Source organism: Anopheles merus, unplaced genomic scaffold (assembly GCF_017562075.2).
Source record: "Anopheles merus strain MAF unplaced genomic scaffold, AmerM5.1 LNR4000040, whole genome shotgun sequence".
Lineage (NCBI taxonomy): Eukaryota > Metazoa > Arthropoda > Insecta > Diptera > Culicidae > Anopheles > Anopheles merus.
In genome coordinates this window covers 1800-73888 of record NW_024427620.1, presented here as the reverse complement: position 1 = coordinate 73888, position 72089 = coordinate 1800, and the positions used below count along the sequence as shown (strand labels likewise).

General features: G+C 41.0%; 2 protein-coding genes across 2 annotated transcripts; one reads left to right on the top strand and one right to left on the bottom strand.

Annotated features, from left to right (window-relative positions):
• Nucleotides 1-22727: 22727 nt before the first annotated feature.
• Nucleotides 22728-59242, bottom strand: LOC121601223 (muscle calcium channel subunit alpha-1-like). Its single transcript, XM_041930034.1, has 14 exons — nt 59001-59242; nt 58542-58686; nt 57953-58249; nt 57778-57865; nt 57538-57645; nt 46812-46864; nt 46601-46747; nt 46054-46528; nt 45880-45981; nt 43696-43884; nt 43523-43625; nt 25937-26748; nt 25671-25740; nt 22728-25608 (listed from the first exon to the last, which is right to left on the bottom strand). The coding sequence occupies exons 1-14, from the start codon at nt 59029-59031 to the stop codon at nt 25337-25339; spliced, it is 2892 nt and encodes a 963-aa protein (XP_041785968.1). The 5' UTR covers nt 59032-59242; the 3' UTR covers nt 22728-25336.
• A 6508-nt stretch (nt 59243-65750) lies between these two features.
• On the top strand, nt 65751-69565 carry LOC121601224. The gene is made up of 2 exons (XM_041930036.1): nt 65751-65874; nt 68233-69565. The coding sequence occupies exons 1-2, from the start codon at nt 65810-65812 to the stop codon at nt 69461-69463; spliced, it is 1296 nt and encodes a 431-aa protein (XP_041785970.1). The 5' UTR covers nt 65751-65809; the 3' UTR covers nt 69464-69565.
• Nucleotides 69566-72089: the final 2524 nt, after the last annotated feature.

Sequence of the window (72089 nt, the reverse complement as noted above, 5' to 3'; positions counted from 1 at the left end):
CATATTGACTTTTTCTTACAAGTTTTTGTAGCTTCGTCAGCAGGGTTTTCTGCAGATGCTACCCAGTTCCACTGCTTCGGAGAGTTTAACTCCAAAATTTCTCTGAATCTCAGGGCTACGAACTGATTATATGTTCTAGGATCTGAGTTAAGCCAAGCTAGAACTGTTTTTGAATCGGTCCAAAAGAATTTTGTTTGAACCTTTAACCGCAATTCTCTCTTGATTGCTTCGTTTAGGCGAGTGCCTAGCACTGCCCCTTGCAATTCAAGCCTAGGGATCGACAGTAGTTTGGTAAAAGCGACTCTTGATTTTGCGGCCACGATACTTATGTCGATGCCTAAGTCGTGGACTGTCCTAAGATACGTTACTGCGGCAAAGGCCTTTTCTGACGCGTCTACGAAAGTATGGAGCTCCCTGATCTTTACGTTATTTCCAATCGAAAAACATCTAGGTATGGATATGTTCATCGAGTTTTCGATTCGGCTTATCCAGTTTTCCCATTTTTCCTTTATGGACTGTGTGACTTCGTCATCCCAGTCTAGTTTAGGTTTCCAAAGATCTTGCATCAAAATCTTACCTTCAACAGTAATGTTGGCAAGATGACCTAGAGGATTATAGATTTTCATCATATATGAGAACAGCTGACGTTTCGTTAGTGTTTTAATATCTGCCCTTTTAAACTTGTAGGAGTGGTCAGACTCTTTGTCCCAAATCAATCCCAACACTCTATCGAAGTTTTGATTTTTCTCCTCTATGCCAAGTACACTCTTCTCGGATTGGTTGGAATGCTTATCTCCACTTCTTTTGAGTTGGAAAAGAAGTTTCTCATAAAGAATTTAGCATCATCATGTATGTTACACACCTCCGAGATAGTATTCACGGCTGTATCAATATCTGGATAACTATCTAGGTAGTCATCTATGTAGTGAATTTCAACAATCGCTTTTACTGCCTGGGGATAAATATTTTTGTAACGCAGTGTGTTCTCGTTCTTCACAAACTGAGCACAAGTTGGTGAGCAAGTTGCCCCAAACATCATCACTTGCATAACGTAAACTTGAGGAACGTCAGAAGGCGATTCTCGAAATATAAATCTTTGAGCGTCTTAATCTTCCCGTCTCACCTTTACCTGGTGATACATTTCCTTGATATCTCCTGAACAGCCTATTTTGTGTTCCCTGAAGCGGACTAGCACTCCGAACAGGGACGCAGTAAGATCTGGGCCGGAAAGAAGTTGAGAATTAAGGGATATATTTTGATTTTTTGCAGCCGCGTCGGATACTAAACGTGGTTTGGGAATGGGTTTATGGTTTATCAGGGAAAAGTGGGGAATATAGTTTATTTTCCCGTTCAATTGCAGCAGTTCCATTGGTCGACACCACCTTACGCGCATATCCCTTTTCAACGTATGCGTTTATTTCTTTATGATACCATGATTTTACGCTTGGATCCCTTTCCATTGCTTTTTCTTGACTTTTTAAGCTCGTAAGCGCTTGTCCGTAACTATCTGGCAATTTAGGATTGTCGGTTTTCCATACTAAACCAATTTCGTATCCGTCGCCAGTATTTTTAAGCGTGTCTTTCATAATCTTTAACGCTCTTTTGTCTTCTTCAGAGGCACGGGTTGGAGTAGGTTTAACTCCAAATTCCTCTGTAGAAAAAAAAAACCACGCAAGATTTGCATCATGTTCTTGTTTCCTTCTTCGTACGTCTCTGTCATGACAAATGAGTTCTCTGTGACGTTTGGTGTATTCGTTCCCCCAAAAATGACCCTACCAAGCCTCGTTTCATGGGCACTTGGTTCGTTTGGTCTACCTTCTCGATATTGGGACTAGTAGCACGGCCTAGTAGCACGGTAGGCCTCGCATCTGCATAGCTAGAGATACTTATGCCTTTCAAGTGTTTAAAATTTCTTGGCAAACACGGAGCATCTATGGTTTGAACAGGAAGGTTAAGTTCCCTTACACTCCTGAGACCTTTAACTTGGAATTTTCTTTTGTTAGCTCCTTCTACTGTTATGGGAACTATCCTACTTTCTGTCTCCTTTTGAATGCTACCGTCCGTCCTGGAGAGAGTTAGCGGTCTTTTCGGTCCGTGAACGTTTAGTTCTTTTAGGACACTTTCCAAAATGAGGCTAGTTGAAGAGCCAGGATCCATGAATGCATATGTTTCAAATTTTCTATCATTATGGTGCAGAGTGATGGGCACGATCTGATAGAATAGATTATTTTTTTCCAGATGGCAATTTATTTTGTGTGTAGATTGCCCTTCTACCAGATTTCTTTTATGAAACATACTATGATGCCTTTTGCCGCAACCGTACACACTACAATGTGGTGGTAGGCGACAGTTTTGGGCGTTATGGTTGCTGTACTTGCAGCAATTGGTGCAAACTCTATGCCGAATAAAAAGAGATAATTTTTCATCGGGCGTCTTACCGTTCAATTGTCGGCAACGAGTGGTTTCATGAGGAAATCCACAAATTAGACATATTGTTTCCTTTTCTGACCCTTTATGACGATGTTGTATGTTTTGACGGTTCGACCTTTCTTGTTTGGCTACTCCTTCGTTCGCGGCCAGTATAATGGCCAGTTCTTCAGAAGGTTTCAACCATTCTGCTAGGTCTTGTAGCGTAAGATTCTTGTTATCAATGAGATTGCGCAAAGCGTTGGAAAATTCGAAAAATGCTGAAGGATTATCTGTCGTTATGTGCTTCACTACTAGTAATTCTAACAGTAAATACTTGTAAATGCTTTCAGGGTTCCCGAACATTTTGTCGAGCCTGTTTAATACAAGTGGAACATTTTCTGGGTTAAACATTAACCCGCTAACCGCACGAAGTGCTTTGCCTTTCAGATGCTTTTGCAGCCTATTCATGTTTTCTAAATTTGAAAACTTACAAGCTCGGGAAGTTTCTTCGTAGGCTTGTTTAAATTGAGGCCACCATTTATAGCTTCCATCGAAATCTGGAAGCTTTGAAAGTGTTACTTTCGAGTCCTTAGAACACAACGATTGAACCATTTTGTCTAAACTCTGAGCTAACAGTTTTACGTCTGAACTTGTCATTGGTTTTTCACTGACATCTTCTGATTTTTTGTTTTGTAACTCTCCTTGTAGCCATTTTAGCTCTTCTTCTATTCTTACTTTTTCTTTTTCTTCATCATTTGTCATTTTTTCTTTCAGCAGTTTTTGCGTTTGCATTAGTGCTGACCTATGTTCCTGCCGTTCAACTTTCATATCTTTACATTTTTTGCATAGGAAATCTTTAATTGGTGATTTTATATCTAAGCATGACAAGTGAAACCACCTGTCGCAATCAATACAAGTTATCAATTTCCCTATATCATCTGGGTTCGTGCACAATTTGCAGTGCCCATTCGGATTCTTTTTAAAATCATATTCCATCTTGAACTCACCGTGGTTCAAATCCGCTTCAGCAGGGTCAACTCCTATTCGGCTGGTCAGGGACGGCTGGATCGGGAGTGATCTCTTCACTGCTGCTTGTTGGTCTTCTCAGGATCAAATACGACGTCTTCTGTATTACGTGCCGGTTGCCCTCAAACCGAGAACGATGGTTGCCTCAACCGGAACGATATTTTCTTAGCGGTGGGTCGGCGGTCATACACACGACGGTCATACACAAGATGGGTACACTCGTCACAATTAGTTTCATCAATTTGCTCTTCCTACGTTGCACTGCGTCGGATGCCTTATGCAATATTTAGCTCGCGGCACACGTGTTTCGCTATGCAGACTTTTATAATCACGTTTCGTCGGAGTTAACGTCCGATACTTGCGACGCATGCGTTTTACGATAACTGTGTTTCCAACTGGCGCTAAACTGACGGTTTCATGTTGCGTTGCGAGAACGGATGCACTTTTCGAAGCTCGCGGCGTACTTGTATTGGTCACCTTTTCACTGGTTCAGCATTTGCCTTATACGTTGGCAGTATCGAGTTCACTTTCGATTGCGTCACTTCACTAGCGACAATGACCGCGTTCTATTCACTGTTGTGACGTTGCACTTACAGTTCTTTTGTACTCACTCACCGCCGAGGCGCTTCTCGGGTTTTGCTTCGTCGGCAACTGGTGCGTGGCCCTTCTTCCTGGGCTGACTGTCGTAGATCGGCTACGCCGGATCGTCGTCTGTCGCCGTTGTTTCACTATCACAACCCTGCTTGGGTTGCTGTGGGTTCTATTCACGCCTCTACGGGATTGTTACTACTTCGGGTTTTTATTTCCCGATTTATTTGACTACTTGCCGAACCGTTGGTTGATGCGTCCTCTCTGGAGCCACCATTTGTCGCGCACACGAAAGAGTCTTTCGGAGCAGCAGCTTAAGACAGGCACAGTACACGCCGACTTAAACACAATAATAAACGCACCAACTGGCTCTTGGCAAATAATGGCTTCATTAATTTATTCAATTGATTTTATAGTCTAAAAATGCTGACCGTCGTCGATCAGCATATTCTTCTTAGTCTATTCTTCTTAGCCTATTTTTCCATATAATCGTTAAACCAGCGCGCATCGCTGGCGCGTTGCATAACGTAGCTAGTCAGCATTTATTGACCTAGCAACGCATTGTTTTTTAAGCCTAAATTGTCGTCAGCGACATCCCTCCCCCCGTAAATCCTCGTAGGGGAGTTACAATTCTAGGTTTAAAGTGGGTGGCCTGCATGGCGGAGGACCAATATTTTGTTTTAGATATTTCTTGATTAACATCGCGGAAACCAAGATGACCGTAATAGAAACACTTAGTATGGTTATCGAGAAAAGTGCATAGTTACTGGTTACCGATTCTACTTCGTTCGACTTATCTTCTTTTGATATGCTAAAATTTAACACGGTTTTAAAATATGCTCTAACTTGCTCAGATTTTATTAGCATCGTCGGTTGTATTTCGAACTTGCTGGTCAAAATGCTACAGTCTAGTGACAAGGTTATGATTCCGATTGAGCAGCTTGGTGTAGTGAGTGTTCTATTACATTTTAGTAGTATCTTATCAGGGTTGGTAGAGAAGAATAGAATACTGTTTGGATTTGTAAGTTGTATAAATTTAGTGACTTCTGACCCTATTTCCTTTGAACTACATCTGGTACCACTTTCTGTGTGTAGTAATGCTGATGCTATGCAGTCTGGTTCTCGTTGTATTATTTTCTCAGCAGATATGTAGTGCGATTCGTTCAATTTAACAATTTCCTTCGGGTAGAAGTAACTAGTTTCGTTGATGGCTATTGTATTTTCGTGTATGTCTAAAATCGTATGATTGGCAAAGTTTGGAATGGCTATGACTTTAAACATCTTGTAATTTTCTATCGATACAATTATGTTTTTGATAGAAAAGACTATTTCACCCTTTTCTATCCTCCTATTGGTTATTTCCGAGTATTCTAAAACGTTATAATGTCTTGCCATCTTTCTTCGTATAGTTTGTTTTAACATCTCTTCGTCCTCTAAATATAATTGGTTTGAATCTATTTCGTGATACTTATTTATCATGTCTTGTACTAGAGCGGTTGTAAGCATGATCGTTTCTCGTATGTACTTTGTTAGAACTTCATTTTTGTTATGCTTAGATTCTTTGCTGAGAACATCTATACCATCATAGAGTTTGTCTATTCGGTGACGTAAATTTTCTGTTAACTCATTGTGTTTTTTATTTGTTTGGGTCAAACGTTCGGACACATGTGTATTTTTTGTATCCTCTGCTGCTCTGAAGGCTGCTAATTGCTCGTCTATGTCGTCTCCCCCGAACATGAAATCTTTTAATATACCAAATATTCCCCAGGAGCATTTTGTCCTTTTGTGACTTATTCCTTGAATTAGTTGAATTGCATGGTTGCATTCGCGCTGAAGTGTAACTTTTAGATCTGAGAGTACGGAGTCCGTACTATTAACGGAGTTCAATACTGTGGTTAAGTGTTTTTTCAACGTCTGTAACGTATCCGTATCATTTGCCAGACGTGTCCCCGTATGGAATGTCGTTTTCCATGCTTCTTTTTTCAATAGGAGTGTCCCAATATGATCAAAGTATATTCCTGGTTCAGGGATAGGTACGATCGATAAGCATTCGACTCTAAACAGAGCGGCTATGTATATTGTCATTTTAAGGATGAGCTCCATGTTACGGGCCTAATTTTGAGCTTTTTTCCTTTTTGGTATTTGACTTGCTAGTTCTTCTGCTTTAGCTTTTATAACGTTAAGATTTGTTTCCTTTCTTTTTCCTCAATTTGGAAATGTTTGATCTCGTTTTACCTCAAGTACTGCTAGTTTTACAGTTGGCCTATTAACTACATTATTACCTACTTTGATTTGTGCTGAACGAGTTTGTCCGTCTACGCCAGTTACCAGCTCGCAGATTCGGCCTTTAAACCACTTTTCTTTCCTTTGTTCATCGGAAAACGTGACAATATCGCCTATTTTTAATGGTTTGGCCGGTTGAGTCCAATTTTCTCGTATAGAGAGCTTTGGGAGATACTCAGCTATCCACCGTCGCCAATATTGTTGTGTGATTGCTTGGGCCCTTTTCCAATCGGACCGTACCAATTCTGTTTTGGTGATATCTGAGATATTCGGCTCCGCCTCGCCGGAACAACCTAGCAAGAAATGAGCTGGAGTTAGGGGCTCGTCATCTTCTTGTTCTAGTGTTAAGTGAGTCAATGGTCGATTATTTGTTAGGAACTCTATCTCAGTAAGTATTGATCTGAGAACGTGTTCTTTATAACTCTCAGCCATGGGAAGCAAACTCTTGATTTCTCCAACCATTCGCTCCCACGCACCTCCAAAATGAGGTGCGCCTGGTGGGTTAAAGATCCATTCTATGCCTTCTTAGGCACATCGATATCTTATTTGTTTCATCTCATTGTCGGCTCCGACAAAGTTGGTCCCGTTATCGCTGTATAAGAAAGATACCTTTCCTCTTCTGTATTGCATATTTTTTAAGCAAACAATAAAGGTGCTTGCCGTTAGATCAATGGCTATTTCTATATGGATTGCTCTTGTGGTTAAACACGTAAATATAACACCCCACCTTTTTTCTGACCGTCTGCCTATCGTAACGAATAGGGGGCCGAAGTAATCTACTCCATAATGCGTAAATGGTTTTTTAAACACTGCTGTTCTACATGTTGGCAGTGGTGCCATTATTGGTGGGATTGGTTTAGCTCGTGCGTTTTTGCAGTATTGACATTTGTTTATTACGTGTTTAAGACTGCTTCTGAGATCTATCACCCAGAATTTTTGACGAACTGCATCCATCACTGATTCGCTCTTCTGGTGGTAGTACCTCTCATGATAATGTTGCAGGATAAGGTTTGTAATGTAATGCCCTTTCGGTAGGACAATAGGGCTACGTGCGTTAAACTGAAGGAATTTAACGTGTTCAAGTCTTCCTCTAGAACGCATGATCCCATCTTGGTCCAACATAGGGCACAGGCACCTAACTTTACTGCTGCCATTAATCGGGTTCTTCAATGAGAGTTGTATCATTTCCGTTTGAAAGCTTTCCCATTGAGCCTTTTTTATGAAGTGGCGCTCAGCTATGTCAAGGGTAGCTTTATCGATTGCTGTCGAAAATGACAGGGATTTAGCCTTACTTTTTAACCAATCCAAGTACTTGGAACACCATTCGACGGAAATGGCGTCATAATCTATTCTTTCCACTGTTCTCGAAGTGTTTACCCTTTTCCGGTCTTCAAATGTGTCTGGAATGTCTGGTGTTAGTGTTTTTGTTTCTAAATTTTTGAGAAAGTCGGGACCATTTAACCATATTGACTTTTTCTTACAAGTTTTTGTAGCTTCGTCAGCAGGGTTTTCTGCAGATGCTACCCAGTTCCACTGCTTCGGAGAGTTTAACTCCAAAATTTCTCTGAATCTCAGGGCTACGAACTGATTATATGTTCTAGGATCTGAGTTAAGCCAAGCTAGAACTGTTTTTGAATCGGTCCAAAAGAATTTTGTTTGAACCTTTAACCGCAATTCTCTCTTGATTGCTTCGTTTAGGCGAGTGCCTAGCACTGCCCCTTGCAATTCAAGCCTAGGGATCGACAGTAGTTTGGTAAAAGCGACTCTTGATTTTGCGGCCACGATACTTATGTCGATGCCTAAGTCGTGGACTGTCCTAAGATACGTTACTGCGGCAAAGGCCTTTTCTGACGCGTCTACGAAAGTATGGAGCTCCCTGATCTTTACGTTATTTCCAATCGAAAAACATCTAGGTATGGATATGTTCATCGAGTTTTCGATTCGGCTTATCCAGTTTTCCCATTTTTCCTTTATGGACTGTGTGACTTCGTCATCCCAGTCTAGTTTAGGTTTCCAAAGATCTTGCATCAAAATCTTACCTTCAACAGTAATGTTGGCAAGATGACCTAGAGGATTATAGATTTTCATCATATATGAGAACAGCTGACGTTTCGTTAGTGTTTTAATATCTGCCCTTTTAAACTTGTAGGAGTGGTCAGACTCTTTGTCCCAAATCAATCCCAACACTCTATCGAAGTTTTGATTTTTCTCCTCTATGCCAAGTACACTCTTCTCGGATTGGTTGGAATGCTTATCTCCACTTCTTTTGAGTTGGAAAAGAAGTTTCTCATAAAGAATTTAGCATCATCATGTATGTTACACACCTCCGAGATAGTATTCACGGCTGTATCAATATCTGGATAACTATCTAGGTAGTCATCTATGTAGTGAATTTCAACAATCGCTTTTACTGCCTGGGGATAAATATTTTTGTAACGCAGTGTGTTCTCGTTCTTCACAAACTGAGCACAAGTTGGTGAGCAAGTTGCCCCAAACATCATCACTTGCATAACGTAAACTTGAGGAACGTCAGAAGGCGATTCTCGAAATATAAATCTTTGAGCGTCTTAATCTTCCCGTCTCACCTTTACCTGGTGATACATTTCCTTGATATCTCCTGAACAGCCTATTTTGTGTTCCCTGAAGCGGACTAGCACTCCGAACAGGGACGCAGTAAGATCTGGGCCGGAAAGAAGTTGAGAATTAAGGGATATATTTTGATTTTTTGCAGCCGCGTCGGATACTAAACGTGGTTTGGGAATGGGTTTATGGTTTATCAGGGAAAAGTGGGGAATATAGTTTATTTTCCCGTTCAATTGCAGCAGTTCCATTGGTCGACACCACCTTACGCGCATATCCCTTTTCAACGTATGCGTTTATTTCTTTATGATACCATGATTTTACGCTTGGATCCCTTTCCATTGCTTTTTCTTGACTTTTTAAGCTCGTAAGCGCTTGTCCGTAACTATCTGGCAATTTAGGATTGTCGGTTTTCCATACTAAACCAATTTCGTATCCGTCGCCAGTATTTTTAAGCGTGTCTTTCATAATCTTTAACGCTCTTTTGTCTTCTTCAGAGGCACGGGTTGGAGTAGGTTTAACTCCAAATTCCTCTGTAGAAAAAAAAAACCACGCAAGATTTGCATCATGTTCTTGTTTCCTTCTTCGTACGTCTCTGTCATGACAAATGAGTTCTCTGTGACGTTTGGTGTATTCGTTCCCCCAAAAATGACCCTACCAAGCCTCGTTTCATGGGCACTTGGTTCGTTTGGTCTACCTTCTCGATATTGGGACTAGTAGCACGGCCTAGTAGCACGGTAGGCCTCGCATCTGCATAGCTAGAGATACTTATGCCTTTCAAGTGTTTAAAATTTCTTGGCAAACACGGAGCATCTATGGTTTGAACAGGAAGGTTAAGTTCCCTTACACTCCTGAGACCTTTAACTTGGAATTTTCTTTTGTTAGCTCCTTCTACTGTTATGGGAACTATCCTACTTTCTGTCTCCTTTTGAATGCTACCGTCCGTCCTGGAGAGAGTTAGCGGTCTTTTCGGTCCGTGAACGTTTAGTTCTTTTAGGACACTTTCCAAAATGAGGCTAGTTGAAGAGCCAGGATCCATGAATGCATATGTTTCGAATTTTCTATCATTATGGTGCAGAGTGATGGGCACGATCTGATAGAATAGATTATTTTTTTCCAGATGGCAATTTATTTTGTGTGTAGATTGCCCTTCTACCAGATTTCTTTTATGAAACATACTATGATGCCTTTTGCCGCAACCGTACACACTACAATGTGGTGGTAGGCGACAGTTTTGGGCGTTATGGTTGCTGTACTTGCAGCAATTGGTGCAAACTCTATGCCGAATAAAAAGAGATAATTTTTCATCGGGCGTCTTACCGTTCAATTGTCGGCAACGAGTGGTTTCATGAGGAAATCCACAAATTAGACATATTGTTTCCTTTTCTGACCCTTTATGACGATGTTGTATGTTTTGACGGTTCGACCTTTCTTGTTTGGCTACTCCTTCGTTCGCGGCCAGTATAATGGCCAGTTCTTCAGAAGGTTTCAACCATTCTGCTAGGTCTTGTAGCGTAAGATTCTTGTTATCAATGAGATTGCGCAAAGCGTTGGAAAATTCGAAAAATGCTGAAGGATTATCTGTCGTTATGTGCTTCACTACTAGTAATTCTAACAGTAAATACTTGTAAATGCTTTCAGGGTTCCCGAACATTTTGTCGAGCCTGTTTAATACAAGTGGAACATTTTCTGGGTTAAACATTAACCCGCTAACCGCACGAAGTGCTTTGCCTTTCAGATGCTTTTGCAGCCTATTCATGTTTTCTAAATTTGAAAACTTACAAGCTCGGGAAGTTTCTTCGTAGGCTTGTTTAAATTGAGGCCACCATTTATAGCTTCCATCGAAATCTGGAAGCTTTGAAAGTGTTACTTTCGAGTCCTTAGAACACAACGATTGAACCATTTTGTCTAAACTCTGAGCTAACAGTTTTACGTCTGAACTTGTCATTGGTTTTTCACTGACATCTTCTGATTTTTTGTTTTGTAACTCTCCTTGTAGCCATTTTAGCTCTTCTTCTATTCTTACTTTTTCTTTTTCTTCATCATTTGTCATTTTTTCTTTCAGCAGTTTTTGCGTTTGCATTAGTGCTGACCTATGTTCCTGCCGTTCAACTTTCATATCTTTACATTTTTTGCATAGGAAATCTTTAATTGGTGATTTTATATCTAAGCATGACAAGTGAAACCACCTGTCGCAATCAATACAAGTTATCAATTTCCCTATATCATCTGGGTTCGTGCACAATTTGCAGTGCCCATTCGGATTCTTTTTAAAATCATATTCCATCTTGAACTCACCGTGGTTCAAATCCGCTTCAGCAGGGTCAACTCCTATTCGGCTGGTCAGGGACGGCTGGATCGGGAGTGATCTCTTCACTGCTGCTTGTTGGTCTTCTCAGGATCAAATACGACGTCTTCTGTATTACGTGCCGGTTGCCCTCAAACCGAGAACGATGGTTGCCTCAACCGGAACGATATTTTCTTAGCGGTGGGTCGGCGGTCATACACACGACGGTCATACACAAGATGGGTACACTCGTCACAATTAGTTTCATCAATTTGCTCTTCCTACGTTGCACTGCGTCGGATGCCTTATGCAATATTTAGCTCGCGGCACACGTGTTTCGCTATGCAGACTTTTATAATCACGTTTCGTCGGAGTTAACGTCCGATACTTGCGACGCATGCGTTTTACGATAACTGTGTTTCCAACTGGCGCTAAACTGACGGTTTCATGTTGCGTTGCGAGAACGGATGCACTTTTCGAAGCTCGCGGCGTACTTGTATTGGTCACCTTTTCACTGGTTCAGCATTTGCCTTATACGTTGGCAGTATCGAGTTCACTTTCGATTGCGTCACTTCACTAGCGACAATGACCGCGTTCTATTCACTGTTGTGACATTGCACTTACAGTTCTTTTGTACTCACTCACCGCCGAGGCGCTTCTCGGGTTTTGCTTCGTCGGCAACTGGTGCGTGGCCCTTCTTCCTGGGCTGACTGTCGTAGATCGGCTACGCCGGATCGTCGTCTGTCGCCGTTGTTTCACTATCACAACCCTGCTTGGGTTGCTGTGGGTTCTATTCACGCCTCTACGGGATTGTTACTACTTCGGGTTTTTATTTCCCGATTTATTTGACTACTTGCCGAACCGTTGGTTGATGCGTCCTCTCTGGAGCCACCATTTGTCGCGCACACGAAAGAGTCTTTCGGAGCAGCAGCTTAAGACAGGCACAGTACACGCCGACTTAAACACAATAATAAACGCACCAACTGGCTCTTGGCAAATAATGGCTTCATTAATTTATTCAATTGATTTTATAGTCTAAAAATGCTGACCGTCGTCGATCAGCATATTCTTCTTAGTCTATTCTTCTTAGCCTATTTTTCCATATAATCGTTAAACCAGCGCGCATCGCTGGCGCGTTGCATAACGTAGCTAGTCAGCATTTATTGACCTAGCAACGCATTGTTTTTTAAGCCTAAATTGTCGTCAGCGACATCCCTCCCCCCGTAAATCCTCGTAGGGGAGTTACAATTCTAGGTTTAAAGTGGGTGGCCTGCATGGCGGAGGACCAATATTTTGTTTTAGATATTTCTTGATTAACATCGCGGAAACCAAGATGACCGTAATAGAAACACTTAGTATGGTTATCGAGAAAAGTGCATAGTTACTGGTTACCGATTCTACTTCGTTCGACTTATCTTCTTTTGATATGCTAAAATTTAACACGGTTTTAAAATATGCTCTAACTTGCTCAGATTTTATTAGCATCGTCGGTTGTATTTCGAACTTGCTGGTCAAAATGCTACAGTCTAGTGACAAGGTTATGATTCCGATTGAGCAGCTTGGTGTAGTGAGTGTTTTATTACATTTTAGTAGTATCTTATCAGGGTTGGTAGAGAAGAATAGAATACTGTTTGGATTTGTAAGTTGTATAAATTTAGTGACTTCTGACCCTATTTCCTTTGAACTACATCTGGTACCACTTTCTGTGTGTAGTAATGCTGATGCTATGCAGTCTGGTTCTCGTTGTATTATTTTCTCAGCAGATATGTAGTGCGATTCGTTCAATTTAACAATTTCCTTCGGGTAGAAGTAACTAGTTTCGTTGATGGCTATTGTATTTTCGTGTATGTCTAAAATCGTATGATTGGCAAAGTTTGGAATGGCTATGACTTTAAACATCTTGTAATTTTCTATCGATACAATTATGTTTTTGATAGAAAAGACTATTTCACCCTTTTCTATCCTCCTATTGGTTATTTCCGAGTATTCTAAAACGTTATAATGTCTTGCCATCTTTCTTCGTATAGTTTGTTTTAACATCTCTTCGTCCTCTAAATATAATTGGTTTGAATCTATTTCGTGATACTTATTTATCATGTCTTGTACTAGAGCGGTTGTAAGCATGATCGTTTCTCGTATGTACTTTGTTAGAACTTCATTTTTGTTATGCTTAGATTCTTTGCTGAGAACATCTATACCATCATAGAGTTTGTCTATTCGGTGACGTAAATTTTCTGTTAACTCATTGTGTTTTTTATTTGTTTGGGTCAAACGTTCGGACACATGTGTATTTTTTGTATCCTCTGCTGCTCTGAAGGCTGCTAATTGCTCGTCTATGTCGTCTCCCCCGAACATGAAATCTTTTAATATACCAAATATTCCCCGGGAGCATTTTGTCCTTTTGTGACTTATTCCTTGAATTAGTTGAATTGCATGGTTGCATTCGCGCTGAAGTGTAACTTTTAGATCTGAGAGTACGGAGTCCGTACTATTAACGGAGTTCAATACTGTGGTTAAGTGTTTTTTCAACGTCTGTAACGTATCCGTATCATTTGCCAGACGTGTCCCCGTATGGAATGTCGTTTTCCATGCTTCTTTTTTCAATAGGAGTGTCCCAATATGATCAAAGTATATTCCTGGTTCAGGGATAGGTACGATCGATAAGCATTCGACTCTAAACAGAGCGGCTATGTATATTGTCATTTTAAGGATGAGCTCCATGTTACGGGCCTAATTTTGAGCTTTTTTCCTTTTTGGTATTTGACTTGCTAGTTCTTCTGCTTTAGCTTTTATAACGTTAAGATTTGTTTCCTTTCTTTTTCCTCAATTTGGAAATGTTTGATCTCGTTTTACCTCAAGTACTGCTAGTTTTACAGTTGGCCTATTAACTACATTATTACCTACTTTGATTCGTGCTGAACGAGTTTGTCCGTCTACGCCAGTTACCAGCTCGCAGATTCGGCCTTTAAACCACTTTTCTTTCCTTTGTTCATCGGAAAACGTGACAATATCGCCTATTTTTAATGGTTTGGCCGGTTGAGTCCAATTTTCTCGTATAGAGAGCTTTGGGAGATACTCAGCTATCCACCGTCGCCAATATTGTTGTGTGATTGCTTGGGCCCTTTTCCAATCGGACCGTACCAATTCTGTTTTGGTGATATCTGAGATATTCGGCTCCGCCTCGCCGGAACAACCTAGCAAGAAATGAGCTGGAGTTAGGGGCTCGTCATCTTCTTGTTCTAGTGTTAAGTGAGTCAATGGTCGATTATTTGTTAGGAACTCTATCTCATTAAGTATTGATCTGAGAACGTGTTCTTTATAACTCTCAGCCATGGGAAGCAAACTCTTGATTTCTCCAACCATTCGCTCCCACGCACCTCCAAAATGAGGTGCGCCTGGTGGGTTAAAGATCCATTCTATGCCTTCTTAGGCACATCGATATCTTATTTGTTTCATCTCATTGTCGGCTCCGACAAAGTTGGTCCCGTTATCGCTGTATAAGAAAGATACCTTTCCTCTTCTGTATTGCATATTTTTTAAGCAAACAATAAAGGTGCTTGCCGTTAGATCAATGGCTATTTCTATATGGATTGCTCTTGTGGTTAAACACGTAAATATAACACCCCACCTTTTTTCTGACCGTCTGCCTATCGTAACGAATAGGGGGCCGAAGTAATCTACTCCACAATGCGTAAATGGTTTTTTAAACACTGCTGTTCTACATGTTGGCAGTGGTGCCATTATTGGTGGGATTGGTTTAGCTCGTGCGTTTTTGCAGTATTGACATTTGTTTATTACGTGTTTAAGACTGCTTCTGAGATCTATCACCCAGAATTTTTGACGAACTGCATCCATCACTGATTCGCTCTTCTGGTGGTAGTACCTCTCATGATAATGTTGCAGGATAAGGTTTGTAATGTAATGCCCTTTCGGTAGGACAATAGGGCTACGTGCGTTAAACTGAAGGAATTTAACGTGTTCAAGTCTTCCTCTAGATCGCATGATCCCATCTTGGTCCAACATAGGGCACAGGCACCTAACTTTACTGCTGCCATTAATCGGGTTCTTCAATGAGAGTTGTATCATTTCCGTTTGAAAGCTTTCCCATTGAGCCTTTTTTATGAAGTGGCGCTCAGCTAAGTCAAGGGTAGCTTTATCGATTGCTGTCGAAAATGACAGGGATTTAGCCTTACTTTTTAACCAATCCAAGTACTTGGAACACCATTCGACGGAAATGGCGTCATAATCTATTCTTTCCACTGTTCTCGAAGTGTTTACCCTTTTCCGGTCTTCAAATGTGTCTGGAATGTCTGGTGTTAGTGTTTTTGTTTCTAAATTTTTGAGAAAGTCGGGACCATTTAACCATATTGACTTTTTCTTACAAGTTTTTGTAGCTTCGTCAGCAGGGTTTTCTGCAGATGCTACCCAGTTCCACTGCTTCGGAGAGTTTAACTCCAAAATTTCTCTGAATCTCAGGGCTACGAACTGATTATATGTTCTAGGATCTGAGTTAAGCCAAGCTAGAACTGTTTTTGAATCGGTCCAAAAGAATTTTGTTTGAACCTTTAACCGCAATTCTCTCTTGATTGCTTCGTTTAGGCGAGTGCCTAGCACTGCCCCTTGCAATTCAAGCCTAGGGATCGACAGTAGTTTGGTAAAAGCGACTCTTGATTTTGCGGCCACGATACTTATGTCGATGCCTAAGTCGTGGACTGTCCTAAGATACGTTACTGCGGCAAAGGCCTTTTCTGACGCGTCTACGAAAGTATGGAGCTCCCTGATCTTTACGTTATTTCCAATCGAAAAACATCTAGGTATGGATATGTTCATCGAGTTTTCGATTCGGCTTATCCAGTTTTCCCATTTTTCCTTTATGGACTGTGTGACTTCGTCATCCCAGTCTAGTTTAGGTTTCCAAAGATCTTGCATCAAAATCTTACCTTCAACAGTAATGTTGGCAAGATGACCTAGAGGATTATAGATTTTCATCATATATGAGAACAGCTGACGTTTCGTTAGTGTTTTAATATCTGCCCTTTTAAACTTGTAGGAGTGGTCAGACTCTTTGTCCCAAATCAATCCCAACACTCTATCGAAGTTTTGATTTTTCTCCTCTATGCCAAGTACACTCTTCTCGGATTGGTTGGAATGCTTATCTCCACTTCTTTTGAGTTGGAAAAGAAGTTTCTCATAAAGAATTTAGCATCATCATGTATGTTACACACCTCCGAGATAGTATTCACGGCTGTATCAATATCTGGATAACTATCTAGGTAGTCATCTATGTAGTGAATTTCAACAATCGCTTTTACTGCCTGGGGATAAATATTTTTGTAACGCAGTGTGTTCTCGTTCTTCACAAACTGAGCACAAGTTGGTGAGCAAGTTGCCCCAAACATCATCACTTGCATAACGTAAACTTGAGGAACGTCAGAAGGCGATTCTCGAAATATAAATCTTTGAGCGTCTTAATCTTCCCGTCTCACCTTTACCTGGTGATACATTTCCTTGATATCTCCTGAACAGCCTATTTTGTGTTCCCTGAAGCGGACTAGCACTCCGAACAGGGACGCAGTAAGATCTGGGCCGGAAAGAAGTTGAGAATTAAGGGATATATTTTGATTTTTTGCAGCCGCGTCGGATACTAAACGTGGTTTGGGAATGGGTTTATGGTTTATCAGGGAAAAGTGGGGAATATAGTTTATTTTCCCGTTCAATTGCAGCAGTTCCATTGGTCGACACCACCTTACGCGCATATCCCTTTTCAACGTATGCGTTTATTTCTTTATGATACCATGATTTTACGCTTGGATCCCTTTCCATTGCTTTTTCTTGACTTTTTAAGCTCGTAAGCGCTTGTCCGTAACTATCTGGCAATTTAGGATTGTCGGTTTTCCATACTAAACCAATTTCGTATCCGTCGCCAGTATTTTTAAGCGTGTCTTTCATAATCTTTAACGCTCTTTTGTCTTCTTCAGAGGCACGGGTTGGAGTAGGTTTAACTCCAAATTCCTCTGTAGAAAAAAAAAACCACGCAAGATTTGCATCATGTTCTTGTTTCCTTCTTCGTACGTCTCTGTCATGACAAATGAGTTCTCTGTGACGTTTGGTGTATTCGTTCCCCCAAAAATGACCCTACCAAGCCTCGTTTCATGGGCACTTGGTTCGTTTGGTCTACCTTCTCGATATTGGGACTAGTAGCACGGTAGGCCTCGCATCTGCATAGCTAGAGATACTTATGCCTTTCAAGTGTTTAAAATTTCTTGGCAAACACGGAGCATCTATGGTTTGAACAGGAAGGTTAAGTTCCCTTACACTCCTGAGACCTTTAACTTGGAATTTTCTTTTGTTAGCTCCTTCTACTGTTATGGGAACTATCCTACTTTCTGTCTCCTTTTGAATGCTACCGTCCGTCCTGGAGAGAGTTAGCGGTCTTTTCGGTCCGTGAACGTTTAGTTCTTTTAGGACACTTTCCAAAATGAGGCTAGTTGAAGAGCCAGGATCCATGAATGCATATGTTTCGAATTTTCTATCATTATGGTGCAGAGTGATGGGCACGATCTGATAGAATAGATTATTTTTTTCCAGATGGCAATTTATTTTGTGTGTAGATTGCCCTTCTACCAGATTTCTTTTATGAAACATACTATGATGCCTTTTGCCGCAACCGTACACACTACAATGTGGTGGTAGGCGACAGTTTTGGGCGTTATGGTTGCTGTACTTGCAGCAATTGGTGCAAACTCTATGCCGAATAAAAAGAGATAATTTTTCATCGGGCGTCTTACCGTTCAATTGTCGGCAACGAGTGGTTTCATGAGGAAATCCACAAATTAGACATATTGTTTCCTTTTCTGACCCTTTATGACGATGTTGTATGTTTTGACGGTTCGACCTTTCTTGTTTGGCTACTCCTTCGTTCGCGGCCAGTATAATGGCCAGTTCTTCAGAAGGTTTCAACCATTCTGCTAGGTCTTGTAGCGTAAGATTCTTGTTATCAATGAGATTGCGCAAAGCGTTGGAAAATTCGAAAAATGCTGAAGGATTATCTGTCGTTATGTGCTTCACTACTAGTAATTCTAACAGTAAATACTTGTAAATGCTTTCAGGGTTCCCGAACATTTTGTCGAGCCTGTTTAATACAAGTGGAACATTTTCTGGGTTAAACATTAACCCGCTAACCGCACGAAGTGCTTTGCCTTTCAGATGCTTTTGCAGCCTATTCATGTTTTCTAAATTTGAAAACTTACAAGCTCGGGAAGTTTCTTCGTAGGCTTGTTTAAATTGAGGCCACCATTTATAGCTTCCATCGAAATCTGGAAGCTTTGAAAGTGTTACTTTCGAGTCCTTAGAACACAACGATTGAACCATTTTGTCTAAACTCTGAGCTAACAGTTTTACGTCTGAACTTGTCATTGGTTTTTCACTGACATCTTCTGATTTTTTGTTTTGTAACTCTCCTTGTAGCCATTTTAGCTCTTCTTCTATTCTTACTTTTTCTTTTTCTTCATCATTTGTCATTTTTTCTTTCAGCAGTTTTTGCGTTTGCATTAGTGCTGACCTATGTTCCTGCCGTTCAACTTCCATATCTTTACATTTTTTGCATAGGAAATCTTCAATTGGTGATTTTATATCTAAGCATGACAAGTGAAACCACCTGTCGCAATCAATACAAGTTATCAATTTCCCTATATCATCTGGGTTCGTGCACAATTTGCAGTGCCCATTCGGATTCTTTTTAAAATCATATTCCATCTTGTACTCACCGTGGTTCAAATCCGCTTCAGCAGGGTCAACTCCTATTCGGCTGGTCAGGGACGGCTGGATCGGGAGTGATCTCTTCACTGCTGCTTGTTGGTCTTCTCAGGATCAAATACGACGTCTTCTGTATTACGTGCCGGTTGCCCTCAAACCGAGAACGATGGTTGCCTCAACCGGAACGATATTTTCTTAGCGGTGGGTCGGCGGTCATACACACGACGGTCATACACAAGATGGGTACACTCGTCACAATTAGTTTCATCAATTTGCTCTTCCTACGTTGCACTGCGTCGGATGCCTTATGCAATATTTAGCTCGCGGCACACGTGTTTCGCTATGCAGACTTTTATAATCACGTTTCGTCGGAGTTAACGTCCGATACTTGCGACGCATGCGTTTTACGATAACTGTGTTTCCAACTGGCGCTAAACTGACGGTTTCATGTTGCGTTGCGAGAACGGATGCACTTTTCGAAGCTCGCGGCGTACTTGTATTGGTCACCTTTTCACTGGTTCAGCATTTGCCTTATACGTTGGCAGTATCGAGTTCACTTTCGATTGCGTCACTTCACTAGCGACAATGACCGCGTTCTATTCACTGTTGTGACGTTGCACTTACAGTTCTTTTGTACTCACTCACCGCCGAGGCGCTTCTCGGGTTTTGCTTCGTCGGCAACTGGTGCGTGGCCCTTCTTCCTGGGCTGACTGTCGTAGATCGGCTACGCCGGATCGTCGTCTGTCGCCGTTGTTTCACTATCACAACCCTGCTTGGGTTGCTGTGGGTTCTATTCACGCCTCTACGGGATTGTTACTACTTCGGGTTTTTATTTCCCGATTTATTTGACTACTTGCCGAACCGTTGGTTGATGCGTCCTCTCTGGAGCCACCATTTGTCGCGCACACGAAAGAGTCTTTCGGAGCAGCAGCTTAAGACAGGCACAGTACACGCCGACTTAAACACAATAATAAACGCACCAACTGGCTCTTGGCAAATAATGGCTTCATTAATTTATTCAATTGATTTTATAGTCTAAAAATGCTGACCGTCGTCGATCAGCATATTCTTCTTAGTCTATTCTTCTTAGCCTATTTTTCCATATAATCGTTAAACCAGCGCGCATCGCTGGCGCGTTGCATAACGTAGCTAGTCAGCATTTATTGACCTAGCAACGCTTTGTTTCTTAAGCCTTAATTGTCGTTAGCGACAAGGGCTTATGAATAGAAAAGGATGGCATGAGTTTGTGTCCATTATCCCCGAAAAAATTAGATTGGGTGAACAAGCCATAACCGCCGGTAGGGGAACTTGGGGTAATTTCGACGCCTTAAGGTTTTCGCGTGATTGCAATACTTTTGCCAATGTAAACTTACTAGTAGGCATCGAAAAAGCTTTTTTGATGTATTATGTACCATCTCACGAGAAACTAAGGTTCCTGGATTGATTTTGATAATATTTTGAGCACAATAAAAAAGTGTGTTTTTTGTTGCGCCACGACTGCAGTGCGGGTAAGTTCGACACCATGATGGGGTAAAATCGACACCTTGGGGGTGATTTCGACACATTGGTTTTAGTAGTAATAAATATGCGAAAGAAATGAAGTAACAAGCAAGAGCAAAAATTTCATTACAAATAGCATCGGACCAGACTCCATATAGTAGAAGCTGCAGCGATAGCATCTGGTTTACGGAATATTGGTTAAGATTCCTTTAAAAATTAACCTGGCAGCCATCTTTCAGTAATCTTCTTCTTTTTTTATAAAATCGAAAAGTGTTCAGTTTTTTTTCTATGCCAACTCGAAAGCCAACAGTCGAACATCGGTCAATGTGATTCCAAACCAGCGACTATTTTTTTCTTCAGTTAAGCCTACCCGGCCTAAAGTCAGCCTAAAATACGGTCAAAGCCATAACAATATTAATTTTCATAAGCCTAAACCATATGTAAAGTTCATGTTTTGAATGAGAGTTTGGCAAACGTTCTGTGATGGAATAATAGCTGAATTCTATAATTATAATCAGTGCTGCAAAATGTCACTATCAATGTCATAAAAAAATATGACTGAAACAAAATCCATATCACCGTCACGTACTCAATAGTGATAATCAGAGGTGATACTCAGAACGATTGCTGTGACTAATACATGCTCATGACATGTTTGCGACCATCGCTTGGTCAGTCACTATATCACGACTTTTTTTTGCTGTGATCAATTTTGCAAAATGTCACTGACATAGTCATGACAAATTCTGGCTGAAACAAAATCATCTCAGCGTCACGAGCTCTACTGCGAAGATCAGAGGCGAGCCTCAAACAGTTCAATCACTTGGTCGCGATATTTTCAGTCGGTGATCATCGCGATGGTCACGGGAGATATGCATTGCGTGCGAGTGGCTCCAAGAAACAAAATGAGCATGTTTTCTCGCTCTGTTTGACTCGAAAGATAATCAAAATAGATAGAGGAAGAAAGCATGCTCATTTTGTTGCTAGAGCCCATGCGCCAAGTATATTCCAAGAATGTCGCGATTATCGCCGACAACAATGTCGTGACCAAGTGAGTGATTAAATGTTGGGTGCTAAACTAAATGTCACCAAGCATGTGATGGATCCACCAACTGTTTGAGTATAGTCACTGATCATCGCAGTTGTGTACGTGATCTGATTTGAGCTGCGTTTCAGTCATGAGTGTTGATGACTGAAACAGTGGCATTTGGCAGCACTGTTCACAGCCAGAAAAAAATCATGATTATGCTTGCGCCGGCATTAAGTTAAGCTTGTCAGTCAGAGTATCGCGTTGGACTGAAGTATTCACATGTCGTGTTCTGCATATCATGACGCACTTTCATTGACTATCAGCAATGAGCATCAAGCTACCATGGATATGTTCATTGTTTTCGTTGGTGAAAATCTCGTGATACTCATGACATTTTGCAATACTGATTATAACTTCCTTGGTTTGTAGACATCTTGAGTTTTAAAGCTTCTACGACATTTTTAATTTCGTGTTTGTTCAGCTTAATTATTACGTTTCTCGTACATCGTTAAGGGACATCTGTATAAAATACAGGCACTTTCAAATTACGATATAAAAAAAGTTAACATGCTACAAATCAGCATTACACTACTACCAAGTGGGGTGTCGATTTTACCCCCATTGGACGCACAACATTTTATATTATATAGTTTAATATAAAAATTACGCCCTGTGATACAGAACTAATCAAAAGTGTTTTTAAAACAATACTATTTACACGGAAACTATAATTTTGTTGAAATAACGCCACAATTCCTTAAGTCCCAGGAGTAAAAACTTACATCGGCTGTCAATCAGAACCACTATGTGTTTATTTTGTTTGCAGGTCACTCAAATATTCGAAATAGGTAATATAAATAATATGTTAGTACAATTTTTTTCTGCAGAAAGTTGTATAAATACTAAAACGGCAAGGTGTCTGTACTGTAGGTAAGCAGTGTCGAACCAACCCTGACTTACCCTCCCAAACTCCTGACTACGCTAGTTTTCGCTGGACTTTTCGGGGATAATTCGTTAACGAATTATCCCCGAAAACATCAACGAAATACAGATCATTTTCAGGGATAGTGAACACACGTGAAGGATAAACCCATGTAAAAAAAGAGCTAAAAATAGAAATGAACATTCGGATTCACTATCTCACCTCATGTTCCAATTCATTCTCATGCATCATCCGTGATGCTACCAACCACTTCACTAGTTCTACTTCGAATCACTTTGCCAGTTGCGCCACCATATCATTATTCATTATCGTGCTATTTACTGGTTTTGTTGTATGAAGGGGTACTGATATTAAATGAATTAAAAGGATTAAATAAAACAATAAAAATAACAGATTGACTATTAAATTTCTAACAATGAATAAAAGGGTCTGAACTTATTGGAGCTGGATGTTTTAAACATAAAAGATAACTTTAAATCATCAATGAAAACAATAAAAATGGAAATGAACTCAGGTCGACCATGGTACAAACATTACACCATTACCATTTGAAAATAACTACTTCATGAACATGTATTGTTATCTATCACTTTTAAACCCTTCAAATATAGCATAATGAACAAAGAGATGTGTAAAAGTTCATCGATGTGTGTGAGAGAGTAGGGCTGATGAATAGAAAAGGATGGCATGAGTTTGTGTCCATTATCCCCGAAAAAATTCGATTGGGATGCAGTCTTTTCCTGAGTTACCCAGCGCTCAAGGTGGATTAAAAATACCAGGTGGTGGAAAAGGGCCTATCGTGGGTCGCCATTTGTCGCCGTGGGTTGAGGGACTTTACGTCATTTTAAAACCATTAACCATTGGTTTCCGCGCACAAAGCATAGCTAATAGAACAGATTTCTTTGTTACTACGTGCATTTTTGTATGTCAATTGATTTTATTGAAAAAATGAGATATAATAACAAAAGATTTGATGATTTGTTTCGTCAAGAAAATTAAAAACCATGTGAGTAAGAATTGCCATTTAACTTAAATTGTCCATGTGTCTCATAGATAATGAGGAATAAATTTTAAAATAGGAAATATAAATGATTTCCCATGATCCCCAAACATGTCGAAAACACAATGAATTATACAATAAATTCACGAATTGACACGAAATAACCCAAAGAACCAAGATAACGAAAACGCCACCAATTTCTTGTACTTAAAATTAAGTTGCATCAAACAAAGCCAAAACACATTCTGTTTGGTGGGTGAAGCCATACGGCCACATAAGTGGATACTTCAATGTTTTGGAAGGCAGTTTTTTATACACAGGTTATTTATTGGCTCAACATGTTTCACCTGTGTTGAAATGTGATTTAATTATGCAAAAGAAGCAATCAAACGTGTGTGTTTAAGTTGGTTAGTGAAACATCCTTGTGTAATATGTGTATATATGTGTTTGTTTACTTGCGAATGGACTCTTTCATTTCGCTGGTCAGAGCATAGTTTATAGACTAATAATATTGCTAAAGTTTAAGTGCAGTGATGTAAGTGAATGATTTTTTACAATCGATGAGTTAAAATCCTGTTCAGCATATTGACCTTAGAATCGACCACCACCAACCCACGTGGGTTTGAATCGGCTTGACAGTGGGTTAAGGCCGATTTGGTTATATGGGAACTCACTTGAATCTATGTTTTAATGTTAAATAAGAACTCGCAATGCTCAAAATATATTTTAAAAGTAATTTTAATCGAAAAAATGTGGTAGATAAATTATACAGTCTGTTCCCGAGTTACGCGATTTCTGCGTTCCCAAGAAATCCGCGTAATTCGAACATCTGCGTAAATCGAATTTCGCGGTTTTGGCCAAAATGTAATTGATAACTCGGTATTTTTTTAATGAAATTTGGTAGTGTTATACACTTAATCATTGATTTGATACGATTTTTGCAGAACATTCTGATATTTTTTACTTTTAAGTGGATTAAATATACTACCAAAATGCAATTTTACTGCCATGGACAATTCTTGACGCAAATTGTATTAATTTGATATTTGATCTGTCAAATTTAGATAACCGCGTATTTTCGAATCCGCGTATGTCGAGAGCCGCGTAGCTCGGGAACAGACTGTATTATCAAATTAAAAAATGGAAACAACGTTTGAATCCTGGGGACCTTACGTCAAGTGACGAATTCTCAAAATGCTCTAGATTCCACCATCTGATATATTTAATCCACCTTGCCCAGCGCTCTAGCACAAATCGAACACAACATCGAACATGAAAAATTATGTCCTAATTATCTTTGACATGTTCGATTTGGTAACCAATAAATCGAACATGTCAAATCCCATACTTTTTTCATGTTCGATGTCGTGTTCGATTGGTGCTAGAGCGCTGGGTCACGCGAATAATGCGTTCCGGAGCCATTTGCGTAAATCGGATATCCCCGTAAGTCGAATGTAACCATATAAATAAACGATGCGCAATCTCAGATTGCGCATATATTCGTTTTGTCAAAAAATATATCAATTCGCGTAGCCATCGCTGGCCTATAAACGTTTTGAGATTATATGTCCGAGATATATAAACTTTTAATGATAGATAAATATATCAAATCGAGTCGTTTGACAGATAAACATATGCGCAATCTGAGATTGGGCATCGTATATTGCTACGGTAAAGTATTACAGCCAAAATATACTTGAGTAATAATGATTTTTGATTGAATCTAGTTCATTGATGTAATTAATTACTTATTCAATTCTTGGTGTAGAAAATTCAGTTTAGTGACTTAACAATTTTGAAAAAAAAAATCAAAATGTTTTCATTTGATAATAGATGGAGAAAATTGTACTGGTTTGACATATAAACGGTGAAAAATAAAAATTAACATAACTCGAACTAGCGTAACTCCGGGAAAGACTGTATCAGTATTAAAGATTATGTTTCATTTTCTGCTGCATTTACAACCCGGCTAGTCTGTTTTGAATATATTTCGCCAAAACAAAGTGGTTTTAGTGCTCTATCAGTATCATTGGTTTCAATTTCAATATCACTGGTGAAAGTTTCTTTGAACTGATCGTGATCATGCATCATTCTAAAACCGTACATTAGAGTTTTATTGACATTGCGGAATCCTTTGTTCAGTGTAGCATAAGTTCTTGTCGTCCGAACTGGAGGGCAATGTTCTTGGGTCGAATTAATAGTATTAGCTATTTAAAAATATTAAGAAAAAGAATTAGATAACGGTATGCTGAATGGTTGTTTCAATTACCTTTATTAAAGTATGGTTTCCTTATCGTGTATGACGTGGGCCAGTTAATTCCAAAGAGCTTGTGATTACGCTATAGTAAAAAGAAAAAAAGATGAAAATCAATTTTGTGAAGCAATACGTTCTCCAACAGTGATTCGCAAAAGTGCCTTTAATTTTTAATAGTAGTGAAAACAAATAAAATTATAATTAAGTGATTAAAGCATGTAGAAATACACTTAAAAATAGCAAAAAAGCAAAAATAACAAGCACCATATAAATACACCTACCCGATGTGTTGGCTCTGGGTTTATAGAAGATGCACTTTCATGAAGTGTACCCGAAATCTTACGCTTCAGTTTGGGCCCTTTTTTATGCAGTATTCGTAATCCGGCGAGTAAAGTCATGTGTGAAGCCGGTTCAGAATTACGGTCATAGTTTTTTCGTTTTTTAAACCTCCTGAAGTAGTCCTGTATTAAATATGTTGCGTAGAATTTACCCACCGTTACCTCATCATCTATGCCAGGCGGGGGCACTACTTGATCCAGCAGTTTATTGCTTGTTCGTTTCCATATTTGTTTAATAATATGTCTCAGCTCAAGATTCGCTTCATCGATGTTCCCCTCAGTTTTGATTTTTAACGAAGTGCGCACTACCGCAAACAGTGTTGCATTGAATAACACCGTACCGTCACTGTTTAGCGGCATGTTCATCGAGACTAGACGCTTACAGGCTACTCGGTGCGGGCACAGCTTGCCAAAACCTAGCGGTGGCGAGATTTTACGTAACAGAGTCACTACGTCCAGATGCTTGATACGACCCTTGGCGTCTGGATCGTACTCGCTCCACAGGCGCACAAACTCATCCAGATGATGGGGTCCAAGTATAGACCAGTCTCGTGTCAAATAGTCAAAGTTATCCATTATAACAGCCACGAACAAATTTATGATGAGAAATGAACAAAGTACATAGAAGGAAATAAAGTAAGGGAAGGCGAAGTTGGATCCACAGCCTTCTTTGGATTCCTTATCCTCTGAGTTTTCATCGCAGCGTACCTCTTCACGAGCGGAACAATCAAGCATAATATCTTGCCAAGCCTCTCCTTAGGGGATGAAAATAAAAAAAAAAATGGATGAATAATTTATCCAGGATATGCTTGTTTGTAAATTCTAAAAAGTTGAAGTCGATACACGTTGTGTACTCACTAGTGTAATTTTGATCTACACTAGTGTACCATGTGGAAGCTCGCGCAAGCTATCAAAAATATCTTTGGTCATCAAGCGAATGATAGTACATGTCATCTGCAATTAAACTATTTTTTCATCGATGCAGGAGCAAATTGAAATGCATGCATACCATTTTTTCTAGCTATTATAATATCTTTTCAGAGAGGCATAGAATTATGATGCTGCACGTAGGGTTGATGTTTCGGCCAGCCGCCTTAAGATAATGAGGTCAAACTCAAAATTAGTCTATAGAGTACGCTCGGCTTAAGCCAAAAAATTTCGTGTATAGTGAATACAAAATTATGGCTTCGATAATCCTTTGCATCATTACAACTTACTTCATTGTGCTGCCTTGGAAGCATGTGTGAGTTTTACTGTCTACTCTTTCTTTGGAACAACAACCGTTGTCGACCAAGGCCTACCTGTACCACTATTGAGGTTGGCTTTCATATACTTATTGTTCATCCGTAGTAGAATATTGACTATGTATGGAGGTACGATCCACAAGCGGCTTTAACCCATGACGGGTTTACCTATACTATTTGACGATTTTACCAAGAGAAGGACATAAACCGGTGGTTTTATATCTTTACGATACGTTCTTTTATGTTTTTTTAAACATTTTTTTTAATGTGTGCAGTTCAGAAAAGTGTCAGTACCAACAACAGTAAGAGTAAATAGCACGATTACTAATAATAATCTGGTTGCAAAACAATGAATGAATGAATTATCCTCGAAAAGACCGACGAAACCTTGCATGGCTGAGAGTTATGATTTGGTGTACCCTTGCTAGTCAATTATAGGGGCAATGGGGCAAAATGAGCATGCGAGGAAACCTGGGCAACCTTTATTTTAGAATTATTCTTAAATGATCAATTACAATACTCAATATGCTGAATTGTTTCATCAACACCATGTAAGTCGTATAACCCGTTGTTACAGGATTTTACAGTTCAATAAACAATCGTTAAGATGGTTAAAACAATGCCTAATTTGAAAAACATAATTGTCTACCACTTGTAAATACGTCATCCCGCATTTTGTACACTGTCCACATGATTTAAGTAATTGTCGCCTTTTATTAAATAGCTGTCAGCGACGGCACGGTTTATTTTGTTTCACGAAACAATCAAGCAAACAAAAAAATCCAAAAACTTCTCATCAAACAAAAAAATATAGCTGATATCGCTTTATTATTTAAATCATGTGGACAGTGTACAAAATGCGGGTTGACGTATTAACAAGTGGCAGACAATTGTGTTTTTCAAATCAGGCATTGTTTTAAACATCTTGACGATTGTTTATTGGGCTTAAAACCATGTAATTAACCACCAAGAAAAATACAAACAAACATTTAGCAGCAAAATTATGTATGTTTAATTACTTCAAAAATAAGCTTCATGTTTGTTCTACGATTGTGCGAAAATTTTCTATAGTATGTTAATAATGATATAGTTGATCCTGTTTTGATTTTATTGCCATCCCCAATATGCAGTCCATACGAGGCTTGGAACCATGGCGGGTATATTAATCGGCCCACCTCCGCTTCAAGCTTCCGTCAATTCCAACATACAATCTTCACAATTATGCGTCAGCATTAAGTTACTAAATACTACTTTACAATTTACCAACAAGTTCTTCATTAGTTTGAAAATCACTGCTTACTTATTGATTCTTAATTCACCTTCATAGGCGATTTTCATGAGAGGAAAAACTGGGCCAGCACAATCTAAGAAAATTTGAAAATAGCGACCCATTTTTCGATAATATTCGACGTCAAATTTGTTCTAGCGTCTAGACAAACCGAGTCGATACAGTAAAATCTTCTTTAGGTGAATCTTCTAGGGACTCTCAGCATAGAGACATACTCTCTCTCTCTTTTTTACTCTCTCTCTCTCTCTCTTTCTCTCTCTCTTTTTCTCTTTCTCTTTTTCTCTCTCTTTATCGCTCTCTTGTTTTCACTGACTGTAGCCTCCCATCCATGCAGACACCCGATCTCGGTCTGGTCTCGCTTCACCTGGTCCAGCCATCGAGTTCGCTGTGCTTCTCTGCGCCTTATGCCAAACTGGAGATCGCTGTCGAACATCTTCTTGGTGGGGCGTGAGTACGGCATCCTCATGACATGCCCCAGCCATCGTATCCTGCCAGCCTTCACCACCGTCAGGATGCTCGGTTCGTCGTACAGATCAGCAAGCTCGTGGTTCATCCTTCTCATCCATGCTCTATGCTCGAGCACACCGTCAAAGATGGTCCGGAGGATACGTCGCTCAAACACGCTCAGAGACTCGTGTCCCTAGACGACCACCGGGCGAATCAATGTGCAATATTTCTCACACTTCGTGTGGGCTCGAGGTTTCGTGATTTCCCTTTGTTCCCCGTGAAGCCCTTTGTATGAACGATTCCCCTGCACAATGCGTCTCCGAATTTCGCTGATGTCGTTGTCCAAAGTAGCGACCGTCCCAAGACAGCAGATTTCCTTTAATACCTCGAGATTGTCAACTAATACATTGTTTCGCTGGCCTGAGTCACCGGCAAGCAGGTACTTTATCTACGTCGCATTGATTCTCAACCCAATTCTTTCTGCTTCACGTTTGAATCGGGTGTACTCATACAATTTTACTGTTCTCAATGTCATTCGTGAAACCAAGAAATTGGAGAGACAGGTAGAGGATCGTGCCACGGAAGTCGTTGTCTAGCCCCGTGCATCGAATGATACCTCCAGGGCGATGGTGAAGGGCAGACTGGAGAATCCGTCACTTTGCCTCAGACCCCTTTGAGATTCGAACGATTCCGACGTCAAGTCTGCAGAACAGTATCTGGGACAGAATCTTATAGGCGGCATTAAGGACTGTCATGACTCGAAAGTTCGAGCAATCCAGCCTGTCGCCCTACTTGTAGACTGGATGAATAATACCCAGCTGATGCATTTCGACCTCTCCGGCCCTATCTTGAAGAGGTCGGCCGCTAGCGCATCACTACCAGCAGATATATTGCTCTTTAGCTGCTTGATGGCGCTGATAATCTCATCCAGAGATGGCGGGGGCTTTGCTGTCGCTTAACTCCATTCAGGCTTTACTTCAAAGTAGCACTTCCTCCATTCGTTCACCTCCCGCTCGTCTATCAGGAAATTTCCTTCCACATCCCGGCACATCGTTTTAGGAGCAAACCCGCTCAGTGCCTCCCTTAATCTCCTGTAGAATAAGAAGGTGTCCCCCGGCTGTGAAAGCAGTTTTAGCATTTGTTGGGAAATATGTCCATTCTGGCAACCCCGGACGTACATCAAAGTCGCACACGAAACCGGAAGTCATCGATCACTTCACTCCGAATTGCGCACACACACAAGTGCACGTCTTACAGGGTGTTACACTTTATCTCACGACCGCGGAAACCCTTCCCGAATCTGTCTTAGCCAATGCCAAGACTGCGGTATGATGCTTCAAAACGTTGATGATACCTGAAAATGATGATGATACCAGAAGCCATCGAATGCAATGCTGAATCTGCGGCACTTTTCTCGAACACACTGTTTCACCCTCAGGACATGTGGTCAAGCAAATTGTTTACACGTATAACCCTTGTGTACAACAGTGTTCTGAAAACGACTAATTAATCTTTCCGTGTTTTTATCAAAAAGAGTATTCGAATAGTTGAAACTAATCCCTTAATATTCTTGCAAAAAAATATTTTAACAAATATGCATTACTTCATTTGATTTAATAGTATTTCAGATTCGGAAAGAGGTCCTGCGGTCTTGAGATAAAGTGTGAAATCCTGTACATACGTTGTTACAGCCGGTCCAAGATCGGTTTAGGAAGGAGATAATCTAAACACAGCTACAACAGTCCCGAGAAGTTGTTAAAGATAACTTCAGATCTTTTTACTATGAGAGCCGGCAGACTGTCAGCAGATTTTTCTTCTGACTCCTCAAAACGGCGCTGCTTGGCTTGTAAGAGCAGGGTTTGCTGTTTCCTCAGTCGTTTGTAGTTCCCCACGTTTTGACGGGTTCCATGCCGTAGCATGCAGGCGCGCGCTACATTCTTCTAAGATAGTGCTCGTCTGCACTATCCGTCGATCTATTCCTTTTTCTCTCTACGTGGTAAACGGCCGATGTTATGTTCGATTACAGTGCTGACGGCTCGTTCCACCATACGCCAATCGTCTGGACATTAGGACGATGTTGTTGTCGGCCGAAAGCGCTACCCCGAGCGCTGTCGCGTACCCCTCGGCCACATCAGCATACTTCAAATGGTCCAGGTTGAGCATTCGGGTGGTCTGACTCCGTTGGTTGTTAACCACGGAGATTTTCTGGCGTAGCTTTACCATGATCAGGAAATGGTCCGAGTCGACGTTTGCACATCTATATGTTTTGACGTCGATAATATCTAAAAATTTCCTTCCGTAAATTAAAACGTGGTCGATTTGAGGCTTTGAATCACCTTTAGGGTGCCTCCAGGTGTAACTAAGAAGGCGTGCATGCTGGAAGAAGATGCTTCGGATGCTGAAGATGTGGGAGGAGGCAAGGTTTATGAGCCTGAGGTCGTTGTAGTTTGTTACCTGTTGGACGCTGAAACTTCCGATGGTTGGTTGATATACCTCCTCCTGTCCGACCTGTGCATTAAAGTCTCCGATGACAATCTTCACATCATGACATCGGAGACGTAGTCATGTTCAAGAAAACTAATGTAAGTGTTGCTTTGAAGTGTCCAAGAAACCACGGAAAAAATCTACCACTCTTTAACTAATTTATTTGTAAAATTTCATTTCAAAAAATATCTTAGAGAATATGGGCTGCCAAATAGGTACGCGTACACAGCACATTTCATGGCTCACGAATCTTTCCCTTTTCACCAGAAACAAGTGTGAAGAAAAGATTCGTCAATATTTTAGCGTTCAAAGACCACGAATCTTCGTCCGATACAAGTATTATAATGCAACAAAATATTTCGTAAACCCGTTACAACTCTTGGGTTTTGGAAACCAGTGAACACTAATAATTAACCTTCATTTCTATAACCACCTACCCGGGTATGTTTTGCTCATAAATTTTATAATATCTTTTTATTGGAATCGATCCGAAATTTGCAGAATGCCTAGAAAAATGTGTTTTAAAACAGTGATCCAAAAATCAGAATGCTCAAATTTGTATATAATGTAATTAAAAAAATATGTATTCTTATCCCATACTTTTATAACTACCTGCACGGGTAGGCAATGCATACAATAACGAGTTTTGGTTTTCGTTTAGTCGTTAATTTTGTTAGGATATCTATAGAAATGCGTACACTTTCATTAATAGACTCTATTTCAAATGCTGTTCTTCTGAAGTCATATTGCTTGAAATGCTTGACCTGATAGTTAGGAGGACATGGTGGTTGTTTAAAGTCAGTTGAACTTTTTATTGTGAATGAAATTAATATTCCCAAAAGCAATAGAGAAAGGTAGGTAAAGACGGACTCCGCGGGTAAGATGGATACTTCTCATAAATGCACAAAAAAGGTAATTGGCGAATAATTTAGCAATGCAGCATCCAAACTTAAAGTAAAACAACTCATTTGAGAACAATTTGGGCATAATATATGCAAAATTTGTCGAATTAAGCTTAAGCTTAAGCTCTTAAGCTCTGGAACATGCATTGTTTATGTTTTCGGAAGTTTGATTACATGAATAAGTTATCGTGATTATTAAGCAAAAAAAAAATGGTGAAGGAACGAAAATGAAAGCAATACAAAATATTGTTTTTGGTGGTTTATAAATCCTGACACCAAAGCGGACAAAATGGACACTTTATCGTAGGAAAAGAAAGACGCCGAATTTGTTGATTTATTTAACTTTTAATGTCAATTGGTGATGAAAACATCCCCAAAGTAAGGATTTTCCGAACATTTAAACCATTCATCAACTAGAAAAAGTATTGAAATAAGCGAGAAATGGAACACCGATAAAAAAAGCAGTCAAGCGTTATGCTGCACGCTCGATGCTGATTATGTACTTCACGGAACCCAATATCTTTCCTCGTCTTGGACAACTTTTATCAACAAAAAGAAGAGCCATTAATATGACACCGTTGCGGAATACATGAGCGATTCTATGGGATTACAAAGTTTGAGAAGTTTAATTTTGACGTGGTGAGAAAAATGGCTTCAAACTCCTCCGAAAAATGGATTCTCCCTCCGCTGTGGACGTGGCGGTAGAACAATTTAGTAATATTGTTAATGCAGCTCTCCCTTTATGTTGTCCTCGTTCTAAACCATCCTCTCGCCTTCCTTGGGAAGATACTACATACCGTCAATAAAGGCGGATAGGACACGTATCCTTAAAAAAACTCGGATCAACTCCTTCTGTGTACAATTGTAGAGTTTTTAAATATGCCGCTTCTGCTTTTCGTAATTATAATCGTGTCAGTTATAGGTTGTATCTTGGAAGGATGCAATGCATGTTGTATCATAATCCCAAACTTTTTTGATCTTATGCCAAGAAGCCTCGTAACCCCTTTTTCCTTCCTGCTTCCATGTCGCTCGGTTCGGTCACTACGGACAATGCTGCTGACACCTGTTCCCTATTTGCTGAGCATTTTGCCAATGGTCTGTCTGGACCGAAGAGTCAACCTTTGACGGAGTTTAAGGGCATATGGCCTGGTTTAAACTCCGTCGCATGGGCTGAGGGTATTGTCAATGTCAATACAGTCTTTAAAGCTCTTTAAAAACTTAAGTCATCCTTCTCCTCTGGACCGGATGGAATACCAGCCTTTGTTTAAAAAGTCACCTTCTCTGTTCGTCCCTCTATTGGTAAAATTGTTTCACCTATCTTTGTCCACGTCTTCATTCCCTTTATTGTGGAAACGAGCATGACTCGTCCCCATACACAAAAAAGGTAACCCGTTGGTCAATTTCAATTACCGTGGCATCTCAATAAAATGCGCAATAACCAAGGTATTTGAGAATATTATCCATTCTTATGTGTTTAAACTCACCTCTTCTACTATTATCCCTCAGCAACGTGGCCTTTTCTTAAACCGTTCTACAACAACTAACCTTATGTCGTTTACTTCTCATATTATCCCAGTTAGAGTCATTTAAACAAGTTGATACTATTTATATTGATATTATATCTGCATTTGATTATTTTCCTCATTGCCTAATTTTAAATAAAATTTCACAACTTAACGTCAATAATCTTTTTGTATCTTGCTTACGTTCTTTTCTATGCGATCGTTTGTATAGTGTTAAATTTGATGATCTGTTTTCGACCCCCTTTTTATGTAGTGCAGGCGTACCGTAAGGTAGTGTCCTAAGTCCTTTGTTATTTATAATTTTTATTAATGGTGTCCATACTGCCCTCCCTCCTAAGTATTTCCTCTGCTACGCAGACGATCTCAAAATCTTTCTCCCAGTTTCGTCTTCTAGTGATTGTATTTCCCTACAAAATATTCTTGGTCGTTTTTCCTCTTGATGTTCTAGTAATTCTCTCACATTATGCCCTGGTAAGTGTAACGTCATTTCGTTTAGTTGTTCGCAGTCTACAAATCGTTCACTCGTACGTTCTAAATTCTGTGCAAGTCAATCGTGTTTGTGTCGTAAAAGTTCTCGGAGTCGCCACATTGATTCAGTTGTACATCAAGCGCAGAAAACATAGGATCTCCTAGAGAAAATTGCTAGCGATTTCTCCAACCCTATATGCCTGAAGACACTGTTCTGCTCTCTGGTAAGATCGATTTTGGAGTACTGCTCAGTAGTCTGGTCCCCTACAGCTCGGACCCACTTGGAACGTATCGAGAGGGTGCAGTGATCCTGGGTGGATTGTCCTCCTGTGGTAGGTTCGGCGTGCACTTTGCTTACCAGAACCGTGTGCGGTAAGTCGATGTGCGGAATGTGGAGGAAGAGTGCAGAACGAGGCGGGGTATCGAGGCGAGAATGTACCGTAGTTGGTTTAATTGCGAATGAATTGTATCATTCGTTTACTTCGTTAGGAAGAGATGTCAAGTTACACTTATGCAACGGACGGGTGGAACTACGGAACTTTACTTGCGCGATGGATCGGATTCCAGGCGGCGTTAAACCGCTGCGGGAGCGTTAACCGATTAAGGTGCAACCTGGCACTTCTTCCGTAGAAGGGGTATTGCTGATCGGTCAACCGACTGAACAGCTGATCACCAAACGTGGTTACCAATTGAGCAGAGCCTTCGGCGGCATCTGCTAATGGGGAGAAACACTAAACACGAGTGATCTACATGTATGAAACTAGTGAACTGTCTCACCCGGCGCTCTAGCACCAATCGAACACTACATCGAACATGAAAAATGTATGGGATTTGACATGTTTGTCTTGTTTGTTTGTTTGTGTCTGACAGTGCACCTCCATTTGATTATATGGGTTTGTTCGAGTCGGATGTCGTGTTCGATTGGTGCCAGAGCGCAGCTTTCAAATTAGCTTTATTTATAACGAATTCTTAAACAGTGATGACACAATGTCTTTTTACACTTATTTTATGTTTACGACTAATATTAACCTATTTTCATTATAAGGTTGCTAACCTTCCTGGTTTGAGGATTGTTCATCAAAATATAAAGTCAATGTCCAGTTGTTTGTTTGTCATTTGGTGTTATTGTTGCGCAATCGTTTTGCAGCCGTTCTGAGTTGCGTTTCATATTACCGTCGCGTTATGTTTTTATAAGTTGTAGGTTCGCGCTTCCTGTCCTACGGTTTGTGTGTGCTAAGCATTTATTGCATGGTAGGTTTTCTGTCTCACCTGATTCGATTGTTGGTTAATTTGGATGTATCTTTAGTTGGATGGTTTTGGTTAGCAACGATTAGGTTAAGATGGCTTTTTGAGTTGGTTCAACTCTTAATTGTAATTCTGTTAAAGTGTTTTTAAGTTGTGTTTGAACTACTGTTAGCAGTAAATCTGCTACACTCCCCCATGCTTCCTTACGAGAACAGATGCCGGCAGCGTAGCCTGGAACTATTGGAAAACTGCCGTTCTCATGTCCAATCCTCCTTTATTGCCGCATTACTCCTTGGTATCGATTCTCCATTCCTCCTTTCTTCTATCCCTTTCTTTGCTCCTAACCGTGTCCTTCGTAACCATCCTCTCCTACTGATCCCATCCCGCCGAACTGCAGTAGGCCGTAAAGACCCCTCCTTTGTACAATTCGTCGAATTAACTGTATAATTCAACCTTACCTTATCCTCTTTCCTTTTGTTTAATTTCAACCTTCCCTTATCTTCTTTCCGTTCCCACACCAGAACCCTTTATAATTCCGAGCTGCCTTAATTTTTGTTAATTTTTGTTAGGTTAGGAACATAGGTAATAAGTATTATTAAAGTATTTGTGTAACCAAAAGGTAAACAACTCAATATGAATATGAATATGAATACTTTTATTCTATAAGTTAAAGCAACGTCCGTTGCTAGTGCCCAGCATTTAAAAAATGTCATAGATCCTGCATTCAAAGATAAGTTAAAAGCCCTGCTTACAATACCTAAATTCACGACTGAATGAATCGTCGTTGAAATTGAACAAGAATTGGTTCATGTACGTACCAGGATGTCGAAATCAATTACATATGTAAAAACTTCTAAACCTCTTCAATTTCAAACGTTTTCTATAGGTGTCGTTTTCTATCTTATCCTTCATGGTGTCTTCATCTTTCCCATATCAGGTCTTACACGTACATTTCAAAACTGCATGAAAAAAACCATGTTTTTTCATTTGAAAAAACATACAAGTCGATAGAAACTTGAATCAACAAATTTTCTGATAAAACATGAGTGGAGGATAATGTATGCACATTTTCATGGTCGTTGTATATCGGCCTCAGCCCAATTTTTCGATCGAAAAATTTTGATAGGTGCTCACGTAAATCTGACAGTATAACTATTTCTTTCATACTCCTTCATGAAGTCGATTCCCATCGAGTTCAGTATTTAGTGTAGGTAAACCATTGTTTTTATTATATTTACTAAATGATTTTTGATCATCCAAAATATTTAAAAAGAACCAAAACATTTACCAACTTGCTTTTGCATAACGTTTTTCAAAAACAGCAACCTTTCCCCATACAAAGCGGAACTATCGAATTTTTGTAGCATAGTTCATTTACTCGTGAGTGTCATGGTATACCAGTTTTCAAAAAGGCGGGTAAAATGTACACCTTGGCGGCGAAATGTGTGTCAAATGACATCAAAATGACAGCCAGATCGATCGAAAAATTGTGCTGAGGCCGTATATATATATTCTTAAATTTTTCAAATTTTCCTTATGGTGTCCGTCTTTACCTACCTTTCTTTAAAGCAAAAAGTTATAATATAAAAAGTATTTTTTATTATAAATTTATAACAATACATGTTTTCTCCGAAAAATGCGAATTCTTGTTTAAAATGTATGACCTACCCGTGTCGGTAGTTATAGAAGTAAAAGTATAGTTTTGGTTATACAAGTGCCCTCGTATTTAATAACTTGCTTGCCTTCCCGCTGCGCAAAGCGACGCAAGAAATGATGGCGTTCGGAGAATTTTATCATGCCTTCTTTTTCCCTCCAACGGCAAATTTGTCAAGCAGCCAGTCGAGCTACCCGTCCCTGACTCCGCCTCATACCCCTCGCCTGAACGCGCTGTCGAAGGTTTGGATGTGTTGGTGCATCAGACGGCCAATCGCTGTCAGCCGTCGTCCGTGCTTTTTCCCTCCATAGCGCTATCTCTTTCTCGCTTGTGGCCAATGCTCATGAGTTGCTGTGGCGCTTAACAAGCCGATACTAAACATTGCAGCGAAGAAGTTGCATTTTCACAAATCAAACCAAAAAAGCGCAATGAGTTCAATCGCTGCAATGTAAAAATGACCAAGGAATCGCTAGCTCACGCTGGAGGGTTTGCTGTGCAACGGGCAGAACCCTAATTCGCATTAGCACGTTCAGCCTGGCGCTGTTTTTCATCAACATTCCGTTCCGCCGGCATCTAGAACGCAAGCTGATTGTAAAATCGGCATACTGGAAAGTTCACTGGCAGTCCCTGGGGCCTGCCATCGAACTGAACGTGCTAAACATAAAGCATAATTTTATTACACTAAGCTTTTGCTTTCGTATGGTGTAGATTACACAGATATGCCAAGCCGCCTGCGCATGGGTGTGAGTGTGCGTGTGTATGCAAAACTGTCGCCGAATGTATGCTCTTCCGGAATGTTATGATCGATCGGTCAAAGAAAGGAAGGTGTTCATGACAGTGACGGAGTAGGGGAATCGGGTGCCCTAGGCGGAAAGACGGTCGCTGTAAATGGTAACTGATGACCAGGAGGAGGGGGTACTGGAGCGGGTACAGCTGTTGGGAGATATAACAGTATACTTAAATCGTTGGCGCGGGGGGGGGAGGGAGTGGGACCCCTACGATCATCACAGGCCCTAAAATTGTTGTCGGCATGGGGGAGGGGGGGTAAATGTTTCTCCAGCCACAGGACCATCTTTCCAGGGGCCTTTATCGCTAATACTCTGTCCACTTGTTGTTGTTGTTGTTGTTTTATTTTTTTACGAGGCCTCTGTCCACTTGTAGACATACGGCATACTACAGACTAGAGATCTTCGGCGACCGCTTAGTCCGCCTACCGTTAGATCCGCCGCTGGTTCATGACGGTGTTTTTTTATTGTTGAGGTGCATCCTTCCCTATGCCTGCAGCGTATGCATCGGGTAGGAGACAGTGTGACAGTATGCAAGTTGCCCGCAAGATAGGAGCTTTCCCGCGGCACCGCCACCATTCCGCACATCTTAACAGCATGCCCGTCGCGGGTTCTAACCACGTATGAACCGTCCGCCGTAGCAAGGGCTGACAAACCGGCTACGTGGTACTCAAGTCCTAAAATGGCCGGCATGATTGCGCTGGCTATTACGCCAACAATAATAATAATAATAATAAGAAGAAATTAGCATAACATTCCACGCCCGGGGAAGAGTTTGGCTTGTCTTTGATGCTGCCGGGCTACCGATGTGACGCGACAAATGCACGGAATGCACTCGACCAAAGGACATTAACCTACCGAGCCGAACCCATTCCAAGGCAGTGCCGGTCGCTCGGCGTCATGATACCGGCTTGCCCAGCCAACAAGCCGCCAGATTCTGGACGGACAGGTGCAGCACCATACGCGCACCGTAATAAACAAATCCAGAATCCTCTTTTGTATGAATTCAATTCAAGTTTTGTTTCAACTTGCATCCACTAGCAGAATTGTGTTGTCTCTCAGGTAGCGAGATAAAAAATGCACGGACTTTGTTGCCGCAGTGGATGAAAATGTACGCATCAGAATCAAACGTTTTGGGGTTTCCACACGCACGCACACACACACACACACACACACACACACACACACACACGCGCGCGCGCGCGCGCACACATGAATGAACGCGCGCACGCCAGCACGCACGCACGCACGCACACACGCACGTACGCGCGCCCGCGAGCATGAAAGCGCGCACGCCAGCACGCACCCACGAAAGCGCGCTCGCGAGCACGCACCCCCGAAGTCGCGCAAGCACGCACTCCCCCCCCCACTAGACCACCCCCCCCCTCCACGCATGATCGATTACGGCTACCTATCGGCAGAACGGTTGGTTCAGCTTTCTTGTAGCATCCTCAACCCTAGCGCCGGGCGGGGTGGGGGATCGCGACATGATAGAGTGAACGGTCACTTTCCCCGCGCTGTGTGTGTGTGTGTGTCGTGGTCCGAAAACTCGAGACAGATTTAGGCATATTTTTAAAAAAATATTTTATTGCCACTATACACTGTGCTACATGATGCTTAGAAGGTCGTTGAAGCATGAAACATATTCAAATTTAAAAAATATTAGATTAGTGTTAGACGTTCTCCTACGCTTGTTTTAAATAGGCTTCTTCACCCTCGATTGTCACGGGCATCGAATGGTCTCATCAGCAGCGGCACGAAATAAAATAAACCATCAATACACCGATAACACTTTGAATCCCAATCCAGCTTCTCCCACAGCGTCTCAAGGTCACACACAAATTAATAAATGCTAACACCCACCAATAACAATACACAACCGCAATGCACATATATGAATCAACACATACACTACAAACACCCAATCAGCTGTCGGCGGAAGGCACGGGCTGAAGCGCAAGTAAGGCAAGGCAGGGTGAGGGAGGGAGAAGAAGCGGACGAAAAAATGGGCGCCAATATTTTTAAATTTTTTGACCGTTTTTTTTGCTCCGCCGCCATAAATAGTTCGTTCATTTCGCCAACAGATGGCGCTAAACTTGCTCGACCCAGCGCAGGAATCGCTGAAGTCCAGCGCGTGAGACCAGCCAAAATCTGCGCTGGCCAGCGCAGTTCGGGCAGTTCGGGCCAAGTTCGGGCGGCGGCGGAGCAAAAAAAAATGGTCAAAAAATTAAAAAAAAAATGGCGCCCATTTTTTCGTCCGCTTCTTCCTCTCCCCTCCCTCCTTCACCCTGCTTGCCTTACTTGAGCTTCAGCCCGTGCCTTCCGCCGCCAGCTGATTGGGTGTTGTGGTGTATGCGTTGATACTTATATGTGCATTGCGGTTATGTATTGTTATTGGTGGGTGTTAGCATTTATTAATTAGTGTGTGACCTTGGGACGCTGTGGGAGAAGCTGGATTGGGATTCAAAGTGTTATCGGTGTATTGATGGTTTATTTTATTTCGTGCCGCTGCTGATGAGACCATTCGATGCCCCTGCCAATAGAGGGTGAAGAAGCCTATTTAAAACAAGCGTAGGAGAACGTCTAACACTAAACTAATATTTTTTTATTTGAACATGTTTGATGTTTCAATGACCTTCTAAGCATCATGTAGCACAGTGTATAGTGGTTATAATTTTTTTTTAATTTGCCGAAATCTGTCTCGAGTTTTTGGGTCTCGACACATACACACACACACAGCGCGGGGAAAGTGACCTTTCACTCTATCATGTCGCGATCCCCCACCCCGCCCGGCGCTAGGGATGAGGATGCGCTACAAGAAACCTGAACCAGCCGTTCTACCGAGAAGGTAGCCGTAATCGATCATGCGTGGAGGGGGGGGGGGTGGTCTAGTGGGGGGTGGGGGGGGGAGTGCGTGCTTGCGCGACTTCGGGGGTGCGTGCTCGCGAGCGCGCTTTCGTGGGTGCGTGCTGGCGTGCGCGCTTTCATGCTCGCGGGCGCGCGTACGTGCGTGTGTGTGTGCGTGCGTGCTGGCGTACGCGCGTTCATGCATGTGCGCGCGCGCGTATGTGTGTGTGTGTTATGTGTGTGCGAGTTTGCGCGCGCGTATTTGTGTGTGAGTTTGCGCGCGCGTGTTTGTGTGTGAGTTTGCGCGCGCGTGTTTGGGTGTTTGTGTGCGTGCGTTTGGAAACCTCAAAACTATTTGATTCTGATGCGTACATTTTCATCCGCTGCGGCTACAAAATCCATGCATTTTCGATCTCGCTACCTGAGAGACAACACAACCATTGGCATTGGCATCTTTGCGATCGGCTCTGCTGTTGGGGGTATTAAAAAGACACACGATCTAAGCAGACGTGCGTGTGATATATTGCACATTTATTTCTAATTCAGCTAGCGGACGCAACTGGAAACAAAACTTGAATTGAATTCATACAAAAGAGGATTCTGGATTTGTTTATTACGGTGCGCATATGGTGCTGCACCAGTCCGTCCAGAATCGGGCGTCTTGTTGGCTTGTCGGTATCGTGACGCCGATTGACCAGCAATGCCTTGGAATGAGTTCGGATCGGTAGGTTCATGTTTTGGTCGAGTGCATTCCGTGCATTTGTCGCGTCACAGCGGTAGCCCGGCAGCAACAAAGTCAAGACAAACTCTTCCCCAGGTGTGAACTGCTATGCTAAGTTCTTCTTCTTATTATTATTATTATTGTTGGGGTAATAGCCTATGCGATCATGCCGGCCATTTCAGGACTTGAATACCACGTAGCCGGATAGTAAGCCTTTGCTACGGCGGACGGTTCATACGCGGTTAGAACCCATGACGGGCATGCTGTTAAGATGTGCGGAATGATGGCGTTGCCGCGGGACCGCTCCTATCCAGCGGGCAACTTGCATACTGCCACACTGTCTCCTGCTCGATGCATACGCTGCAGGCAGGGGGAAGGATGCACCTCCACGATAGAAAAAAACACCGTCATGAACCAGCGGTGGATCTAACGGTAGGCGGACTAGGCGGTCGCCGAAGATTTCTAGTCTGTAGTATGTCGTATGTCTACAAGTGGACAGAGTATTAGCGACAAGGGCCCCCGGAAAGATGGTCGTTGGTTCCCCGTGGCTAGAGAAGTATAATGTTCAATCCATCCATCCCCCCTCCATCCGCCTGCAATTTAAGTATAATGTTCAATTTATCTCCCAACAGCTGTGTGCCAGTACCCCCTCCTCCCGGTCATCAGTTACCATTTACAGGGGCCTCAATTCGTTTTTCCGCCTTTCATGAACACCTTTCTTTCTTTGACCTATGGATCATAACATTCCGGAAGAGCATACATTCGGCGACAGTTTTGCATACACACGCACACTCACAACCATGCGCAGGATGCTTAGCATATCTATGTAATCGGGTAACAGTTTTTGCAACAGGCGAAAGCAAAATCTTAGTGTTATGCTTAATGCTTAGCACGTTCAGTTCGATGGCAGGCCCCAGGGACTGCCAGTGAACTTTCCAGTATGCCGATTTCACAATCAGCTTGCGTTCTAGATGCCGGCGGAACGGTAAGCTCATGAAAATCAGCGCCGGACTGAACGTGTTAATGCGGATTAGGATTCTGCGCGTTGCACAGCAAACCCTCCAGCGTAAACTAGCGATTCCTTAGTCATTTTTATATTTCAGTGTTTGAACTCATTGCGATTTTTTGGTTTGATTTGTGAAAATGCAACTTCATCGCCGCAATGTTTGTTAACGGCATTTTTAGGCGCCACAACAGCTCGCGAGCATTGACCACACGCGAGAAAGAGATGGCGCTATGGAGAGAAAAGCACGGACGACGGCTGACAGCGATTGGCCGTCTGATGCACCAACACATCCAAACCTACGGCAGCGCGTTCAGGCGAGGGGTACGAGGCGGAGCCAGGGACGGGTAGCTCGACGAGCTGCTTGACAAATTTGCCGTTGGAGGGACAAAGATGGCATTATAAAATTCTCCGAACGGCATGATTTCTTCCGTCGCTTTGCGCAGCGGGTTGTATCGATTGCAAGGCCTCATGTGAGCTCGAAGACTGATTGAAGTTGTCTTGCGGGGTCTCATGCGAGCACACAGACAGACACACAGATATTGTGATGAATTGGTTTATTGTGTATTGACGGGGTTTTATGATACTTCTGAGGTGAGCTAGAAATTAGCTGGACTCTCTTACGTAGTGGACTGCATATTGAAGAATACGACCATAACAGGGTCTACAATGAACAGCGATATGGTTAACGATAAATGAATGTTAACGATAAGTGAAATGAAAAAAAAAGACACGGATAGAACAAACTCGTGTACTTCCTGGAAATAAGTTAATCTATGACTGCGCTTTCTAGTTAGTAGACTTCCAAAAATCTTTTGTGTGGCCCTGTATCCTGACTTGTTAGATACTTACAATAAAATAAAAAAATACCAAATAAAATTACATCAATTCATCTGGAGTCAATAAACTTCAACATACCAGTTGCTGATCTAAACAAAACCAAAATAGCCTGAGGAAAAGTTTGGAAATTGTTATTTCTATGTATTGCGGTATCGTCATCCAATGCAATACGGCCAAAAACCTATAATAATGTAAAACAAAAGAAGGACAAATGATATAAGCATGGAAATTCCGTCAATTTTAATACTTACTTGCATTCCTATGACAGCATAAATAAAGAATAACATTACTATAAGTAATGCTACATATGGCAGTGCTTGAAAGGATTTTATGAATGTCCACAGAAGGGTGCGTATTCCTTCACCACGAGCTAACAATTTGATAAGTCGCATTACGCGAAATAAGCGGAAAAAATTTATGGATATGATCGTCGAAGCACCCTGTATTAATTACAAAAGATGAGTAGAGATGCGTAAATTTAATAATGCGTGACGATTTTTTTATTAGTGTATATAGTAAATTCAAACGAAAATATGCAGTGTATATTTGATATTCGATCAATAATACAAATCCAATTCATACAATTAATCACAAAATAACTAAATCATTCAATCTTACAATGCTGTCGTCTCTTGAAATATTCTTTGGCTAAACGACAAACAGGTTGTCTCCGAAAAATGCTATTAATGCAGACCATGGAGTAACAGCATATGTTTAATTTCGCGGTCTTCAACTAAAATAAATTTAATTTTCTTGTACTATTTCGTCTTGAAATGGGTTTTTGTATCTACTACATGAATTATTTCATCTTATTCTGAAGATTGAAATATTTTTCTATTGAAAAAAATCTGAACTCACTGATTGAACTTCGATTCTCTGCCAACTTTTGAATTTGTACTTTTAAGTTGGCGCGTTTTCTCTCACACAAAAAAAAGGAAATTTTTATCGACAAGCTGTGAAATTTTTGTAAATTTTTCAAAAAACCTTTTCCTTACTAGGGTAAACGTACCTATAGTGGTGCTAGTACCAATAGTGGTGGTATTGCACTAAAATGCGTCTAATACGATAAATTAACAGTAGTTAAGTTATCTACGATAGTGTGAAATGTTCTCTAGCTTTTTACAAAGGAAATAAAAATGAAATGGGGCCATTCCGTTTCTTAGTAACCGAAAAATCCATTATTTTGTGAAAGGTATCAACATTTTTCCAAAATCCTTATGATTTCATAACGATACTCATATTTTTGTTAACGTTCTAAATGACCACATAACAACGCAATTATTAGTTTTTTTTTTTTAAATGATTGTTATCAAATGATATTGTTTTATTCAAATTCATTGGCTTTTGACCATATTTACATATTTTAAAGTGTTTTTTACGATAGTGCCATTATAGGTACACCAAACAGACATGTTCCTATAGTGGTCCTAGTTCTAAAATCAATAAAAACAGGTAATTTTAGATTTTTTACGACGACATTTTTGACATGTCGTACTGTTTTCATTAAAATCAGCAACAAAAATGAGTTTTCTGTAAGTAATTTACCAAACAAAGGCCAGAATTCGCTTATTTGGCTGAGTGAAAAATCGACTTCAAATCAAGCAAACTCTTCTGGGTATGGGTTGACGATAGGTGTTATTCAGTACTTTAGTCAATATTTTCATCAACCAAATTCATAAATTTTTCATACGATCAAATTACGAAAGAAATCATTATTATCGCAGTAATCCTTACTATTCACACGAAAACAGCTTCAAAACTAAGTTATATTGATATTATACACTGTTTTGAGGCATCCTTGTTTACCACCACTATAGAAACACAATACGACGACTATAGGAACCATATCACCATTATGGGTACAACGAAGCAATCACAAAAATATGTATTTTTTCGTAAATTTGATGTGTTTCGTGGTAAAAATGGTTGTGATTGCGAAGATAAAACATATTCCAACTGTTATGTGTTAAAATATTCAAAAATTGTCCTTCCTGACACTTTAAATCCATTAAAATACATCTGTACCACCACAAATTGCACCGCTATTGGTACATTTACCCTACCGCATGCTTTTAATTGAATTGTTTGCCAACAATCGAGCATTCAACTGAAAAGTGTTCGAATTGGGACTGTAGTTCAAAAGATTCAAGGAAAATGAAATTTATTTGAATTTGGCAATTGATGTGTAAAATCAATACAATTTTAATTCGGAACTGCCAAATTTAGAAAACCGTTTTGTTCAAAATACTCATATGTGAGGCACAACGGATCTTGGGGACTATGTGTACTTTTAAACGATGTATAGACTTATGGCACTCAAAACTTGATATTCAGCACTAGCTAAAAATGCCATTATGGGACAGTGGAAATACTTGTAGTTATGAGATTATCATTTTTAATAAAATTGACTTCAATAGTCATCGATTTATTCTTACCTTAGTTCCACTACTAGTCGTCACCTCGGAATAAACGATATCGATAAAGCTTCCTAATACGATAATAAAATCGAAAACGTTCCAAGCATCTCCAAAATAGTTCTGGAAAACAATACAAAAGTATACAGCATAATCAATGATAATGACAGCTGCTCGTCAAATATGAAAACATACCTGAAACCTGAATGCTGCTAGTTTAAATACAAACTCCAGCGCAAATACTGCAGTGAACAGTAGATTTAAAAAATCTAGCCATTCGGTGTATGGTTGTGGTTGACGATAGAACTTCATAGACAGTGTAATCGTGTTCATCATAATCAGAATAAATATGGTGTACTCGAATAGCTGTGACGTAACGAACCACCATACTTTATACTGTATCCGATCATCGTTTGGGATGTATCGTCGGACTGGTTTAGCTTTAAGTGCAAATTCGATGCAATTACGCTGGTTTTTATCGAGATCACAGTTTTTATACTCTTGCTCGCCTTCATTTTGAAATGTAACTATCACAAAGCCAACAAAGATGTTTACCATGAAAAAGGCAATAACAATTATGTATATAATGTAGTACGTCGCAACCAACGGCCGATAATTGTATATTGGTCCAAAGTTTTCCGTATGTGAGTCGATCGACACATAGAGCAAGCTATAGAATGAAATCGTGTCATAAAGATGAATAGTACCATACTGAGAAAATATATATTGGTTTGATACATACGATGGCCAGCCTTCAAAGGTAGAAACAGTAAAAAGGGTAAGCATAGCTTTTTGTACATCATCGAAATGAAACCTGTTGTTAGACCATTCTCTTTCCTTCGACACAGGTTTATCTACGTTACCATCTTCGAAAACTAGGTAAGTGCCGCTGTGAAAATAGTTTGTTAAATAATTATTGATGAAACACAGGTCATATTAACTAATATACTTACTGACATTCCGCTTCTTCGTATTTCGAACGATCTGAGCAGGAAAAGAATTTACCCTAAAAATATAAAAAGAAGCAAGTTCAAGTAATCAATGAAGCAAACATATTTTTAGGTACTCCATGTTCAATTATGTATATCTATCTCTATCTCTATCTCTATCTCTATCTCTATCTTCATCCGTATATATCTCTAGTGCCACAAAACCACTAAACGACCACAAAACTAAACGGCTCAAGCTCTTAATTTCAACAGAATCTAAAAAGATTTAAACAGAATCTTCGTCCTGCAGACGGCAAACGGCTAAGGCTGCGCTCTGGCACCAATCGAACCCGACATCAGACTCGAACAAACCCATACAGTAGGTGACCGCTAACTGGATGTGTTTTAACTGGAGTACTTTTTAACTGGAGGTTCGCTAACTGGAGTGATTCTCAGTTAACGAACACTTAAACGTCAAAACATGAAACATCCGGAATCTCATGAAGAGAAATTTGTCGCAAATGTGCATTTTTGAAATAAATTTAGGGTCTTTTGCCTACGTTTGCTATTAATTTATGTTATTACACAAATTAGTATACTTTATATCAACATAAATGAAAAAAAGTTTGGTATGTTTATTCCAGTCAACGCCAATCAAAACAATCAATCCATAGAGACGTCACTCCAGTTAGCGAACATTGTTCGTTAACTGGAGCTTGTTTACCTCTCAGTTAGCGGTCACCTACTGTATAATCATATGGAGGTGCACTGTCAGACACAAACAAACAAACAAGACAAACATGTCAAATCCCATACCCCGCTGCGCAAAGCGGCAGGCGAAATCATGGCGTTCGGAGAGTTTCATCATGTCTTCCTTTTCTCTCCAACGGCAAATTTGTCAAGCAGCTCGTCGAGCTACCCGTCCCTGGCTCCGCCTCATACCCCTCGATGAGCACGCTGATGAAGGTTTGGATGTGTTAGTGCGTCAGACGGCCAATCGCTGTCAGCAGTCGTCAATGCCTTTTCCCTCCATAGCGCTATCTCTTTCTCGCGTGTGGTCAATGCTCGCGAGCTGTTGTGGTGCTTAAACAAGCCGTTAACAAACATTGCGACGAAGAAGTTGCATTTTCACAAATCAAATAAAAAAAGCGCAATGAGTTCAAATAATTCTCCAGCCACGGGACCCCAACGACCATCTTTCCGCGGGCTCTTGTCGCTAATACTCTGTCCACTTGTAAACATACGCCATACTACAGACTAGAGATCTTCGGCGACCGCCTAGTCCGCCTACCGTTAGATCCGCCGCTGGTTCATGACGGTGTTTTTTTTTGTTAAGGAGGTGCATACTTCCTCCTGCCTGCGGCGTATGCACCGGGCAGGAGACAGTGTGGCAGTATGCAAGTTGCACGTTGGATAGGAGTGGGCCCGCGGCACCGCCATCATTCCGCACATCTGCATGCCCGTCGTGGGTTCTAACCGCGTATGAACCGTCCGCCGTAGCAAGGGCTGACTATCCGGCTACGTGTACGTCAAGTCCTGAAAAGGCCAACATGATCGCGTAGCTTTGAAGTGCCATCCGTACCGGGGAAGAGTTTGTCTTGACTTTGTTGCTGCCGGGTCTGCGGCCGTGACGCGACAAATGCACGGAATACACTTGACCAAAGGACATGAACCTACCGAGCCTTACCCGTTCCAAGGCCGCACAGCGTCATGATACCGACTCCAAGCCAAAAATCCACCAGATTCTGGACGGACAGGTGCAGCACCATACGCTCACCCTAATAAAAAAATCAGAATCCTCTTTTGTATGAATTCAATTCATAATGTTGTTTCCACTTGCATCCGCTAGCTGAATTGGAAAGAAACGTGCTACATATCACACGCACGTTTGCTTCGATCGTGTGTCTTTTTAACACCCCCAACAGCAGAACCGATCGCAAAGATGGTGGTGCCAATCTAATGGTTGTGTTGTCTCTCAAGACACACATACACACACGCACGCATGCACGCATACATGCATGAACGCACACACACACACGCACGCACTCACGCACACACATACACGCACGCACGCACACATGCACACATGCACGTACGCGCGCACGCGAGCACTCACGCACGAAAGCGCGCACGCCAGCACGCACCCACAAAAGCGCGCACGCGAGAACGCACCCTCCACCCTTCACCAACCCTCCCCCCCTCACGCACGAGCGAGTACGGCTACCTTATCGGAAGAAAGGCTGGTTCAGCTATCATGTAGCGCATCCTCATCCAAAGGGCCGGGGGGCGGAGCATGGTAGAGTGGACGGTCACTTTCCCCGTGCTGTGTGTGTGCGTGTGTGTGACGACCCAAAAACTCAAGACAGATTTCTGCACATTTAAAAAAAGTTATTTTATTGCCACTGTACACTATGCTACATGATGCTTAGAAGGTCGTTGAAGCGTCAAACATGTTCAAATTTAAAAAAAAAACATTAGATTAGTGTTAGACGTTATCCTACGCTTGTTTTAAATATGCTTCTTCACCCTCAATTGGCAGGGGCATCGAATGGTCTCATCAGCAGCGGCGCGAAATAAAATAAACCATCAATACACCAATAACACTTTGAATCCCAATCCAGCTTCTCCCATAGCGTCTCAAGGTCACACACCAATTAATAAATGGTAACACCCACCAATAACAATACACAACCGCAATGCACATACATGAATCAACGCATACACCACAACACCCAATCAGCGGAAGGCACGGGCAGAAGCGCAAGTAAGGCAAGGCAGGTTGAGGGAGGGAGAAGAAGCGGACGAAAAAATGGACGCCAATATTTTTAAATTTTTTGACCGTTTTTTTTTTGCTCCACCGCCATAAATAGTTCGTCCATTTCGCCAACAGATGGCGCTAACCCTGCGCAGGAATCGCTGAAGTCCAGCGCGGGAGATCAGCCAAAATCTGCGCTGGCCAGCGCAGATTTTGGTACATTTCCTGCGCTGGAAACTGCTCGAATTTGCGCAGCGGGAACACAACCATTAGATTGGCACCACCATCTTTGCGATCGGTTCTGCTGTTGGGGGTGTTAAAAAGACACACGATCGAAGCAAACTTGCATGTGATACGTAGCACATTTCTTTTCATTTCAGGTAGGCTAGTGGAAACAAAAAATGAAATAAACTCATACAAAAGAGAATGTCTGTCCGTCCAGAATCTGGCGGCTTGTTGGCTTGGAGTCGGTATCATGACGCCGTGCGGCCGGCACTGCCTTGGAACGGGTAAGGCTCGGTAGGTTCATGTCCTTTGGTCAATTGTATTCCGTGCATTTGTCGCGCCACGGCCGCAGACCCGGCAGCAACAAAGTCAAGATAAACTCTTCCCCGGTACGGATGGCGCTTCAAAGTTCTTTTTTTATTATTATTCTTGTCATTACGGCCTACGCGATCATGTTGGCCTTTTCATGACTTGACGTACACGTAGCCGGATAGTCAACCCTTGCTACGGCGGACGGTTCATACGCGGTTAGAACCCACGACGGGCATGCAGATGTGCGGAATGATGGCGGTGCCGCGGGCCCACTCCTATCCAGCGTGCAACTTGCACACTGCACACTGTCTCCTGCCCGGTGCATACGCAGCAGGCAGGAGGAAGTATGCACCTCCACAACAAAAAAAACACCGTCATGAACCAGCGGCGGATCTAACGGTAGGCGGACTAGGCGGTCGCCGAAGATCTCTAGTCTGTAGTATGGCGTATGTTTACAAGTGGACAGAGTATTAGCGAGAAGGGCCCGCGGAAAGATGGTCGTTGGGGCCCTGTGGCAGGAGACCATTTGCCCCCCCCCCCCCCTCTCATGCCGGAAATAATTGTAGGGCCTGTGTCTGATGATCGTAAAGGTCCCATGGCCTAAGCCCCCTCCCTCCTCCCTCCTTCCGCTGGCAATTTAAGTATACTGTTAATCTCCCAACAGCTGTGTGCCAGTACCCTCGCCCCGTTCATCAGTTACCATTTACAGGGTTCTCAATTCGTCTTTCCGCCTTTCATGAAAACCTTCCTTTCCGATGGATCATAACATTCCGGAAGAGCATACATTCGGCGACAGTTTTGCACACACACGCACACTCACACTCTTGCGCAGACGGCTCAGCATATCTGTGTAATCTACACCATACGAAAGCAAAAGCTTATGGTACAAAGTTATGCTTAATGCTTTACACGTTTAGTTCGATGGCAGGCCCCAGGGCGGTGCCAGTGATCTTTCCAGTATACTGGTTTCACAATCAGCTTGCGTTCTTGAAGCCGGTGGAACAGAATGTTTAATGAAAATCAGCGGGTTGAATGTGTTAATGCGGATTAGGATTCTGCGCGTTGCACAGCAAACCCTCCTGCGTAAACTAGGGATTCCTAGTCATTTTTATATTGCAGCGTTTGAACTCATTGCGCTTTTTTGGTTTTGATTTGTGAAAATTAAAATTCATCGTCGCTATGTTTGTTAACGGCATTTTTAGGCGCCACAACAGCTCGCGAGCATTGACCACACGCGAGAAAGAGATGGCGCTATGGAGGGAAAAGCACGGACGACGGCTGACAGCGATTGGCCGTCTGATGCACCAACACATCCAAACCTACGGCAGCGCGTTCAGGCGAGGGGTACGAGGCGGAGCAGGGACGGGTAGCTCGACGAGCTGCTTGACAAATTTGCCGTTGGAGGGACAAAGATGGCATTATAAAATTCTCCGAACGGCATGATTTCTTCCGTCGCTTTGCGCAGCGGGTATAGTCTCTCGATTTCATGTTCTCGCGAATTGCCTGCTTCTATGAGAATGTATGAGTGAATGTGCAGCGTTCCCTACTAGCAATGAGAATGAAAAAGTGTGCGACTTTCAGGCGAGGGGTATGTAGAAGCATGGGGAGACGGTTGGAAATACGCGGAATTACGCGGAGGCGCGAGCGTGTTTTGGTTTCTACACAGTTTTTGCACTCACACAATTACACATGTGTAAATGTATGCGCCCTACTAGCAATGAGAATGAAAAGTGTGCGACTTTCAGGCGAGGGGCATGTAGAAGCATGGGGAGACGGTTGGAAATACGCGGAATTACGCGGAGGCGCGAGCGTGTTTTGGTTTCTACACAGTTTTTGCACTCACACAATTACACATGTGTAAATGTATGCGCCCTACTAGCAATGAGAATGAAAAAGTGTGCGACTTTCAGGCGAGGGGCATGTAGAAGCATGGGGAGACGGTTGGAAATACGCGGAATTACGCGGAGGCGCGAGCGTGTTTTGGTTTCTACACAGTTTTTGCACTCACACAATTACACATATGTGAATGTGTGCGTTAACTTTCATCCTGCGCGCTCAGTTTGGTTTTCTCGCAGCGGCATGCGGCTATCGGTGTCTCGCTCGCACTTGTGCAGCGAGTGTTCCTCTGTGCGCTCCCTTTCTTGCCACCACACGAAATCGCCAGTTCAGCTCGAGCGTTCGCCGTGAAAGGCCGCGCGCGTGTTAGCCTAAGTCCCGGGCGATCGAAGATTCGCTAAGTGTTGAAGTGTTGTGCACATTGAAATGAAGCTGCGCTTATTTTTCACCATTTATCTTGAATGTGTGATTTGCGCTGTTTTATTTCAATATTTGTTTACTGCATTGAACAGCAACAACGGTATTCATGCAGTTAAACGGCTATTTTAAATAAGACGATTTTTTAAATATAAATAATGTGTGTGATTTTGTGGCAAGATTGTGTGGAGCTATGTATTTAAATGTTATTTTATTCGCAATAAAAGTGATAAAATATAAACCGAGTTTGATGTGTTCAAGTTTTTTTGTTTTGATTCGGGTGCACCAAGTCCGTGTGAAGGAAAGCGCACAGCGCGCTATGAAAGAAACGAGCGGGAGGGGGTGTCAGTCCAACGCAGCGCAATTCGCTGGAATAGGAGTTCAGCTCTGCGCAAGCCGAAAGAAACGGGAAGGAAGGGGTATGATGAAACAGCGCGAGCGAGCGTTCTTTACAGCGAGAGCCCCTCGTGTATTTTAAAGGCAAGCAAGAGAGCGCATTCTCTCCGTGGTAGCGCTCCATCCGCCATTTTTAATTTCGAGCCCAAAACAACGGACTTCGGATCCGATCTGGGCCGGGCCCACCGCGTGTTTCTACCTACCCCTCGCCTGAAATTTCGTTCTCTTTGTCTGTCGGGCTGGGCCCCCACCGCGTGTTTCTACCTACCCCTCGCCTGAAAATTTCGTTCTCTTTGTCTGTCGGGTTTTTCTCTGTGCTTCCCCTTCTCCCCCCTCGTTCGTACTCCCTTCTTCCATCGATCCGATGCACGATTCCTGATTCGACCGCGCAATAACATTTGTAACCGTCCTCTATTAAATTCTCGATGTGGGCGTGTGACGGTGTGTGTCTCCCCTTCACAGTAAATTATATGTAAACCATTTGCAAAATATCTCCCCTTTCCCCCTCTCCTAAAAAATCATATAAACAATATTAGTGAGAGAATGGGGAGAGAGGGAGGAGCATCAGCTTTTTTGCTCTCTCTCAAAAAATAAGTCCAAAAATGTCTGCCTTTGGGTACCAGTTTGGGTACTGAGATAGGGCCCCATCTCAGGTCCATAGTTTTACCCATTCATCGCGTTTTGGTCGTTTGGGAAAGAGGTAAAAATAAAGAGCGAATGTGTGGAATGGAAAATGAGAGAGAGTCTTAGTTTGTTTTGGGAGAAAGGAGAGAATGAAAGAAATTAAACAATAATGTAGCATACAGAAATCCATGTGTGATACAAGCTGTCGCACCCCTTCTCTATAAACCTTAAAACCTTCTCTATAGTTCTGCTATCGAGAACGATTTGACCGCACTATAGAGAACACTTTTTCAATACAAAAAAACCGGTTGCAACGTGACAATGTCGGTTGGGCAGGCGCTCGACCCCTGGTCCGTCTGGAGTCGGTCTAGCGCAGATTCACGAGGTTCGCTTTGCGTTTCTGGAGTATCCATATGGATTATGACGGTCGCTGAGCGCTTCTCGGCCTTGATTCACTGAAGCAACGCAATTGCAACGTCCAGAGATTGTTTGTTGCAGGACTACTGGAAAACCGCGTTGACTCGCCGATGCTACTTTCCGGGCTGAATTTTTACGTCCCATCACGATCTCTCCGTGCCAGGTCGATGCTTGACGTAGAGGATCGCCGAGCCCGTTTTGGCGACTCAGATCCCTTTTTACGTATGTGTCGTGAATTTAATGTCGTTTGTGATCGCCACCAACTTGATAAGTCGCGCGCCGCGTTTATAAGCTGTATTCGTGACGTGCGGCCTACTTTGTGTTAATTTATTATTACGGCTTTTAAGTTCATGTATATTTATATACCTCATTTATAATCCCGCTTCAATAGGGCCACAAAAGGCCCGTTGAATTAAATATTATTTATTATACAGGAGAAACGGTTCAAAATGGCCGTATTGCTAGCCGTTGAATTAAATAAACAAATATCAAACCCGTGTAGATGATATCTTATTTCTAGCCATTTTTGTTTTTTTTAATGAACTTCCAATAACATTCTTGGCTCAAATTGATCTCAAGACAAATCATCTGCAAAAATGAAATCATCTGCTTGCTCCTCCTAAGCGTTGCTTTCGTTTGCAGGTAGCTGAGCTTGTGTTTGATGTTGGTTTTGCATTTTCATTATTTATCTATTTTTCTATTCATATTCACGACCATTTTCGTTGAAATATGTAATTTTTTACTATTTACTAGACTCCTAGATATCGCACTTTTGTTGAGTGTCCCTATCATTTTTAGTGAGAGCAAAGGAAATAGAGCACATTCATATCGGTTTGCTATCCTCCTTCTGCTTATGAAGGTATATGAAACGTTTTGTGTATGGAACGTGTTACCAATGTATCAGTCCCCTATAGGCCACGGGGCCATGGGGTGTCTCACCGCTTTTTTTTCTCAAGCACTAATGAGTGCTTTTGAGAAACCTACGTTCTCAACGTTTGTTGAATCGACACAACATTAGTTTAAGAATATTTTGAGAATCTTTGAGAAAGTTAATGATGCAGCGATCAACTATCTGAAATATGAGCAAATGTGCTATTCGTTTATTGATTATTACGTTGGAAGTTGTTTTAAACGGTTATGATTGAAAAAGGTTTAAAAATATGCGACATAAAATTTTGTGTGTTTTCTATTTAAAGCTCAAACTAAAGGGTTTCTCCTTGCTATTTCAAGCTTCCTCATACCTCGCGGTATGTATCAGCCAAATTTTGGGGTCTCATTGTTTGCGTGGAGTTTACTCAGCTTGAGAAAGCCCCATGGCCCCGCGGGTGACGATGCCTAGATCGACTATTTGAAATATGAGCAAATGTGATTTTCGTTTATCGATGATTACTTTGGAAGTTGTTGTTGTTTGGAAGCAATGTTTATAATTGAAAAAGGTTTAACAAGGATGCGATCAAAAAATATTTTTGAAGCTTGAGTGGCAATATCAGTTTCTCAGAGTAAGAAAAACTGTCTTAAAGTAACGCGTGCTTAGTGTCAGCCAATTTTTCCTGCTAATTTCTGTGGTTATGAGCCGGTATATTGATATGATGTTTAAAGGACTATTTTGAGTAGAAGCCGACATCCACATTGGCGGCCGCCCAGATCGCTCAACGTTAAACTCGCCTCTGCTCCTGTGGGAGGCGTACCGTGCAGGTAAGACGAAGGTTTGTCTACGTTTCGTTTCGCTTGGATTTTAGAGATCGCACTACGAAGCGTAAACAATTTTGTGGTGAATTTTCAAATGCTAATTACTCAGTGAATAAAACGGTCAACAGTGAGATAGTAAGTTACAGGTCAAACAACATATCATTGTAAGGTCTAAGTCCAGCTCCATTTCCGCTTCTTCCAATGAAATAATAAAATTCAATAAATGAATAACTAATCACAAAAATGTGTTGAATAATGTTGAAAAAATAAGGAATTCAGAAACTCCATAGGGATGTCAAAATTAAATTAAAAAAAATTGTACGTACAGTCAGTCCAAAAAGTATTCGTCTAGCTGAATATTTTTCAGAAAAAGGCGAATTATGGCCGCAATACGTATGAGGCGATAAAAGTAATGATGAGGTTTGATAAAGGGACCATCAATACACACGTTTTTCTAAAACATAAGCATTTAAATAGTGCAATAGCACCCAAAATACATAAAAAACTAAAAAAAGTCGTTTGATGGGCGCGCAAAAAGTATTCGTCCATCTAGCTTTTTAATTATTTACGCTGGACAAACACTACGTACACGTGAATTAAATGTATGTAAGGTTACAAAATGTGTGGGGGGCCTCATTCCTTCATTTGATCAGAGTTTGGCCATTTTTCTGACACTAATTGAGTGACTAACTGCCGTGTAAGCAGCAATTCTTGTCCGTTAATCTAACGAAAGAATCGGTTTAATGTCCAAAAAATCCAATATAACCCAGGATTCAGTGCATTTTATGATAGCCAACAAGATCAGGAAAACAGATGGGTCACATTTGGTTGATGGGTCATGCTACATTTCATCGTAGCTGGTCATGTAATAGCTTGAATGAGTGAGTTGTTACAACATGTTTTGTTTGAATAATACGATACAGAATGTGGCCAAATCTGGTAAGGAGCATCAAATAATTCAGGAATTTATTTCAAATTAGGCTCTACTAACATATTAAAACAAGTTTAAATCGCCAAGGTCATACGGCCGACGTCTACCATAGCGAAAACAGTCTACTAAGATGCAGCAGCAAAATCTCGTGTAACGGTTGCACCATGATGTTATGATACTAGGACTCAGTGAGGTAAGCTGAGCTAAAAAATAATTCAAAATGATAGGAGACGAGATGGGGAAACATATTAATGCAGGTTTTAAGTACTTTGAGTGCCAGTTCTGAGAAATTGTACTTAAAATGTATCACATGTTCCAAGAACAGTCGCGCTGGAGAACATACAGAGCATTGTCATTTGCCCGGAACACCAAACCAGTTGAAATCTAACTGATGAAAATGATCTAGTAGACTCTCAATATGATATCAGTTGCCATTTTTTCAATGGAACTTGGCCACGTATTCCGGAAATGCAACATTTCTACCAGAGAATAATTGGAACAAGTCTTGTTGGATGAGTGGATAAAAAATACGCCTTTTTAAAGGTTCAAATGAGTTCTTGCGTTGTGCAAGTAGTCATCAATAGTCATAAATGCAATAAGAAACAAGATCAGGACATTTTTTGATTCCATAACCTTTGTTTTCATACGCATATTACGTCAAAAGCCTGATGGACAAATACTTTTTGCGCGCCCATCAAACGACTTTTTTTAGTTTTTATTTATTTTGGGTGCTATTGCACTATTTAAATGCTTATGTTTTAGCAAAACGTGTGTATTGATGGTCCCTTTATCAAACCTCATCATTACTTTTATCGCCCCATACGTATTGCGGCCATAATTCGCCTTTTTCTACAAAATATTCAGCTAGACGAATACTTTTTGGACTGACTGTACGTGTTTTAAGAAAATAAGTACGTACGTACGTACTGTGTGTCAAAGTAAGTTGAGTAAGCAATACAATATGCAGCACACATTGCAAAACGACTTGTAAAACCCTGAGAAGGGTTTTGGTGGAGGATAGGGGATTGAGAAAAAGTAAAAAATGATAGTCATCCATGAATGTGATACCACGTATCACTAATATAATCAAATATCAAATATATTTTTCCACTGCATAGAAGAAACGTAATTAATGTATGCTTAATTACCTTGAATAATTGTACTCCAATCACGGCAAACATAAATTGTAGCAAGAATGTTACCAAAACAATGTTTCCAATTGTTTTAACAGCAACAATAACGCATTGCACAACATGCTGCAACGACAGGAAGAAATATAAAATAAAAATAATCACAGATTACTACGATTCAAAAAGAAAATATTCGAAAAAGAAAAGATTTATTAATAATAAATCAAAATTGAAATCTACATCATGCATATAGCTCACCTTTAATCCTTTCGCTCTATTAATAGCTCTTAGAGGCCTTAACACTCGAAGCACCCTAAGAATTTTGACGACAGATATTGTTCCTGAGCTGCATCAAAATGAGAAAGAATTTATGATATATTATTGAGATCTCATTTTTTGCCCACATACAAAACATTTATTGAACATTACTTGCCTGAACAACATGGACACTAATGAGACGCTGACTACTAGCAAATCCAATAAATTGAAGGCTGAGCGACAGAATGCTCCTTTGTGAAGAATAAATCCGTAAGCTATCACTTTTAAAATTAGCTCGATAGCAAATACAGCGGTGAAGAAGAAATCAAATTTGTTCAATATTTGATTCCGCTCCGAATTTGCATTTAACGGATCCTCAGCAGCCAACATAACGGAAGAAAGCATGATGCACAGGAGGATTATGTTACCAAATACTGTGTGATTACACAACCAGTGGCAAAACTGACGAAACCTATTCAATTAAACGAATGACGCAGACCATTGTTGTTCATCGTTGAGTTTTAAATATAAAATAAATTGTATAAATTTTAAATAGATTGTCGTTGGCTAGGTTATATAAATACAACTTTGACAAAATTACAAAAAGTAAAAAAGTAGCAACACCTAGTTTTTATCGCATGCATGACAATTCCTAAATATTTCAATGTGATCGATAGTGTAATGTAATTAGTTTCGTAATAAAGGATCAATTAGTTATATTTTAAGCAAAAAAGTAAATGAATAATATAAATAACAGTCTTAACCTGTTGGTAGGCTTCAATAGAAAGAGTGACTTTTCGTCCGATATCGGTATAGGGCTGCTGGATACCACGGCCTCCGATAATCGTTTGGCATATGTTGTATGAGCGGAAGAACGATCATTCGGTATTTCTATCGCTTCACAGTGATCTGCAATAATGAAATAATGACAATTGTCGGGCCGGAAATGGTTTACAAAAAGATCATTACATCACCCTTGATATTAACCAACATGTTAGTGCATTGTGGGTCATGTGTCAGGCAGGAGAAAAAGTAAAATTATGTTCGTGCTACTAGTCAGACATGCTATCAAGAACATCAGTGACACAACAAAAGGCACTCCTATTTATTAAAGTGTATACAATGTTTACCATCAAAAAAACGAAAAATGGTTTGTATTATAAGATGCTCAACAGATACATAAATGAAACAAGCACAAAAATATTAAAATAGCAAATGATCACCTGTTGGTGTTGGACAAGATAAAAAGCGCATTTTTGGGAGGTTCACGATGTTTTTTTACTTTCAAGCCTATGTGGGATAAGCGTCTTGGAAGTAGCTTTGGTGGTACTGTTAAAACAATTACAAATGTTAAAAAAGCGTATCATAATTCAATGACTGCATCAATCTTCAACTCTTCAACATCAACCTGTTTAGCACATGGTACCGTGATAATTATATGGTGCTGTGTATTGAAAAATGTCGTGTTTTCACCGGTCCCGGTCCTGCTCATGATTCAACTATCAGATCAATAATATATCCGTAGAACATACCGATACATTCCGTAATCTTGGGATCATTATCGACTCGCGTTTAACGTTTAATCAACATTTAGGGAATTTATTACCCAGAGGGAACCAACTATTTGGTTGGGTTATTTGCTCAATCTACTGTTCCCACGTCTGATCAGTATTTAAATACGGCAGTATATTTAGCAATCCCCGCACTGAATAATGAAGCCATAGTTCATATTCGATACAAGTCGATGCATAGCTCTTTTGCACTAACTAGTTAAAATTGCTCGGATGAAGTATATCTGTTAGAAATATACTTCTTCAAAAGTGCAATCAAAAGTATATATATATATGTTGCCCGGTATGATTGACTGGGATATGATATGAGATATGATACTGGAATATGGTCCATTAAGATTGACTGCCCAAAACACCGAAACGAACATTCCAGTTTTTCTCCTGATTCTATTTCTCACAATACCCTAATATGATTATCTTTTCCTTCAGATTCGTCATATTCTCAATTTCCATGCAATCCATTAGGGTTTAAAACCATGACAGAATATGTTGAAGGACCTGCTTCCAATTTTCTTTCTTATATTGAAACTTCCTTCTATCTCAATGCACACATTTCACAATATCGCGTTAATCAACATTTTCCTACTTCCATTAGGTGTTAATATATCTTTATGGCTATAAATGAGGATATGACAATGAATGTGAATATGCCAGCCTATACAGCAAGTTGAATAAAATTAACTCAGTAATGTTTTTTTCCTGAAAGTTATTTACTAATAGATAGTTTTGCTGAATTTAAGCATCAATGTTATATTTTTACTGAGTTTTAGTCAGACCATTTTTAGTCAAAGCATTTTAGTAATTCAAATTTTACTGAAAAACAGTAAGATACACGTCAACTTTGTCGTTACACTAGATATAAGTCAATCGCATTACTGAAAATGGGGGCCTTCACGATTCTAGTTAGTTTTTTGTATGGAGTTTGACAGTTGGAGGCTGAAATCATGTAAAAACTTCATACAAAACCACACAAAAAACTAGCCTGCAATTTTCAGTCTAGATTATTCTAGCCACAAAGCTAGAATTAGATTTGAATACCTGCTCGAAAACACGGTGTTGTTTACAATTATCCCAAGGTGCTTTAAAGAGATCAGGTGGTGGAATCTAGAATCAAAGTGCATGTAGTCCAGGTGGTCTCATAGCATGTTTTTCATAACCAAATTTAAACGTCACTTTTTGACAGAACGAGTGAAAACTTTTGCTCCAACGAGCTTTCTGGAGGCTTGACAAATACTCAAAACACTCTTAAAATCTTCATTCAGAGCAGAAGCGATAAAAATCAGCCTTCTAAATTCATACACCTTGGGATAAGCCCACCAGTATATTATACTCACATAGATAGCTGCTCGAAAACTGCTATACAATGCAAACAGCTGACAGGCTGAAATTTCAGCCTACGAACTTCAAACGGAAAGGGCCCCAATGTAGGAAATCGTTCTGTAGAATTGACCTGTCAGTCAGAACATTAAAACGAAACAATGCGATGCACACTTGCTCATGATGAACAAATAGTTTTTGTGCTTACAGACACCGCAATCAAATTTCAGGTGAGATTTCGGCGGGGTTAATGTGAAAGAGTTGGCCATGTTGATGTTTGTGTGTAAAATCTTCCACTGTTCGCTTGCTGAAATTTCGTAGTGACCGTGAGTGCTTATTGAATTATAAAACTTGTGTGGACAAAATAAGTTTAAACCTGTATCAAACTTTATGAATCATGTATGAACATAAGCTGAACGGACTGTTTTTTTCGCCCCTTTTTAATCGCTGTCAATTAATGAACAATCAGCAATTACATAATAGCTTTACTGTAACTTCAGTAAACGAGCTGTCATGTTGGTCATCATTCGAGATTACTGAACAGTTCAGTAAACATACTTTATTTGAAATAATTACTGAACTTTCAGCTGGTCAACATTCAGTAAAAAAACTGAATTGCGGTAAAAAAGTGTATCTACAGACTTTCGAGACTTAATTAGTAGTTTGCCGGTTAGTTTATACGGCCACATCAAGTCACTAAAACACAAATTCACAATTTATAGGTTCTTTATCAGTTTGATAATCACTGCTTTCTTTCACACTTTTGTTGGCGATTCTCGTTTGACAAAAACATGGTTGTCGTTTTTCGTCCAACGATTATGTGGACAAATCGTTATGACGTGGGTTGAGACCTACAAGACCAAAGGTACAAGACCAAAGATACAAAAATTACTCAAGTTATGCGCATCCAACAATAACTTAATAACCAACATCCTCTCATTATAGATAGAAAAAGTAACGCTATATAGTGAGACGATTGAAAATGAGAACCTTTTCGTAAAACTAGTTCATCTACAGCCCGGTTACAGGGTTACGCAAGATTCTTTAAAGATATTTAATATCTTTAAGATGGGTGCAAATGATTTTGGAGAAGACAACGCCAAATCCTGATGACACTCAACTTTAAGGGACACATTAAAAGAAACTGATTCAGATTACATTGAATGAAACCGATTCTGAGACCGATCCCGAATGCATGTCCATCCTGGAATTTCATAGATGTCATAATGAAGTTGGAACTGACTCCAATCCCATACAGGTGTTAGAATTAGTCATAAACGCTGCGTCTGCAACTGATCCAAATCCCTTACCGGATCCCGATCGCATAGCGAGCCACGAATTGAGCTTGTCCTTATACCGGTCCTGGAACTACTCCCAAAGACGTACCGGCCCTGAAATTGATCAAGAACTCATACCAGAATTTACACTGATCCCATACCGGTCCTGGAACTGATGCAGACTTCATATAGATCCAGCAATGCGTCATGACCCGCTACCCCTTAAAGAAGGTTATTTGTTGCTGTATTTTTTTAGTAAAAATAGTAAAGACGCGTATCTTCTGAATTTGAGACTTCTTTGACAGTTTCTTTGAGATCTTATTGGAAAACTTGGCTCACACGTCATTATATGGCGTTCTAGCAATGTCAAAAGTCAAAAATGAGGCCTGTAAATGGACAAATTTCGAAATACAATCAACTCTCTCTTATTTGAAAAAGTGACAGAACATTTAGTATGCTTGATTGTTGCTACAGGAAACTGCGAACACCGTTGCGGAATGGAGCATACATCATTCAATCTTCTTCTTCTTCTTCTTTGGCTCAACAACCGATGCCGGTCAAGGCCTGCCAACACACTTGTGGGGTTGGCTCTCAGTGACTTATTGATTTCCCCCCATAGCAGGATAGTCAGTCCTACATATGGCGGCACGGTCTATTTGGGGCTTGAACCCATGACGGGCATGTTGTTAAGTCGTACGAGTTGACGACTGTACCATGAGACCGACATCATTCAATAACCATGGCAAAACCAGGCACAAATAATAGGGGTTTAGATTTCGAAGGTTTTTTCCAAATTACATAAAAAAAAAAAAACAAATTTTCTAAAAATGAAGGGACTGTGAGAAATGTTCAAATAGGAGGGGTTTTATAATTGAAGAGGTCTCAAATAACACTGGTTCTAGACGACTAACTTTTATACCGCCACAAATTTTCAGTGAGCTTTTTGTTCAAAAACAACATCTCAGTGTTAGAACAAAATCAGAGGAAAGCGTAATCCTCGGGGTTTGTGAATTTCACAGAAAGGCAACGCTCACGTTTCGCGACATTACGATCAAAGAAGCCATTATTCGTGCTAAAACAAGGCGGTGACAGATAGAAAGAAGAAAGATTTGTTGGGTCGTCTAGAAGCAGTGTAAGAGAGTGAGTTCACTGTCCCATGCAATTCACAGTGATTTGTGAGGGTGCGCGAGGGCTCTCATGTCACAGTTCAAATAGACATAGAGCGACAACGTCTCGCGCGACAAAAAGTAGCTAAAAATTTCCCTCTGTGTGGATCAAAATATTTCTATTTGACCCAGGCAACCTACATGGTTTTTGTTTAAAAACGAAAAATACGAAAATGTTTTCAATTTTTTTATTTGAGTTTTGAATGAGTCTGGCTCATATACAAAATGGATTGTTCGATTGTGGCAGTGTGCAAGTTGCACGCTGGATAGGAGTGGGCCCGCGGCACCGCCATCATTCCGCCACATCTGCATGCCCGTCGTGGGTTCTAACCGCGTATGAACCTCCGCCGTAGCAAGGGTTGACTATCCGGCTACGTGTACGTCAAGTCATGAAAAGGCCAACATGATCGCGTAGGCCGTAATGACAAGAATAATAATAAAAAAAGACTTTGAAGCGCCATCCGTACCGGGGAAGAGTTTATCTTGACTTGTTGCTGCCGGGTCTGCGGCCGTGGCGCGACAAATGCACGGAATACAATTGACCAAAGGACATGAACCTACCGAGCCTTACCCGTTCCAAGGCAGTGCCGGCCGCACGGCGTCATGATACCGACTCCAAGCCAACAAGCCGCCAGATTCTCGACGGACAGACATTCTCTTTTGTATGAGTTTATTTCATTTTTTGTTTCCACTAGCCTACCTGAATTGAAAAGAAATGTGCTACGTATCACATGCACGTTTGCTTCGATCGTGTGTCTTTTAACACCCACAACAGCAGAACCGATCGCAAAAGATGGTGGTGCCAACCCGCTGTGGCAAACCCGCTGCGCAAAGCGACGGAAGGCGTTATGGCGTTCTGAGAATTTTATCATGCCTTCCTTTTCTCTCCAACGGCAAATTTGTCAAGCAGCTCGTCGAGCTACCCCGCTGCGCAAATTCGAGCAGTTTCCAGCGCTGGAACCCGCTGCGCAAAGCGACGGAAGAAATCATGCCCCGCTGCGCAAAGCGACGGAAGAAATCATGCCGTTCGGAGAATTTTATAGTGCCATCTTTGTCCCTCCAACGGCAAATTTGTCAAGCAGCTCGTCGAGCTACCCGTCCCTGGCTCCGCCTCGTACCCCTCGCCTGAACGCGCTGCCGTAGGTTTGGATGTGTTGGTGCATCAGACGGCCAATCGCTGTCAGCCGTCGTCCGTGCTTTTCCCTCCATAGCGCCATCTCTTTCTCGCGTGTGGTCAATGCTCGCGAGCTGTTGTGGCGCCTAAAAATGCCGTTAACAAACATAGCGACGATGAATTTTAATTTTCACAAATCAAAACCAAAAAAGCGCAATGAGTTCAAACGCTGCAATATAAAAATGACTAAGGAATCGCTAGTTTACGCAAGAGGGTTTGCTATGCAACGCGCAGAATCCTAATCCGCATTAACACGTTCAGTCCGGCGCTGATTTTAATGAGCTTACCGTTCCGCCGGCATCTAGAACGCAAGCTGATTGTGAAATCGGCATACTGGCGAAAGTTCACTGGCAGTCCCTGGGGCCTGCCATCGAACTGAACGTGCTAAGCATTAAGCATAACACTAAGATTTGCTTTCGCCTGTTGCAAAAACTGTTACCCGATTACATAGATATGCTAAGCTCCTGCGCATGGTTGTGAGTGTGCGTGTGTATGCAAAACTGTCGCCGAATGTATGCTCTTCCGGATGTGTTATTCCATAAGGCAAGAAAGTGTTGTTGTGCATGCAAGGAAACAACGATTGAGGCCCATGGTAACTGATGACCGGGAGGAGGGGGTACTGCAGCACACAGCTGTTGGGAGATAAATTGAACATTATACTTAAATTGCAGGCGGATGGAGGGGGGATGGATGGATTGAACATTATACTTCTCTAGCCACGGGGACCAACGACCATCTTTCCGGGGGCCCTTGTCGCTAATACTCTGTCCACTTGTAGACATACGACATACTACAGACTAGAAATCTTCGGCGACCGCCTAGTCCGCCTACCGTTAGATCCACCGCTGGTTCATGACGGTGTTTTTTTCTATCGTGGAGGTGCATCCTTCCCCCTGCCTGCAGCGTATGCATCGAGCAGGAGACAGTGTGGCAGTATGCAAGTTGCCCGCTGGATAGGAGCGGTCCCGCGGCAACGCCATCATTCCGCCACATCTTACATGCCCGTCATGGGTTCTAACCGCGTATGAACCCCGTCCGCCAAAGGCTTAATATCCGGCTACGTGGTATTCAAGTCCTGAAATGGCCGGCATGATCGCATAGGCTATTACCCCAACAATAATAATAATAATTGTAGAGAATAATAGTAATAATAATAACAATAATAATAATTTAGAAATTAAATTTAAAATAAAATGATTGTTACCATTAAAGTGAAGCTTAGAATTGATCGCGAGAGGGAAAGGAAAAGAGAGAAATAGCGATAGACACGAGAAGCGTATCGACAAGTGAGAGACTCGCGGCTTGCCGACAAGTGAACGTGAGAGACTGCACGGTGAGAGGCTACACGGTGAGAAGAGTTCAACATAGAAACGCGTTTTCAAGAGAGGAGCAACTCGGTGAGATCGCATGTGAGAGCGGCAGGATGGAAACGAAACGCGAAAAGGCGAGCAGTTTTTTTAGACAGACGTAGAAAAGACAAGTCGCAATAAAAAGAGTGTCCCAGCAGTAAAAAAAAAAAGTGTTAAAATGTATAACATCAATGATGACAAGGGCTGCGGTTACGACAATGGCGCAAACCACGCTCCCAAATTGTAAGTATGGCAAGTTTTGTTAAAAATTACGGGATTGTGCAAATTAATCTGTTGCGCGGATTAAATGGAGATAGTTATGTGTTATTGTGGTTGTTATTTAGTCGAAATGCAAGATAACGGAACGCATTACTTTATCTTAGTGACTGGTGCGTGTGTGCAGTGAGCTGCATCAGTGAAAAAATATTTTTCTCATCTGCGTTTTGTGTTGAACTTGAATTAAAAAGTTATTATTTTATTTTTTTACTTTTGTGATTTTAACCACGCGCTCCTTTTGGGAGCATGAAAAGATAGAAAATGTGTCTTAAACATTTACGGCTGAAAAAAAAGGAATTTTACGAACAAAAGATGAGGCAAGCAAGAATTAAAAAAAGTGGAGTGGAGAAGGATAATTCTTCAACCATGAAAAGCGTTTTTTTGTGTTTTTTTTTTCTCAATGTTTTTATGGAGTACGCTTTGTGACTTTCAAGAAAACATAATTGGTGTTAATTTTATTTTAAATTGTGTATATTTGGCGCGTTCTTTCGAGAGCGGCTTGAAAATTCGGCTGGTGTGCACCCTATATAAAAACAAGAAGAAGAAACCAGCATGCGAGGCGTGAAAAGAACAGGTCGTTCGCCTGTGTGGCGAATATTCGCACCGAGACGTTATTGTTCAAATTTTGGGTATTGTTCAGAAAACAAAGCATTCGCTCGAGTTGGGTTCCTATAAGGATCGTGTGCTTTGTGTTACGAAACAGCACGTGCGCTCGTTTCTCTATAGAATTGCGTTTGGGAACAGATACTCCCCTCGGTTCATACGATCATGCGAAATTTGAACAAAGAGATGAGCCTAGGAAGAATTATTAAAGTGGAGGAACGGGAAGGATTGTTCTTAAACCATGAAGACACATGTGAAGCGTTTTCTCTTGTTTTTCAATTTTTTTATGGAGTTCGCTTTGTGATTTTCAAGAGAACCTATTTGGTGTTATTTTGTAAGTTGAGTAAATTTTGCGTGTTCTTTCGAAAGCGGCTTGAAAATTCGGCGAAGTGTACACCATAAATAAAAGCAAAAAGTAGAACCCCAAGGTGTGTGGTATGAAAATAATAGATCGTATGCCTGTGTGGCGTATATTCACACCGATAAGATACGGATCGAATTTTGGGTATTGTTAAAAAAAAAAACACACACACCACACACACACACACAAAGTATTCGCTCGAGTTGGATTCCTAGAAGGATCCTTTGCTTTGTGTTACGAAACGGCATGTGTGCTCGTTTCATTATTGAAGCCGGTGCGTATATATCACACCCTGGGATCAAACGATCATGCGACAATTTTGCAAAGAAATTAAATAGGAAGGAAGCAGAGGAGAATTTGGAAAGTTCAGGATGGCTATAGTAAAATAATAAATAAGTTAAAAATACTAATAATAAAAAATCTTTTATGCAATAACGCCTCTGGAAGTGCTAAATTTGTGATAACGTAACAACAAAATAATAATAATTATGATAATAATACTGATAATTATAAAAATTTAGATTAAATGATAAATAAATTGTTAATAATTATGAAAATAACTAACAACATTAAACATAAAATAAAAAAATAAAAAAAAGAGAAAAAATTAAATAATGATGATAATAATAATAAAATATAATAATGATGATTATATAAATAAATAAATATTGCCTCTGGAATGGTTATATTTGTGATAACACAGTTAGACATGGGCGCCTCTGGGAGGGCTACATGTACTCAGAAGAGTTATACAATGACGCCTCTGGGAGGGCTACATTTGTGATAACAAAGTTAGTTGGAGGACAATGGCGCCTCTGGGAGGGCTACATGCACTCAGAAGAGTTATACAATGACGCCTCTGGGAGGGCTACATTGTGCAGAACAATAGTTAGCATGGTGTGACGCCTCTGGGAGGGCTACATGCACTCAGAAGTTAGACATGGACGCCTCTGGGAGGGCTACTACATCACTAGAAGAGTTTACACTGACGCTCTCTGGGAGGGCTACATTTGTGATAACAAAGTTAGACATGGACGCCTCTGGGAGGGCTACATGCACTCAGAAGAGTTATACAATGACGCCTCTGGGAGGGCTATATCTGTGATAACGTACCATAACAAGGACGCTTTATCGAAAAGCTACACGCGTATTATAAATTGAAAACATTATAAATTTAACAATAATAACTAAAACAATAAAGCCATTTACATAAATTAAAATAATAAAACAGTAAAACAAAGAAATAAACAAAACACATGCCTCCGAATGAGGCCAACTTGTTTTATACAAACAATAACGTAGAAGCCTCTGGGAGGGCCGACACCAAAGAATGAAAAACTTATACTTATTTTCCATTTCAGTAAATCAAAGAAAGTGAGCATATTACGCAATGCTCTTAAGGCGGAGAAAAGGCGGAACCTCTTACTTGCGGCTAAGCTGAAGTACCAAAATAAAGCTAGAGCAAAACATTTACGAGAAATAAAGCAGTTCAAAGCCGACATTGTCAAAGAGGCGATTCATTCAACGGCGATCGATATGCAAAATCGTGAAAACACCACCCTTTCTTCCTCCATGAACACACTTTCGGCTGTTTCTATAAATATTCCGGAGTGTAAACCAATCACTAATACGGAAGAAATCGATCGCAAATCCTTCAAAGATTGGAAAGATTTGTTAGAAGCATCTATGGACCTCGCCGGTATCACTGATGAGTATACCAAAAATAATGTTTTTAAAGTAAAGGCAGGACCTATGCTGCTAGAGGTCCTAGACTCGACTCCAAAACAGCCATTATCTGAGACATCAAACGCCCCATATTCAAACGCTATGAAGCGACTGAACGACTTTTTCGGTTCTCGAGAATATCGCTTGGTGCAGCGGCAAAAGTTAAGAGCATTGACGCAGGACGCGGAGGAGTCGGACTTAAAATATCTTAAGCGAGTGATAGCCACAGCTAAATTGTGCGATTTTGAGGAAGAAAAACTAATGGAAGGCGTGACAGAAGTTATACAACTACATGCGCTCAACGCCAAAGTGCGAGAGGCAGGTAGAAAGGTTCTACGCAAAGGAGGTACCCTAGCAGCTCTGGTGGACAAAATTCGAGGATACGAAGTGGATAAGACAAACGAGGAAATTTTCAAGAGGACACATCAGCCAGCATCGGACTTCAGAATAGCGGCGGTTGCACGAAGCGGAGTCGAATCGAATTCCGCTGCTGGATCCGGAACGGAACCGCGGGGAAGGAACTTCGATTACCAAGGACAATCCAGCTGGAGGAATTTTGGGAATCCCAGCAATAAATACGGACGAAATAATTCAAGATACGAAAATAAGTTCGTACCCTGCTGGAGATGCTCCAGTATATTTCATGTACCATCTAAGTGTCATGCAGCAAATAAGATCTGCCGAAACTGTAAGAAAACGGGTCACATTGAACGTGCTTGCCGACAAATACCGACACCATCAAACACACTGAAACGTCGGATCAGTCGGGACGATGAAAGACCCGTCATTACAAAGAAAATCGCCACAGTGACTAAAGATGAGGAGCAAAAAGAAGACACGAACGTCGTAAGTGACTATTCCTCATAATTCAGCTTACCCGATTGAATTTTTATCTGCCCATGTTGTGAATTTGATAAACCATATTTTATCTGAAGGAATAAATAGGAGTGAACTAAAAAAAAAAAAAAGTAAAAACATTAACATTAATGACTATTATATTTTTCAGATTAACGAACGGGTCTCGATTGAAATAAACGAGTTGCATGACTTGGATATCCAAAGAGGATGTATCTTAGGACGCATTGCAAATAACATTTCCGTGTTATTTTTGATAGACTCCGGAGCGGACGTCAATACTGTGGACGAAGACACTTTTGATAAGTTGCGTAACAATGAACAATCCAGAGAGCAACTATATTGCGTTTCAAATGATACAGATAAACCACTCCGTGCGTACGCCAGTCCGGGCGAGATCAAAGTCGTAGGCACTTTTGTAGCAGAATTGTACATTTCAGAAGAAAGACCATGTCTTTTTGAAAAATTTTATGTTATTAGAGGCGCTAAACCACTGTTGGGTAGAGAAACATCTCTGAGATACAGTGTTTTGCAAATAGGGCTCGACGTGACAATTAACTGTGCAAGTTCTGGCAAATATTACCCCGATAAATTTCCAGGAGAAATGCTCGCAGTAACAGTGGAAGACGAATTCCCCAAATTTAATATCCCTCCGGTTGTCTTATCTTACGACATCACCAAACCACCATCACGTCGTATATTTACTAATATCCCTTTACCATTTCGCGAGGAGACCCAACGTAGACTGCAAAACCTTTTAGCAACTGGAATTATAGAGGTTGTCACAGACTCAATGGATAGATCATTTTGTTGAAAAGGAAAGATATTCGCTTAGTAGTAGACCTAAGAGGGCCCAACAAATGCATTATTCGCACACCATTCAGGATGCCAACTTTGGAGGAGATTCTCTCCGACCTTCACGGCGCCAAATGGTTCTCCACTATCGACCTTACTAGTGCATTTTTTCATATAGAAATAGCGGAACAATCTCGGCACCTAACTAATTTTTTCGGAGGAAACGCTACGTATCGTTTTAAACGACTACCATTTGGTCTTTGCAATGCTCCAGACATATTTCAAGAGATATTACAAACTAAAATATTATCCGGGTGTCATGGCCAAAAATGTTACTTAGACGACATTTTAGTACACGGGCATACAAAAGAGGAACACGATAGAAATCTTAAAGCGGTTCTTCATCAACTTAAAGCTCATAACGTGCGCATTAATACTAACAAATGCGTGCTTGGTAAGAACAAAGTTAAATTCGTTGGTTATCTTATATCAGATGAGGGATTATGCGTTGAAAACGAAAAATTAAAAGCAGTCCAGAACTTCCGTCGTCCAGAAACCATAAGCGAAGTAAAAAGTTTTTTGGGGTTTATGAATTTCTCGGAACGGTTTATTTACATGCGCGCGGATAAAACTAAGTATTTGAGAGAAGTAGCTAAATCTGAAGTTTTTTATTGGTCCGCCGCGGAAGAATCTGAGTTTAACTTTCTAAAAAACGAAGCTTTAAAATCTATAGCTACGTTAGGTTATTTTAGTTCCAAGGATGATACTGAATTGTACGTTGACGCGTCTCCCGTGGGCCTTGGTGCAGTATTGGTACAGTTCGATGTGGAATGTAAGCCACGGATAATAGCATGTGCTTCAAAAGCATTAACTAGTACAGAACAGAGATACCCACAGACACAGCGAGAAGCGCTAGCGATCGTGTGGGGAGTAGAAAGGTTTACTTTCTATTTGAGAGGTAAATCATTCGCCATCCGCACAGATTCCGAAGCTAATGAGTTCATTTTTGGTGAGAGCTATAGACAAAGTAAACGGGCAGTTACACGGGCTGAGGCTTGGGCTCTAAGACTACAAACCTATGACTTTACTGTAAAGCGGATCCCAGGTCATTTAAATGTTGCAGATGCTCTATCGAGGTTGATTGCTCAAACACAAGAAGCAGAACCTTTTGATCAAGATGATGATAAACATCTACTATACACACTTGGCGGGGGAATTGTGAGTATCACGTGGAAGGACATCGAACAAGAGTCGGAAAATGACCCAGAGCTCGTAGCGGTGAGAACAGCTAGTAAATCGGGTCGCTGGCCAGATAACCTACGTAGATATGAAGCAGAACGCAGATCAATTCGTTCGTTAGGGTCAATAGTTTTCAAGGACGATAAAATTATTACCCCAACTAAACTGAGATCACAGATTATGTTGACCGCTCATCAAGGACACATAGGTGTTTCTGCAATGAAGCGTATAATGAGGGAATATTTTTGGTGGCCAAACATGAGCAAAGACGTTGAGGTGTTTGTGAAAAATTGCAACACGTGTTTAGTTAATGCAAGAAAAAATCCACCAGTGCCCTTGACTAATCGCACTTTGCCGGATGGACCATGGCAAGTGCTACAAATAGATTTTCTATCCATACCAGGTTGCGGGTGGGGAGTTTTTTGGTTGTGGTCGATACCTATTCTAGATATTTAGCCGTTATCGAAATGCATAGTACAGACGCAAAAACTACTATTTTAGCACTAAGTAGAATTTTCTTTACCTGGGGATTGCCACTAACCATTCAGAGTGACAATGGCCCTCCTTTCCAGAGCAATGAGTTTATTACGTACTGGGAGGAAAA

Bases quoted from the DNA above. Each gene is read 5' to 3' on its own strand.
- LOC121601223 (XM_041930034.1), bottom strand. From the start codon at position 59,031: ATGCGCTTTTTATCTTGTCCAACACCAACAG. The intron at 58,250-58,541 runs GTTAAGACTGTT...TTAATTGAATAG, and splicing joins CTATTGAAGCCTACCAACAG to GTTTCGTCAGTTTTGCCACT. The intron at 57,866-57,952 runs GCAAGTAATGTT...ATTTTGATGCAG, and splicing joins TTAGTGTCCATGTTGTTCAG to CTCAGGAACAATATCTGTCG.
- LOC121601224 (XM_041930036.1), top strand. From the start codon at position 65,810: ATGTATAACATCAATGATGACAAGGGCTGCGGTTACGACAATGGCGCA. The intron at 65,875-68,232 runs GTAAGTATGGCA...TTTCCATTTCAG, and splicing joins GCAAACCACGCTCCCAAATT to TAAATCAAAGAAAGTGAGCA.